We start from the raw sequence: 70,040 nt of genomic DNA on the forward strand, positions 1-70,040 counted from the left end.
TGTGGTGCCGGGGGTTCCTGTACAGGTCTTATACTGAGAGTCATGTGGTGCCTGAGGTTTCTGTACAGGTCTTATAATGAGAGTCATGTGGTGCCGGAGGTTCCTGTACAGGTCTTATACTGAGAGTCATGTGGTGCCGGAGGTTCCTGTACAGGTCTTATACTGAGAGTCATGTGGTGCCGGAGGTTCCTGTACAGGTCTTATACTGAGAGTCATGTGGTGCAGGGGGTTCCTGTACAGGTCTTATACTGAGAGTCATGTGGTGCAGGGGGTTCCTGTACAGGTCTTATACTGAGAGTCATGTGGTGCCTGAGGTTCCTGTACAGGCCTTATACTGAGAGCAATGTGGTGCCGGGGGTTCCTGTACAGGCCTTATACTGAGAGTAATGTGGTGCCGGGGGTTCCTGTACACGTCTTATACTGAGAGTAATGTGGTGCCGGGGGTTCCTGTACAGGTCTTATACTGAGAGTAATGTGGTGCCGGGGGTTCCTGTACAGGCCTTATACTGAGAGTAATGTGGTGCCGGGGGTTCCTGTACAGGTCTTATACTGAGAGTCATGTGGTGCCGGAGGTTCCTGTACAGGTCTTATACTGAGAGTCATGTGGTGCCGGGGGTTCCTGTACAGGTCTTATACTGAGAGTCATGTGGTGCCGGGGGTTCCTGTACAGGCCTTATACTGAGAGTCATGTGGTGCCGGGGGTTCCTTTACAGGCCTTATACTGAGAGTAATGTGGTGCCGGGGGTTCCTGTACACGTCTTATACTGAGAGTAATGTGGTGCCGGGGGTTCCTGCCCAGGTCTTATACTGAGAGTAATGTGGTGCCGGGGGTTCCTGTACGGGTCTTATACTGAGAGTAATGTGGTGCCGGGGGTTCCTGTAAAGGTCTTATACTGAGAGTCATGTGGTGCCGGGGGTTCCTGTACAGGGCTTATACTGAGAGTCATGTGGTGCCGGGGGTTCCTGTACAGGTCTTATACTGAGAGTCATGTGGTGCCGGGGGTTCCTGTACAGGTCTTATACTGAGAGTAATGTGGTGCCGGGGGTTCCTGTACAGGGCTTATACTGAGAGTCATGTGGTGCCGGGGGTTCCTGTACAGGGCTTATACTGAGAGTCATGTGGTGCTGGGGGTTCCTGTACAGGTCTTATACTGAGAGTAATGTGGTGCCTGGGGTTCCTGTACAGGTCTTATACTGAGAGTCATGTGGTGCCGGGGGTTCCTGTACAGGTCTTATACTGAGAGTAATGTGGTGCCTGGGGTTCCTGTACAGGTCTTATACTGAGAGTAATGTGGTGCCGGGGGATCCTGTACAGGCCTTATACTGAGAGTAATGTGGGGCAGGGGGTTCCTGTATAGGTCTTATACTGAGAGTAATGTGGTGCCGGGGGCTCCTGTACAGGGCTTATACTGAGAGTCATGTGGTGCCGGGGGTTCCTGTACAGGTCTTATCCTGAGAGTAATGTGGTGCCGGAGGTTCCTGTACAGGGCTTTTACTGAGAGTCATGTGGTGCCGCGGGGTTCCTGTACAGGTCTTATACTGAGAGTAATGTGGTGCCGGGGGTTCCTGTACAGGTCTTATACTGAGAGTCATGTGGTGCCTGAGGTTCCTGTACAGGCCTTATACTGAGAGCAATGTGGTGCCGGGGGTTCCTGTACAGGCCTTATACTGAGAGTAATGTGGTGCCGGGGGTTCCTGTACAGGTCTTATACTGAGAGTAATGTGGTGCCGGGGGTTCCTGTACAGGTCTTATACTGAGAGTAATGTGGTGCCGGGGGTTCCTGTACAGGCCTTATACTGAGAGTAATGTGGTGCCGGGGGTTCCTGTACAGGTCTTATACTGAGAGTCATGTGGTGCCGGAGGTTCCTGTACAGGTCTTATACTGAGAGTCATGTGGTGCCGGGGGTTCCTGTACAGGTCTTATACTGAGAGTCATGTGGTGCCGGGGGTTCCTGTACAGGCCTTATACTGAGAGTCATGTGGTGCCGGGGGTTCCTTTACAGGCCTTATACTGAGAGTAATGTGGTGCCGGGGGTTCCTGTACACGTCTTATACTGAGAGTAATGTGGTGCCGGGGGTTCCTGCCCAGGTCTTATACTGAGAGTAATGTGGTGCCGGGGGTTCCTGTACGGGTCTTATACTGAGAGTAATGTGGTGCCGGGGGTTCCTGTAAAGGTCTTATACTGAGAGTCATGTGGTGCCTGAGGTTTCTGTACAGGTCTTATAATGAGAGTCATGTGGTGCCGGGGGTTCCTGTACAGGTCTTATACTGAGAGTCATGTGGTGCCGGGGGTTCCTGTACAGGGCTTATACTGAGAGTCATGTGGTGCCGGGGGTTCCTGTACAGGTCTTATACTGAGAGTCATGTGGTGCCGGGGGTTCCTGTACAGGTCTTATACTGAGAGTAATGTGGTGCCGGGGGTTCCTGTACAGGGCTTATACTGAGAGTCATGTGGTGCCGGGGGTTCCTGTACAGGGCTTATACTGAGAGTCATGTGGTGCTGGGGGTTCCTGTACAGGTCTTATACTGAGAGTAATGTGGTGCCTGGGGTTCCTGTACAGGTCTTATACTGAGAGTCATGTGGTGCCGGGGGTTCCTGTACAGGTCTTATACTGAGAGTAATGTGGTGCCTGGGGTTCCTGTACAGGTCTTATACTGAGAGTAATGTGGTGCCGGGGGATCCTGTACAGGCCTTATACTGAGAGTAATGTGGTGCAGGGGGTTCCTGTATAGGTCTTATACTGAGAGTAATGTGGTGCCGGGGGCTCCTGTACAGGGCTTATACTGAGAGTCATGTGGTGCCGGGGGTTCCTGTACAGGTCTTATCCTGAGAGTAATGTGGTGCCGGAGGTTCCTGTACAGGGCTTTTACTGAGAGTCATGTGGTGCCGCGGGGTTCCTGTACAGGTCTTATACTGAGAGTAATGTGGTGCCGCGGGTTCCTGTACAGGTCTTATACTGAGAGTCATGTGGTGCCGGGGGTTCCTGTACAGGCCTTATACTGAGAGTCATGTGGTGCCGGGGGTTCCTGTACAGGCCTTATACTGAGAGTCATGTGGTGCCGGGGGTTCCTGTACAGGCCTTATACTGAGAGTAATGTGGTGCCGGGGGTTCCTGTACAGGTATTATACTGAGAGTAATGTGGTGCCGGGGGTTCCTGTACAGGCCTTATACTGAGAGTAATGTGGTGCTGGGGGTTCCTGTACACGTCTTATACTGAGAGTAATGTGGTGCCGGGGGTTCCTGTACAGGTCTTATACCGAGAGTAATGTGGTGCCGGGGGTTCCTGTACAGGTCTTATAGTGAGAGTAATGTGGTGCCGGGGGTTCCTGTACAGGCCTTATACTGAGAGTAATGTGGTGCCGGGGGTTCCTGTACAGATCTTATACTGAGAGTCATGTGGTGCCGGGGGTTTCTGTACAGGTCTTATACTGAGAGTCATGTGGTGCCAGGGGTTCCTGTACAGGCCTTATACTGAGAGTAATTTGGTGCCGGGGGTTCCTGTACAGGCCTTATACTGAGAGTAATGTGGTGCCGGGGGTTCCTGTACAGGTCTTATACTGAGAGTAATGTGGTGCCGGGGGTTCCTGTACAGGCCTTATACTGAGAGTCATGTTGTGCCGGGGGTTCCTGTACATATCTTATACTGAGAGTCATGTGGTGCCGGAGGTTCCTGTACAGGCCTTATACTGAGAGTAATGTGGTGCCGGGGGTTCCTGTACAGGTCTTATACTGAGAGTCATGTGGTGCCGGGGGTTCCTGCACAGGTCTTATACTGAGAGTCATTTGGTGCCGGGGGTTCCTGTACAGGTCTTATACTGAGAGTCATGTGGTGCCGGGGGTTCCTGTACAGGTATTATACTGAGAGTAATTTGGTGCCGGGGGTTCCTGTACAGGCCTTATACGGAGAGTCATGTGGTGCCGGGGGTTCCTGTACAGGCCTTATACTGAGAGTCATGTGGTGCCGGGGGTTCCAGTACAGGTCTTATACTGAGAGTAATGTGGTGCCTGGGGTTCCTGTACAGGTCTTATACTGAGAGTCATGTGGCGCCGGGGGTTCCTGTACAGGTCTTATACTGAGAGTCATGTGGTGCCTGAGGTTCCTGTTCAGGTCTTATACTGAGAGTAATGTGGTGCCGGGGGTTCCTGTACAGGTCTTATACTGAGACTAATGTGGTGCCGGGGGTTCCTGTACAGGCCTTATACTGAGAGTCATGTGGTGCCTCAGGTTCCTGTACACGTCTTATACTGAGTGTCATGTGGTGCCGGAGGTTCCTGTACAGGTCTTATACTTAGAGTCATGTGGTGCCTGAGGTTCCTGTACAGGTCTTATACTGAGAGTAATGTGGTGCCGGGGGTTCCTGTATAGGTCTTATACTGAGAGTCATGTGGTGCCTGAGGTTCCTGTACAGGTCTTATACTGAGAGTAATGTGGTGCCGGGGGTTCCTGTACAGGCCTTATACTGAGAGTCATGTGGTGCCGGGGGTTCCTGTACAGGTCTTATACTGAGAGTCATGTGGTGCCGGGGGTTCCTGTACAGGTCTTATACTGAGAGTCATGTGGTGCCGGGGGTTCCTGTACAGGCCTTATACTGAGAGTAATTTGGTGCCGGGGGTTCCTGTACAGGCCTTATACTGAGAGTAATGTGGTGCCGGGGGTTCCTGTACAGGTCTTATACTGAGAGTAATGTGGTGCCTGGGGTTCCTGTACAGGTCTTATACTGAGAGTAATGTGGTGCCGGGGGTTCCTGTACAGGTCTTATACAGAGAGTAATGTGGTGCCGGGGGTTCCTGTACAGGTATTATACTGAGAGTAATGTGGTGCCTGGGGTTCCTGTAAAGGTCTTATACTGAGAGTCATGTGGCGCCAGGGGTTCCTGTACAGGTCTTATACTGAGAGTCATGTGGTGCCGGGGGTTCCTGTACAGGCCTTATACTGAGAGTAATTTGGTGCCGGAGGTTCCTGTTCAGGTCTTATACTGAGAGTAATGTGGTGCCGGGGGTTCCTGTACAGGTCTTATACTGAGAGTAATGTGGTGCCGGGGGTTCCCTTTACAGGCCTTATACTGAGAGTCATGTGGTGCCTCAGGTTCCTGTACACGTCTTATACTGAGAGTCATGTGGTGCCGGAGGTTCCTGTACAGGTCTTATACTGAGAGTCATGTGGTGCCTGAGGTTCCTGTACAGGTCTTATACTGAGAGTCATGTGGTGCCGGGGGTTCCTGTACAGGTCTTATACTGAGAGTAATGTGGTGCCGGAGGTTCCTGTTCAGGTCTTATACTGAGAGTAATGTGGTGCCGGGGGTTCCTGTACAGGTCTTATACTGAGAGTAATGTGGTGCTGGGGGTTCCTGTACAGGCCTTATACTGAGAGTCATGTGGTGCCTCAGGTTCCTGTACACGTCTTATACTGAGAGTCATGTGGTGCCGGAGGTTCCTGTACAGGTCTTATACTGAGAGTCATGTGGTGCCTGAGGTTCCTGTACAGGTCTTATACTGAGAGTCATGTGGTGCCTGAGGTTCCTGTACAGGTCTTATACTGAGAGTCATGTGGTGCCGGGGGTTCCTGTACAGGTCTTATACTGAGAGTCATGTGGTGCCTGAGGTTCCTGTACAGGTCTTATACTGAGAGTCATGTGGTGCCTCAGGTTCCTGTACACGTCTTATACTGAGAGTCATGTGGTGCCGGAGGTTCCTGTACAGGTCTTATACTGAGAGTCATGTGGTGCCGGAGGTTCCTGTACAGGTCTTATACTGAGAGTCATGTGGTGCCGGGGGTTCCTGTACAGGTCTTATACTGAGAGTCATGTGGTGCCGGAGGTTCCTGTACAGGTCTTATACTGAGAGTCATGTGGTGCCTCAGGTTCCTGTACACGTCTTATACTGAGAGTCATGTGGTGCCGGAGGTTCCTGTACAGGTCTTATACTGAGAGTCATGTGGTGCCGGGGGTTCCTGTACAGGTCTTATATTGAGAGTCATGTGGTGCCGGAGGTTCCTGTACAGGTCTTATACTGAGAGTCATGTGGTGCCGGGGGTTCCTGTACAGGTCTTATACTGAGAGTCATGTGGTGCCGGAGGTTCCTGTACAGGTCTTATACTGAGAGTCATGTGGTGCCTCAGGTTCCTGTACACGTCTTATACTGAGAGTCATGTGGTGCCGGAGGTTCCTGTACAGGTCTTATACTGAGAGTCATGTGGTGCCGGGGGTTCCTGTACAGGTCTTATATTGAGAGTCATGTGGTGCCGGAGGTTCCTGTACAGGTCTTATACTGAGAGTCATGTGGTGCCTCATGTTCCTGTACAGGTCTTATACTGAGAGTCATGTGGTGCCGGGGGTTCCTGTACAGGTTTTACTGCAGATGACAGACGCTTGAGTCATGAGGAGGAAGTGAAGAATCCCTGGGTCAAATCTGTTCTTACGACATGGAAGGAGTTGATCAGAACAAACTAAACACAGACGTTACAATCTTAAAGTGATAAAACTTCATGATCTAAATGTGACACAAACAGCACAAACTCAAGATTTAAAGTTTGGACAAACAAAAGGTCTAAAGGTCTTTTACCAGATGTGAAGGAGAATCACATGAAGAGCTTTGAGGAGGTGAAAGAATCATAATTTAAGGAGTTATGAAAACCAAGAAATAAAGATGATGACATCAGAGCCTTTTGACTGAAAGAGAAATTAAATCTTATAAATCTGAACTTGAAGAGGATTAATATCTAAATGATACAAATGTATGAAGAGTCTGGACAGTCACATGACACATGAAGGGTCAATGGGAAAGAGAGGGTCACTTTGTACTGGAGGATGAAGAGGGAAAGTTTATGTACTTGTTCTTTAATTTGAAAAATTAAACATTGAAATATATAAAAAAGGACATTTTGGACTAAATTGGACTGGTCATATTGTGTCACTAGTACTTTCCCCGTCTTTCTCTAGTTCTTTATTTAATAAAATAAAGTAGTTTGACGTCAAACAAAAAATCAGGTAGTGACCCTGGTCCAGGTCTGGTCTGGTCCAGACCCTGGTCCAGACCCGGTCCAGACCCTGGTCTGGTCCAGACCCTGGTCCAGGTCTGGTCTGGTCCAGACCCTGGTCCAGACCCGGTCCAGACCCTGGTCTGGTCCAGACCCTGGTCCAGACCCTGTCCAGACCCGGTCCAGACCCGGTCCAGACCCGGTCCAGGTCTGGTCCAGGTCTGGTCCAGGTCTGGTCCAGGTCCGGTTCTGAACAAGTTTAACAGATGCAGAGAAAACACAAAAGTAAAACACAGACAATTTTGATTTGTTACATTTGATTCTTTTATTTAAATCGTCATAAATTAAAGTTAATCATGAAACAAACCCTGGAACATTTGCTCGGTTCCTTTGAGACTCTGGTGTTTCAGTCAAACACATGAATCCTTCTGCATCAGCGGCCGTGACGTTTCAGCGGCCGCGACGTTTCACCATCTGAACTCTCAGAATCCAAACAAACGCTTCAATTTGAGGCTCGGGGATTATGGGATTATGGTGAAGGTTTGGGAGAAGTTAGTTAGACACTTTATTTTAATAAGACGTTTCAACTGTGGAAAATGGTTTGAGCAGCGTCCATTCTCCCGAGTTAGAACTGAAACGCTGCTCCTGCCGCCCTCACCTGGACAAACGAGGCATTACATCCATTTAAGGGTTTGTTAAAAATGTTCAATTTGATCCCAATTTAGCCATTTTTTTAATTGTTATTTTTACTTCCTGGTTGTATAAAGTGACAAAGAGCCAAAACTCCCGATAAAAAACATTCTCATTCAGAAAGTTCGATTTCACAGACCAGAGCGAGAACATTAGAACCAACATGGATGAATTATTTTACAGTTTTGCGTCAATAATTGTGTTTCTTTTCACAAAAACAACACAAAGCTTCTGTCTGCTTCTCCAAACCTCCGGAACTTCAACTCAAACATCACAGCTTCACCTTTTTAGATTAATAAAACATACAAATATATCCCTGGAAGACATTCATAAACCTTTTCCCGTATGTACAAGTGTTAGACTCTGCAAACGTTCAGCTCCATTCGCTCCAATGCAAAGGCAAATCCGGTAAAGTGTTTTTGTGCCGACTCGGCGTATGAACTAAAGAATTCTACTTCCTGTGCAGAAGTTTGAAACGTGGAAGAGCTTCAGGCGCTGGAAACAGAGAAGTTTCCACATCATTTTGGCTGTAAAAAGGTAAAAATCCCAAAGAAAAGAGCTCCAAAAAACACAGAGGCCTAAATCGTCTTTTATCCAAACGCGTTTTTTTTTAAGGCGAAAAAGTCAGAATAATCCAGGCGATGACGAAGTAGAAGAGGAAGACGGGGTAGACCACCAGGGCTTTGCGGTTCGGGGGCTGGCTGTCGGAGAGGAACGCCGTCGACGCGAACGTGGACCAGCCGAAGGAGGCGGCGACGACGAGCAGGCGCACGGCGAAGCTCACGCCGTTGTTGGCCAGGAGCAGCACCACGCGGCACACGACCAGCGCCACGGTCAGCGGCATGATGCAGTAACCCAGGACGCACAGGCTCTGGAAGAAGGACAGCGTTCCGCCGAGAAGCTTCGAGTTCAGCGTGATGACGATGGAGCCGACCCACACCACCACGAAGACCTGCGGAGGAAGGTCATGGTGAACGAGGTCTGAAGGACTCGTATATCAGGCCTAAACCCCTCGTAGATCAGGCCTAAACCCCTCGTAGATCAGGCGTAAACCAAGCCTAAAACCCTCGTAAACCAGGCGTAAACCAGGCGTAAACCCCTCGTAAACCAGGCGTAAACCCAGCCTAAACGCCTCGTAATCCCGACATAAACGCCTTTGTACCTCAGCGAACTGCGGGCCGCCCTGCTCGTGGCTGTCGGCGGCCCCGCCCTGCAGCAGGAGGGCCAGGGTCACACACAGCAGCAGGGGCCCCCACAGGTCCCAGTCCCGCAGCAGCGCAGAGCTCCTCTTCGGGTACAAAACGTGGACGAACTTATTCCCCACGGCCCTCAGATCCCTCAGCACCGTCTCCTTCACCGGCTCGTCCAGGGTGGAGAGCTCGTCATCACGCCTGAGGGTCACAGGGAGGAGCCTTAAACACATTTAATCGCCATAGCAACAACTAAATACACAAAGATAAAGCCATTTATTGCCTGCAAAGAGTTGAGGCAGGAACAAGTTTCTGAGCACTTTACCCCGAGCTTGCCACGGGCACAGACATGTTTAAACCCTTTACCTGGAGCTTTCCTCGGGCACAGACGTGTTTAAACCCTTTACCTGGAGCTTGCCACGGGCACAGACGTGTTTAAACCCTTTACCTGGAGCTTTCCTCGGGCACAGACGTGTTTAAACCCTTCACCTGGAGCTTTCCTCGGGCACAGACGTGTTTAAACCCTTCACCTGGAGCTTTCCTCGGGCACAGACGTGTTTAAACCCTTTACCTGGAGCTTGCCACGGGCACAGACATGTTTAAACCCTTTACTTGGAGCTTGCCACGGGCCAGACGTGTTTAAACCCTTTACCTGGAACTTGCCACGGGCACAGACGTGTTTAAACCCTTTACCTGGAGCTTTCCTCGGGCACAGACATGTTTAAACCCTTTACTTGGAGCTTTCCTCGGGCACAGACGTGTTTAAACCCTTTACTTGGAGCTTGCCACGGGCACAGACATGTTTAAACCCTTTACTTGGAGCTTGCCACGGGCCAGACGTGTTTAAACCCTTTACCTGGAACTTGCCACTGGCACAGACGTGTTTAAACCCTTTACCTGGAGCTTTCCTCGGGCACAGACATGTTTAAACCCTTTACCTGGAACTTGCCACGGGCACAGACGTGTTTAAACCCTTTACCTGGAGCTTTCCTCGGGCACAGACGTGTTTAAACCCTTTACCTGGAGCTTGCCACGGGCACAGACATGTTTAAACCCTTTACTTGGAGCTTGCCACGGGCCAGATGTGTTTAAACCCTTTACCTGGAACTTGCCACGGGCACAGACGTGTTTAAACCCTTTACCTGGAGCTTTCCTCGGGCACAGACGTGTTTAAACCCTTTACCTGGAGCTTGCCACGGGCACAGACATGTTTAAACCCTTTACTTGGAGCTTGCCACGGGCCAGACGTGTTTAAACCCTTTACCTGGAACTTGCCACGGGCACAGACGTGTTTAAACCCTTTACCTGGAGCTTGCCACGGGCACAGACATGTTTAAACCCTTTACTTGGAGCTTGCCACGGGCCAGACGTGTTTAACCCCTTTACCTGGAACTTGCCACGGGCACAGACGTGTTTAAACCCTTTACCTGGAGCTTTCCTCGGGCACAGACGTGTTTAAACCCTTTACTTGAAGCTTGCCACGGGCCAGACGTGTTTAAACCCTTTACCTGGAACTTGCCACGGGCACAGACGTGTTTAAACCCTTTACTTGGAGCTTTCCTCGGGCACAGACGTGTTTAAACCCTTTACTTGAAGCTTGCCACGGGCCAGACGTGTTTAAACCCTTTACCTGGAACTTGCCACGGGCACAGACATGTTTAAACCCTTTACCTGGAGCTTTCCTCGGGCACAGACATGTTTAAACCCTTTACTTGGAGCTTTCCTCGGGCACAGACGTGTTTAAACCCTTTACCTGGAGCTCCCCGCGGGCACAGAGATGTCTCCTTCCACGGCGATGTCCTCGGATATGGAAACGTCCGCGAGTCCAGCGAACGGCTTACTCGCGTCGTCCGCCATCTTCTTGCGCTTCAAACGACAACTTTAAACGTGTGTTTCGTGGATTGCGCTGAATGTCACGCGTTGGGTCGCGTCGTGTGCGGGTGGAACGCGGATAAAAGCCCTGGAGACGCGGACAAAAGCGGGTAAAGCCGTGGATCTGGAACAGAATGCGGAGCTCCACGTCAGCGGCGCGAGCTTCTGTTTACGGCCGCGGCAGAGCGACCACATCCGGGTTAGAGTTTAAAGACACACGGGTCGGAGAACCAGCACCAGGACAGAAATAATTAAAACGTGTTAAAAAATAAATACATTGAAACGTTTAATATGAAGGTCATTTTGTGTTTTTATTACGATTTTATTTTTTACATCGATTTATTTTTTACATCAAATTTTATTTTTTTGACATCGAATCGCATACATAGCTCGGATGCCAACCGCCATAAAACAACAACAACAACAACACAACAACTATTCTAGTCACAAAGACATATCATGACCTCATGGGCTTTGTAACACCAAAGCAATGGAAGGAGTACTTTTACGGACTACGACAGAGTCTGAGGACTAAAGTCTGGCGGTAATGCAACACTTGGATGCCAACCGCCATAAAACAACAACAACAACAACAACAACAACAACAACATATTATATACATATAAGATTACAGTTTTTTTTATTCGATGTAAAAAAATAAAAAAATCAATGTAAAAAAAAAAAAATCGTTAATAAAAACACAGAATAACCTTCATAAGACAGCCCAGATTATGAAGTTGATGTTAGAAAGCTTTTGATGTCACTATTTAACTTTTCTTTTCTACTTTTTCTTTATTTATTTGTTCTTAATTTCATTTATTTATTTTTATGTATTATTTTTAAAACATCATTGAAAGTAACTATATTGAGAGGCGAAGAAAACATTTGATTATTATGTGTTTTGAATGTTCATTCTATAGTTTATGAATAAATAATACACTTTTAACATAAATCATATAGCGTAATTTCTCCTATTTTTTATCGGCGCACCTGAAGCCCTCTCCGGTCTCTCAGTCATGACGCGTTAATCCTGCGTCTGACGAGAGTGTCGTTTGTTTACGTCGCGTTTATCCACGTTTTACACGGACAAATCGCGCTACAATTATATAGGTTTAACGTGTAAAATGAGGCGCAGATTTTGTGGTGATTTTAACGTTTTAAAGGCGTAAAAAGATGAAACATTTCCGTGAGCTGGTGAAAGCGGACTGCGCGCGGCTCCTGAACCGCTTCCAACAAACCGAGTCCGTGCGATTCGAGACGTTCAGCCAAATCTGGAGAGACATGAAGTTTGAGCAGATTTTCTAGTGAGTTTCAGTCATATTTGTTTTATTTTTAAGTAATGTGAGACACTACAGGCAAAAACCCTCTGAAAATGCAGTGTTCTCCCACAAAGACATGGAATTCTGCCTTTATAATGTTGCACTTAACACAATTTGAAGTGCAACATTTACCACTTTAAGATTGTAACGTCTGAAGACGTTTGGTTAAATATTGTTAGTGGTTGTAAAAAGTATATTAAAAAAAATATTATACTACTAATTGATGTATTATTTAGTGATTATAGTGTCTAAATAATTGCACTTTACGTCAAAACATACGCAGTGTTTGATGCTCGAAACATAATATTGTGTTGTTCTCTATGACAACGACCAAAAATAACTGGAATTTAGTATCAAAATTGAGTTGGAAATGTTGGTATTGTGACACACTGATGCACATTTTGTAGTTTATTTTTTTAAAAGCCAAAATTAGTCACGTTTTATGTCATCTTTTTGGGTTAATCATTATTTAGAGCTACTTTATCTGTGGTTTAGTCTCATTTTGGAACATGTTTAGCCCTAATTAAAGACAAATATCGTCTAATGTGTGAAAAGCTTGAGAAACACTTCTAGATAGAATGTTCGTGTTAGTGTGTGATTAAATATTGCTGCAATAAAGATAAGTCAAAACCCTTGTGACACATCAGTTTGTGGAAGCATCAACTCCTCGTGTCCTCATTGACCCTTCTCTCTCCCGTGTTTCAGCGGGACAGCACATCACGACAACCGGCTGTTCACGCGCCTGGTCCTGGACACGGCGCGCGACTTCCTGCTGCCGCCGTTAACGTTCCAGATCCGAGCGGGAGCACTTTACCTCCTGTACGCGCTGTTCAACCGGCAGACCGCCGACCCGCCGGAAAAGGTCCTGAACCTCTGCATGACGTCCTGGTTTAGTCCTGGTTTAGTCCTGGTTTAGTCCTGGTTTAGACCTGGTTTAGACCTGGTTTAGACCTGGTTTACTCCTGGTTAACTCCTGGTTTAGGCCTGGTTTAGACCTGGTTTAGTCCTGGTCTAGACCTGATTTAGACCTGGTTTAGTCCTGGTTTACTCCTTGTTTACCCCTGGTTTAGACCTGGTTTAGTCCTGGTTTACTCCTGGTTTAGTCCCGGTTTAATCCCTGTTTAGTCCCGGTTTAGACACGGTTTAGTCCCGGTTTAGTCCTGGTTTAGACCTGGTTTAGTCCTGGTTTAGACCTGGTTTAAACCTGGTTTAGACCTGGTTTAGACCTGGTTTAGACCTGGTTTAGACCTAGTTTAGACCTAGTTTAGACCTAGTTTAGACCTGGTTTTGTCGTGGTTTAGACCGTCTGGTCCCATGTTGTGTTCCAGATCCGCTTGGCTCTGATGGACTGGCAGGAGCTGCAGAAGTTCCAGAAGGATTCTCTGGAAGCTCAGCACTTCGACCTGGTTTATGTCCTGAAGAAGCTGCTGCACATGAAAGCCGTTGTCTTCACCGCCGCGCCGCGACTGGTGAGTTTGGAGCGCCTCCCAAAGGTCAAAGGGTCAAAATGGTGTCGTGTTTTCAGTTTAAGATAAGATATGAGATAAGAGAAGCTTTATTTGTTCCACGCGGGGGAAATGGAAGAGAAACAAGCGATAAAAACAAGATAAATAACTGAAATCTGACACGTTGAATAAAAGCTCTTCCGTTCAATAAGTGTGAGTGTCACTTTCACAGCTGAGGTGGAATAAATGCGGCATTTTCTCATGTTTAGCGACGTCACAATATCAAATGTTTGTGATTTATTTAGAGGAAAAAACTCAGATTTTAACGATGATCTAACGTCGCTGACATCACGACCAAACAACAGTGACATCATTCATGATCATAAAATGATTCATTTTTAGTTGTTACAAATCTACTCTGACCTGAAGAATTCTGACGTCTTTACTCGAGTCAACACTGATGTTGATATTAAAAAACACACTATTTAAATTATAAAATGTCATTTTCCACTTTTATTCTCCTTGTGTCTTATTAACCCTTAAGTCTGATAAAGATCCACAAAACAAACTGTAATTCTCTCTCTTTTAAGTCGTTTTATTCAGTATCTAATTTAAATTGTAGTTTTAGTGTCGTTTAGAACCTCTTTAAACTCTTTTATTCTACTTTATAAACGGGCTGCAGAGTCTTTGCCCTCGATTAACTCTGGTGTGTTCTGTCTCACTCCAGCTGACGTTTGAGCGGAAGAAGCGCTCTGAGCAGCATCAGCTCAGCGAGAGCTTCATTGAGCGACCTTCAGCACCTCAGACGCTCATCCACAGCGGCCTGCTCGAGGTAAAGAGACAAACGTCCACAGCGGCCTGCTCGAGGTAAAGAGACAAACGTCCACAGCGGCCTGCTCGAGGTAAAGAGACAAACGTCCACAGCGGCCTGCTCGAGGTAAAGAGACAAACGTCCACAGCGGCCTGCTCGAGGTAAAGAGACAAACGTCCACAGCGGCCTGCTCGAGGTAAAGAGACAAACGTCCACAGCGGCCTGCTCGAGGTAAAGAGACAAACGTCCACAGCGGCCTGCTCGAGGTAAAGAGACAAACGTCCACAGCGGCCTGCTCGAGGTAAAGAGACAAACGTCCACAGCGGCCTGCTCGAGGTAAAGAGACAAACGTCCACAGCGGCCTGCTCGAGGTAAAGAGACAAACGTCCACAGCGGCCTGCTCGAGGTAAAGAGACAAACGTCCACAGCGGCCTGCTCGAGGTAAAGAGACAAACGTCCACAGCGGCCTGCTCGAGGTAAAGAGACAAACGTCCACAGCGGCCTGCTCGAGGTAAAGAGACAAACGTCCACAGCGGCCTGCTCGAGGTAAAGAGACAAACGTCCACAGCGGCCTGCTCGAGGTAAAGAGACAAACGTCCACAGCGGCCTGCTCGAGGTAAAGAGACAAACGTCCACAGCGGCCTGCTCGAGGTAAAGAGACAAACGTCCACAGCGGCCTGCTCGAGGTAAAGAGACAAACGTCCACAGCGGCCTGCTCGAGGTAAAGAGACAAACGTCCACAGCGGCCTGCTCGAGGTAAAGAGACAAACGTCCACAGCGGCCTGCTCGAGGTAAAGAGACAAATGTCCACAGCAAACTACAGACAAAGGCACAAGAACAAGTTCAAAGGTCGAGAACAAGACAATTACCGTATTTTCTGGACAATAAGTTGCACTCTTTTTCATAGTTTTGTCCGGGGTGCGACTTATACTCCAGAGCGACTTATATGTGATATTATTTGTTATTTTCACACTGACAACCACAAGAGGGCGCTCTAGGCTCTAAGCGACGCAGAAGAAGAATCTGCACTTCCTCTTCCTCTGGAGTTTGTGGAGTTGTTTAGAAGTGACACAGAGGAAGAAGAATTCAATGGATTTAGTGATTTGGGGTAAAACTGATGCTTTGCTAAACTTGTTAGCATGTTCTTTATGCTATAGTTATCTGACTTATACTCCAGTGCGACTTATACTCCAGTGAGACTTATTCTCCAGTGAGACTTATACTCCAGTGAGACTTATACTCCAGTGAGACTTATACTCCAGTGAGACTTATACTCCAGTGAGACTTATACTCCAGTGACACTCCAGTGAGACTTATACTCCAGTGCGACTTATACTCCAGTGCGACTTATTCTCCAGTGAGACTTATACTCCAGTGCGACTTATACTCCAGTGAGACTTATACTCCAGTGAGACTTATACTCCAGTGAGACTTATACTCCAGTGAGACTTATACTCCAGTGAGACTTATACTCCGGTGAGACTTATTCTCCGGTGAGACTTATACTCCGGTGCGACTTATACTCCGGTGCGACTTATACTCCGGTGCGACTTATACTCCGGTGCGACTTATACTCCGGTGCGACTTATACTCCGGTGCGACTTATACTCCGGTGAGACTTATTCTCCGGTGAGACTTATACTCCGGTGAGACTTATACTCCGGTGACACTTATACTCCAGTGCCACTTATACTCCAGTGCCACTTATACTCCAGTGACACTTATACTCCAGTGACACTTATACTCCAGTGACACTCCAGTGCGACTTATACTCCAGTGACACTCCAGTGCGACTTATACTCCAGTGCGACTTATACTCCAGTGCGACTTATACTCCAGTGCGACTGACACTCCAGTGAGACTGACTCTCCAGTGCGACTTATACTCCAGTGCGACTTATACTCCAGTGCGACTGACACTCCAGTGCGACTTATACTCCAGTGAGACTTATACTCCAGTGAGACTTATACTCCGGTGAGACTTATACTCCAGTGAGACTTATACTCCGGTGAGACTTATACTCCAGTGAGACTTATACTCCAGTGAGACTTATACTCGGGTGCGATGTTATGGTGGGACGTGCAGAATATTTCCTCCTTTAATCTGAAAATGATGTTTAATCGTGTGAAACCGTCTCGTATCAAAATGCCAACGCTCCGGTCTTTTCATGTCAAACGTTATCGTGTCGTTCCCAGGAGCTGTCCAACGTCCACGACCTCTACACGGGCCTGAAGTCCTCCGTGTGTCCTCAGCGGGACGCCGGCCTGAAGTCCTCCGTGTGTCCTCAGCGGGACGCCGGCCTGAAGTCCTCCGTGTGTCCTCAGCGGGACGCCGGCCTGAGCCTGGTCCACACTGACCTGGTCCAGAACCTCAGAGGGACCGTGCTGGACTTTCACCGCTGGCAAAAGGACAAGAAGGTGACGGTTCTGACCCGCGTTTCCAGACCCGCACGTTAAAAAACACTGACCTTCTGTTTCTGCTCATGCGTCCAGGGCACCGAGGCGACCGCGGGCGAGGATGGCGGAGAAGGACCGTCTACTCAACACGAGGTCAGGCGGCGTTCTTCCCGCGTCGAGAACGTGTGGAGTGTTTTGTCGTTCTGAATCTCTCGCTCGTTGCAGAGTTCCAGGAGGGCGGGGCTTCTGGCGTCCATCAAGTCGCGAGCGTACGGTCAAGCGGCGGAGGTGAGCCGCGCCCCCTCGCACTGTCTGCTCCGTTCGCTCTCTTTTGACCGTTTTTTGTGCGTTTGGCGTTCAGGCGTCCAAGGCCCGGCGACATCGTGCGGTGGAGGTGGAAGTGACCAAACCGGAGCCGAGCGCCGGCTCCAGTCGCTACGAGCGGATCAAGCGGAGAACGCTCAAGTACAGGGCGTCGGCCATCGTCGGGGGGACAGGTGAGGTTTACACTGGCCCCGCCCCAATACGCCAAAACTCCACCCATCTGGGCCAAACTCCACCCATACTTTGACCTGTTACACTGGGTTTAGTCCTGGTTTAGACCCGGTTTAGACCTGGTTTAGACCCGGTTTAGGCCCGATTTAGTCCCGGTTTAGTCCTGGTTTAGTCCTGGTTTAGTCCTGGTTTAGACCTGGTTTAGTCCTGGTTTAGACCTGGTTTAGTCCTGGTTTAGTCCTGGTTTAGTCCTGGTTTAGACCTGGTTTAGTCCTGGTTTAGTCCTGGTTTAGACCTGGTTTAGTCCTGGTTTAGTCCTGGTTTAGTCCTGGTTTAGTCCTGGTTTAGTCCTGGTTTAGTCCTGGTTTAGACCTGGTTTAGTCCTGGTTTAGTCCTGGTTTAGTCCTGGTTTAGTCCTGGTTTAGTCCTGGTTTAGACCCGGTTTAGACCCGGTTTAGACCCGGTTTAGACCTGGTTTAGTCCTGTTTTGATGCTTTTTCAGGCGGCGTGTGGAAAGACTCTCAGTCGAACACGTCCATCTCTCGTCTCACGTCGTGCGACGCAGGTAAAAACACATAAAACTCATATAAATATTACATTAACTTAATAAATGACAGTATTTTTGAAATAAACGTTTTGTTCCAGAAAAACCTCCTCGATGCTTCAAGAAATTCAAATGGAAAATAGAAGACGACTAAAGTGTTTTATTTTGAATACTTTTTATTTCAGCTTTAATTTAAATGGACTTTTTGTTTCTTTAATGTTTTCACTGTAAAACAATAAAACATTTTGGAACTCGACGCATCATGTTTGTGTCTTTATTGCATATTTAATGTGTTTATGACATCAAAGCATTATTTCTGTTGAACATTGAGACTTAAATCAAATAAAGGTTTAAATCTGTGAAGCTTCTGGAGAGAGAATATTTATGTATCATTTTGATTTAATAATGAACTAAAAATGATGTTTGTGCTTTAGTTGAAAAAGATTCCGTTTTATCATTTGGATCAGGACCAGGAACTCTGGGTAAGCCCCGCCCACTGAAAAGGTGTTGGTTTCACCTGAAACTAAACCTCTTTGTTTCCTCTCAGTCCTTTAATCGTCATCAGCCTCATATTGTCCCTGTCAGTCTCTCTCCTCCTGTAACTGATGACATCAGAATGCTGTGGGCGTCGACCTCTCAGGGTTTCAAGACACTGTTATAAACCACAGGAAGGTTAAATCTTAAACCGTTTCTATTTAATGAAGTTGTTTCTTTTTGAACAGTTTGTCTCTTTAACTTTCTCTTCATCTTTTGTCCTGCTCAGAATCTTCTCACTGTGTGACACGCCCCCTGGAGGACGCTCCGTGACACGCCCCCTGGAGGACGCTCCGTGACACGCTCTCTGGAGGACGCTCTGTGACACGCCCCCCGTCCCCTGGAGGACGCTCCGTGACCCGCCCCCTGGAGGCCGCTCCGTGACACGCCCCCTGGAGGCCGCTCCGTGGCACGCCCCTGGAGGACGCTCTGTGACACGCCCCCCCGCCCCCTGGAGGACGCTCTGTGACACGCCCCCTGGAGGACGCTCTGTGACACGCCCCCCGCCCCCTGGAGGACGCTCTGTGACACGCCCCCTGGAGGACGCTCTGTGACACGCCCCCCGCCCCCTGGAGGACGCTCTGTGACACGCCCCCTGGAGGACGCTCTGTGACAGACATAAGGGACAGTGACATAAGGGACAGACATAAGGGATAGAGACATAAGGGACAGAGACACAATGGATAGAAACATAAAGAGACAGTGACATAAAGGACAGAGACATAAAGGACAGACATAAAGGACAGAGACATAAAGGACAGAGACATAAAGGACAGAGACATAAAGGACAGACATAAAGGATAGAGACATAAGAGACAGTGACATAAAGGACAGACATAAGGGACAGAGACATAAGGGACGGAGACATAAGAGACAGAGACATAAAGGACAGACATAAGGGACAGAGACATAAGGGACGGAGACATAAGAGACAGAGACATAAAGGACAGACATAAGGGACAGAGACATAAGGGACAGAGACACCCTTCCTTCTCTGTTCTGTTTCCCTTTTGTCCTGCTCTTTGGTCCTCTTCACTCTGTTCAGAGCCCAAGGCTCCAGAGGCCGAGAACATTCTGGACGTGTTTTTACTCTTTCAACATTTACACACATTTTCAGAGGGTTAAGAACTTATTTTATATCCATCCATCCATTTTCTGCCGCTTTATCCGGGGCCGGGTCGCGGGGGCAGCAGTCTGAGCAGGGACTCCCAGACTTCCTCCTCCCCAGACACTTCCTCTAACTCCTCCGGGGGGATCCCGAGGCGTTCCCAGGCCAGCCGAGAGACATAGTCTCTCCAGCGTGTCCTGGGTCTTCCCCGGGGCCTCTTCCCGGTGGGACATGCCTGAAACACCTCCCGAGGGAGGCGCCCAGGAGGCATCCGGAACAGATGCCCGAGCCACCTCAGCTGGCTCCTCTCAACGTGGAGGAGCAGCGGCTCTACTCCGAGCTCCCCCCGTGTGGCCGAGCTCCTCACCTTATCTCTAAGGGAGCGCCCAGCCACACGGCGGAGGAAACTCATTTCGACCGCTTGTATCCGCGATCTTGTTCTTTCGGTCACTACCCAAAGCTCATGACCATAGGTGAGGGTAGGAACGTAGACCGACCGGTAAATAGAGAGCTTTGCCTTTCGACTCAGCTCCCTCTTTACCACAACGGTCCGATGCAGCGACTGCATCACTGCAGCCGCTGCACCGATCCGCCTGTCGATCTCACGCTCCATCCTTCCCTCACTCGTGAACAAGACCCCGAGATACTTGAACTCCTCCACTTGGGGCAAGGACTCCCCCCCAGGGCAAGCCACCTTTTTCCGGTCGAGAACCATGGCCTCGGATTTGGAGCTGATTCTCATCCCAGCCGCTTCACACTCTGCTGCAAACCGTCCCAGTGCATGTTGCAGGTCCGGGTTTGTTGGAGCCATCAGGACAACATCGTCTGCAAACAGCAGAGATGAGATCCTGTGGTCCCCAAACCGGACACCCTCCGACCCCTGACCACACCCTCCAACCCCTGACCCAAGAAATTCTGTCCATAAAAATTTTGAACAGAACCGGTGACAAAGGGCAGCCCTGGCGGAGTCCAACATGCACTGGGAACAGGTCTGACTTACTGCCGGCAATGCGAACACAGCTCCTGCTCCGGTCATACAGGGACCGGACAGCCCTGAGCAAAGGGCCCCAGACCCCGTACTCCCGGAGCACCCCCCCAAAGGACACCCCGAGTGACACGGTCAAAAGCCTTCTCCAGATCCACAAAGCACATGTGGACTGGTTGGGCAAACTCCCATGAACCCTCGAGCACCCGATGGAGGGTATAGAGCTGGTCCAGTGTTCCACGACCAGGACGAAAACCACTCTGCTCCTCCTGAATCTGAGGTTCGACTATCGGTCGGATTCTCCTCTCCAGTACTTTGGAATAGACCTTACCCGGGAGGCTGAGGAGTGTGATCCCTCTGTAGTTGGAACACACCCCCCTTCTTGAACAGAGGGACCACCACCCTGGTCTGCCAGTCCAGAGGCACGGTCCCCGACCGCCACGCGATGTTGCAGAGACGTGTCAACCAAGACAGTCCTACAACATCCAGATACTTTAGGTACTCAGGGCGGATCTCATCCACCCCCGGAGCCCTGCCACCGAGGAGTTTGCGAACAACCTCAGTGACTTCAGCTTGGGTGATGGATGAGCCAGCCTCCGAGTCCCCAGTCTCTACTTCCTCTTCGGAAGACGTGACTGAGGGATTAAGGAGATCCTCAAAGTATTCCTTCCACCGTCCGACAACATCCCCAGTTGAGGTCAGCAGGCCTCCACCCGCACCGTAAACGGTGTTGGTGAGACACTGCTTCCCCCTCCTGAGGCGCCGGACGGTTTGCCAGAATTTCTTTGGTGCCGACCGATAGTCCTCCTCCATGGCCTCCCCGAACTCCTCCCAGGCCCGGGTTTTTGCCTCTGCGACAGCACGATCCGCGGCTCGCTTGGCCTGCCGATACCCGTCGATGACCTCCGGAGACCTACAAGCCAGAGTGGCCTGATAGGCCTCCTTCTTCAGTCTGACGGCATCCCTTACTTCCGGTGTCCACCACCGGGTTCGGGGGTTGCCGCCACGACAGGCACCGGAGACCTTGCGACCACAGCTCCGAGCAGCCGCATCAACAATAGAGGCGGAGAACATGGTCCACTCGGACTCAATGTCCCCAGCCTCCCCCGGGACATGGGAGAAGCTCTCCCGAAGGTGCGAGTTGAATACCCTACTGACAGAGGGCTCCACTAGACGTTCCCAACAGACCCTCACAATGCGCTTGGGTCTGCCAAGTCTGTCCGGCTTCCTCCTCCGCCAGCGGATCCAACTCACCACCAGGTGGTGATCGGTTGACAACTCTGCCCCTCTCTTCACCCGAGTGTCCAAGACACGCGGCCGGAGGTCTGATGACACGACTGTTTTGGGGAGAGCTAATTTTCTGGTTTCATACGGGTTGTGACCGCCAGGGGGCATTGGCAAGAATGCACTGGGAGAGATGATCCAGGGTTTTCTCTTTATTAAAGGTTTTAGTCAAATAATACTGGTGGTTGGTATTTACAGAGCAGTTATTGATCATGTAAATATGTGTGTGGTTCTGTAATATAAACAAGGAGAACATAAATTATAATAAAATCTGTAAAACAATAACATATAATGCACAAATATACATGAGCTCCGTCGTAGCTACTGCTGTTAGCGCTTAGCTCGAGGCACTTAGCATTCACAAATACAAAACAAGGTAAATATATAACTTTAACTACACTATTAAACAATTCGAATGGCATGCAACACTTTATACACTCATGGAACAAATGGTGTGTCTATGTCTACTTTCATTTCTAACAAATACTCACTTTTTATCACGCACACCAAACAACAACCACAAGCTCTACACGATGTGGGGGAAAACAACTAAAACTCTGCAAACACGTAGCATCCTCAACCTAACTTGCCTATGCTAACGCGTGATTGGCTACTCGACCTGTCAATCAGGCACCTGGCAGAAACGGGGCGGGTCCTTCGTCACAACGACAACAAAGTCGATCATTGACCTCCGGCCTAGGGTGTCCTGGTGCCATGTGCACTGATGGACACCCTTGTGCTTGAACATGGTGTTCGTTATGGACAAACCGTGGCTAGCACAGAAGTCCAATAACTGAACACCGCTCGGGTTCAGATCGGGGAAGCCGTTCTTCCCGATCACCCCTCTCCAGGTGTCACTGTCATTGCCCACGTGGGCGTTGAAGTCCCCCAGTAGAACAATGGAGTCCCCGGTCGGTGCACTGTCCAGTACCCCTCCCAAGGACTCCAAGAAGGCCGGGTACTCTGCACTGCTGTTCGGCCCGTAGGCCGCCACAACAGTGAGAGACCTGTCCCCCACCCGAAGGCGGAGGGACGCGACCCTCTCGTTCACCGGGGTAAACTCCAACACGTGGCGGCTGAGCTGAGGGGCTATCAGCAAGCCCACACCAGCCCGCCGCCTCTCCCCGCGGGCAACCCCAGAGAAGTGGAGCGTCCAGCCCCTCTCGAGGAGATGGTTCCAGAGCCCAAACTGTGCGTGGAGGTGAGGCCGACTATATCTAGTCGGTATCGCTCAACCTCCCGCACAAGCTCAGGCTCTTTCCCCCCCAGCGAGGTGACATTCCATGTCCCCAGAGTTAGTCTCTGTGTCTGGAGATCTGGTCGCCGAGGCCCCTGCCGTCGACTGCCGCCCAGATCTCTCTGCACCGGCCCCTTATGGATCCTCCTGCGGGTGGTGGGCCCACGGGAGGGCGGCCCCACGTCGCTCTTTCGGGCTGTGCCCGGCCGGGCACCGTGGGGTAAGACCCGGCCACCAGGCGCTCGCCATGGAGCACCCATCCCAGGCCTGGCTCCAGGATGGGGCCCCGGTAACGCCGATCCGGGCGACGTAAACTGCCTTGTTCTTGTTGTCATCATAGAGGGCTTTGTCTGACCCGTCACCTAGGACCTGTTTGCCTTGGGAGACCCTACCAGGGGCATGAAGCCCCCGACAACATAGCTCCCGGGATCATTCGGGCACTCAAACCCCTCCACCACGTTAAGGTGTCGGTTCAAGGAGAGGACTTATTTTATATAATTTCCAAAATTCCCTCAGTAAATGTTTTCGGATCTAAAATGTCCAAAAAATTAAGACCGACATTTAAACCTGCTCCGTCCATTTTTTACATGGAAATGTCTCAAATATGTGACATTCTGGGCATTTTTTACTCCCCCTGACCTCCCCTGCCCACTTATGGACCACTTATGGACCACTTATGGACCACTTATGGCCCACTTGTGGCCCACTTGTGGCCCACTTATGGACCACTTGTGGACCACTTATGGACCACTTATGGCCCACTTGTGGCCCACTTATGGACCACTTATGGACCACTTATGGACCACTTATGGACCACTTATGGACCACTTATGGCCCACTTGTGGCCCACTTGTGGCCCACTTATGGACCACTTGTGGACCACTTATGGACCACTTATGGCCCACTTGTGGCCCACTTATGGACCACTTATGGACCACTTATGGACCACTTATGGACCACTTATGGACCACTTATGGACCACTTGTGGCCCACTTATGGACCACTTGTGGACCACTTGTGGCCCACTTATGGACCACTTGTGGCCCACTTATGGACCACTTGTGGCCCACTTATGGACCACTTATGGCCCACCTGTGGCCCACTTGTGGACCACCTGTGGCCCACTTATGGCCCACTTGTGGACCACCTGTGGACCACCTATGGCCCACTTTAGGCATGTTTCAGACCCCTTTGGCCCACTCTCTCTCCGCTCGTTTGCGCCCTCTCGCGTCTCCGGAGCGCGCGCGCCGTGACGCACAGGCGCGGCGGTGGGACGCACGCGCGCAGCGGGACGCACGCGCGCAGGACGCGGAGCTGCAGCGGGAGGAGACCGGGATGTTCGGCCGTGAGAGCAGCCATGGCCTCGGACAGTGAGTAGCTCCTCCGCCGCGGTCATCCCGATCCATCCCGATCCATCCCGATCCATCCCGATTCATCCCGATTCATCCCGATTCATCCGCGCAGAGACCACCGCGTCAGACGCGTTCAGAGCCGCACCACTGCCGCTCTGAGGACGCGTCAAAGCGCCGCGGCCTCGGCCCTGTTTTCACTCCGAGCCAATGATGCAGCGGGTTATTATGAAGCGGCAGTTAAAGCCACTGCGGAGCTTTCCCCCAGTCACTGACGCGGTTTAGTCCTGGTTTTGTCCTGGTTTTGTCCTGGTTTTGTCCTTATCTAGACCTGGTTTAGACCCGGTTTAGTCCTGGTTTAGTCCTGGTTTTGTCCTTATCTAGACCTGGTTTAGACCCGGTTTAGTCCTGGTTTAGTCCTGGTTTGGACCCGGTTTAGTCCTGGTTTAGTCCTGGTTTAGTCCTGGTTTGGACCCGGTTTAGTCCTGGTTTAGTCCTGGTTTAGTCCTGGTTTGGACCCGGTTTAGTCCTGGTTTAGTCCCGGTTTAGTCCTGGCTTAGTCCTGGTTTAGACCTGATTTAGTGTCCTACACAGAAGTGTATCCTACACAGAAGTGTATCCTACAGAAGGGTGTCCTACACAGAAGTGTATCCTACAGAAGGGTGTCCTACACAGAAGTGTGTCCTACAGAAGGGTGTCCTACACAGAAGTGTATCCTACAGAAGGGTGTCCTACACAGAAGTGTGTCCTACAGAAGTGTGTCCTACACAGAAGTGTATCCTACAGAAGGGTGTCCTACACAGAAGTGTGTCCTACAGAAGGGTGTCCTACACAGAAGTGTGTCCTACAGAAGTGTGTCCTACACAGAAGGGTGTCCTACAGAAGTGTGTCCTACACAGACGTGTGTCTTACACAGAAGTGTGTCCTACACAGAAGTGTGTCCTACAGAAGTGTGTCCTACACAGAAGTGTGTCCTACAGAAGTGTGTCCTACAGAAGTGTGTCCTACACAGAAGTGTGTCCTACAGAAGTGTGTCCTACACAGAAGTGTGTCCTACACAGAAGTGTGTCCAACAGAAGTGTGTCCTACAGAAGTGTGTCCTACACAGAAGTGTGTCCTACACACAGAAGTGTGTCCTACACAGAAGTGTGTCCTACAGAAGTGTGTCCAACAGAAGTGTGTCCTACAGAAGTGTGTCCTACACAGAAGTGTGTCCTACAGAAGTGTGTCCTACAGAAGTGTGTCCAACAGAAGTGTGTCCTACACAGAAGTGTGTCCTACAGAAGTGTGTCCTACAGAAGTGTGTCCTACAGAAGTGTGTCCTACACAGAAGTGTGTCCAACAGAAGTGTGTCCTACAGAAGTGTGTCCTACAGAAGTGTGTCCTACACAGAAGTGTGTCCTACAGAAGTGTGTCCTACACAGAAGTGTGTCCAACAGAAGTGTGTCCTACAGAAGTGTGTCCTACAGAAGTGTGTCCTACAGAAGTGTGTCCTACAGAAGTCTCATTACTTTGTGGTTTTCTCTCTTTTTGAACTCGAGCCAAAGAAAACTTTGCTCATGTTTTTTCTTTGGTTTTTGAGCCGCGCCTCGTCCTCTGTAAACAGGAAAGTCTAAAGCTCTAAAGCCAACACTGAGACACCAGTGCTGAGGGACACCTGCAGAGACCAGGACCTGAACCAGGACCTGAACCAGGACCAGGACCTGAACCAGGACCTGAACAAAGACCAGGACCTGAACCAGGACCTGAACCAGGACCAGGACCTGAACCAGGACCTGAACAAAGACCAGGACCTGAACCAGGACCTGAACCAGGACCAGGACCTGAACCAGGACCTGAACCAAGACCAGGACCTGAACCAGGACCAGAACCTGAACCAGGACCAGGACCTGAACCAGGACCTGAACCAGGACCAGAACCTGAACCAGGACCAGAACCTGAACCAGGACCAGGACCTGAACCAGGACCTGAACCAGGACCAGTACCTGAACCAAGACCAGGACCTGAACCAGGACCAGAACCTGAACCAGGACCAGGACCTGAACCAGGACCTGAACCAGGACCAGTACCTGAACCAAGACCAGGACCTGAACCAGGACCAGAACCTGAACCAGGACCAGGACCTGAACCAGGACCTGAACCAGGACCTGAACCAGGACCAGTACCTGAACCAGGACCAGAACCTGAACCAGGACCAGAACCTGAACCAGGACCAGGAGCTGAACCAGGACCAGGAGCTGAACCAGGACCAGGACCTGAACCAGAACTTCTCTTTCTGCACGATGCGATCGCGCTGATGGAGCGAGAGGAAACTGTTCTGAGTGAGTTTTAAATGTTGTCAAGTTTTTTATGGATTATAATCTGAACGTCCTGAACTCAAACGTTAGAGTTACAAAAACCGAGAAGAAACTTCACGATTTAAACATTTTTCACTTATTTAACATCTTTAAAATACATTATTTTCTCTCATTCACGTCGATCACGGCCTCTAAAGTGAATAAAACAATCATAAACGACAGAAATAACAGTGTTTATGTTTGTGGTTTGTACAATTGTAATAAAATGTGAAATAATGCAGTTTAAAAGAGTTCATTTCCTGGAAAATCTGGTTTGTTTTTATACATTTGATCAAAATTCTCACCTGTTTTTCTTTGTTCTTGTCCCTGTCCTGGTTCTGGTCCGGTTCTGTCCCGGTTCTGTCCCGGTTCTGTCCCGGTTCTGTCCCGGTTCTGTCCCGGTTCTGAGGAGGAGCTGTATAGTGTAGTTCAGCTGTGACACTGACCACAGCCACCAGAGGGCGCTGCAGCTCCACTCGCGACTGTAACGTTCAGTTTTTAACACTTAAACTTAAACATCACAATTTTACGATTTTTCCCGTTTATTTCCCCAAACGACAGTGAAGTCGTTACCGTGGTGATCTCTGGTCCCGCTCTAGTCTGGATCCTCCGCTTAGACCCGCTTTTGGACCCAGTTTTAGACCCGCTTTTGGACCCAGTTTTAGACCCGCTTTTGGACCCAGTTTTAGACCCGCTTTTGGACCCAGTTTTAGACCCGCTTTTGGACCCAGTTTTAGACCCGCTTTTGGACCCAGTTTTAGACCCGCTTTTGGACCCAGTTTTAGACCCGCTTTTGGACCCAGTTTTGATCAACATTCATAAACTTCACATAACTTTTATCTGGTTTGAAAAAACATTCTCAAACTTTTTGTCTGTTTTTAGTTCTTTAAAATGAGCTTGTTCTTTGTGTCGCTGCAGTTTGAAGTGTAAAAGTGTAAAAATGACACATCCTGACGACGGATGAACTCAAATGCTCTTTATATTTCACTCCAGTTTGTTCTGATGAGTTTCCACTGGTTTCTCCATCGTTTTTTTGTCCCTCGTTTACTTTGTTGCCCGTTTGTCGCCTGTTTGTTCTCCCGTTTATCGCGCGTTTGCCCTCCCTGTTGTCCGCCCGTTTGCCCCCCGTTTGTCGCCTGTTTGTCGCCCGTTTGCCCCCCCTTTGTCGCCCGTTTGCCCCCCCTTTGTCGCCCGTTTGTCGCCTGTTTGCCCCCCGTTTGTCGCCTGTTTGTCGCCCGTTTGCCCCCCCTTTGTCGCCCGTTTGCCCCCCCTTTGTCGCCCGTTTGTCGCCCGTTTGCCCCCCCTTTGTCGCCCGTTTGCCCCCCCTTTGTCGCCTGTTTGCCCCCCGTTTGTCGCCTGTTTGTCGCCCGTTTGCCCCCCCTTTGTCGCCCGTTTGCCCCCCCTTTGTCGCCCGTTTGTCGCCTGTTTGCCCCCCGTTTGTCGCCTGTTTGTCGCCCGTTTGCCCCCCTTTTGTCGCCCGTTTGCCCCCCCTTTGTCGCCCGTTTGTCGCCTGTTTGTCGCCCGTTTGTCGCCTGTTTGTCGCCCGTTTGCCCCCCGTTTGTCGCCCGTGAGGCTGTCTGCTGGTGTGGTCTGGTCACTGTGTCGTCCTCTGCCCTCTCGTGTTGCCAGTCACCCCAGAGGCCCTGGGCTTCCTCTCTGCCGTGGGCATCTTCATCGTGGCCCTGGCGCTGCTCTTCCTCTTCATCAACAAGAAGCTGTGTTTCTCTGAGGTGGGGGGGCTGCCCTGCCTCGAGCCGCGGGGCCAGAGACGCCGCCGGAACCGCCCCGGCAACCGCTCCGGTGAGTCCAGGTCCAGGGTCAGGGGTCAAGGGGTCTAGAGGTCAGGGGTCGAGGGGTTTAGAGGTCAGGGGTCGAGGGGTTTAGAGGTCAGGGGTTGAGGGGTCTAGAGGTCAGGGGTCGAGGGGTCTAGAGGTCGGGGATCGAGGGGTTTAGAGGTCGGGGGTCGAGGGGTCTAGAGGTCGGGGGTCGAGGGGTTTAGAGGTCGGAGGTCGAGGGGTCTAGAGGTTGGGGGTCGAGGGGTTTAGAGGTCGGGGGTCGAGGGGTTTAGAGGTCGGGGGTCGAGGGGTCTAGAGTTCGGGGGTCGAGGGGTTTAGAGGTCAGGGGTCGAGGGGTTTAGAGGTCAGGGGTTGAGGGGTCTAGAGGTCAGGGGTTGAGGGGTCTAGAGGTCAGGGGTCGAGGGGTCTAGAGGTCGGGGGGTCTAGAGGTTGGGGGTCGAGGGGTTTAGAGGTCAGGGGTCGAGGGGTTTAGAGGTCAGGGGTCGAGGGGTCTAGAGGTCGGTGGTCGAGGGGTTTAGAGGTCAGGGGTCGAGGGGTCTAGAGGTCGGTGGTTGAGGGGTTTAGAGGTCGGGGGTCGAGGGGTCTAGAGGTCGGGGGTCGAGGGGTCTAGAGGTCGGGGGTCGAGGGGTTTAGAGGTCAGGGGTTGAGGGGTCTAGAGGTCAGGGGTTGACGGGTTTAGGGGTCGGGGGGTTTAGAGGTCAGGGGTTGAGGGGTCTAGAGGTCGGGGGTTGAGGGGTTTAGAGGTCAGGGGTTGAGGGTCTAGAGGTCGGGGGTCGAGGGGTTTAGAGGTCAGGGGTTGAGGGTCTAGAGGTCTGGGGTCGAGGGGTATTAGACGTTCTTAGACTGCACAGAGTGAAATGGGGATGAGACTGAGGAAAGACTTTAGAGCTAAACCTGAATATAATTTTGAATTGATTTACAAACTTTATTTAAACAGACGTTTGTTTGACTAAAGTGTGTCTGTGGGCGGAGCCTCGTATTTACACACACTTTAAAGCAAACATTCACTCTGAGCCTAACACGGTAAGTCCTGGTTTAGTCCTGGTTTAGACCTGGTTTAGTCCTGGTTTAGACCTGGTTTAGACCTGGTATAGTCCTGGTTTAGTCCTGGTTTAGTCCTGGTTTAGACCTGGTTTAGACCTGGTTTAGTCCTGGTTTAGACCTGGTATAGTCCTGGTTTAGACCTGGTTTAGACCTGGTTTAGTCCTGGTTTAGACCTGGTTTAGTCCTGGTTTAGTCCTGGTTTAGTCCTGGTTTAGTCCTGGTTTAGACCTGGTTTAGTCCTGGTTTAGTCCTGGTTTAGTCCTGGTTTAGACCTGGTTTAGTCCTGGTTTAGTCCTGGTTTAGTCCTGGTTTAGTCCTGGTTTAGACCTGGTTTAGTCCTGGTTTAGACCTGGTTCAGTCCTGGTTTAGACCTGGTTTGGTCCTGGTTTAGACCTGGTTCAGTCCTGGTTTAGACCTGGTTTAGTCCTGGTTTAGTTTAGTTTCTTTTGTGTAAATATTGCCTTTCAGGGAAATGTGATTAATTTAACAGAATTACTTTTATTGCTTTGGGTGAATCAATCAACTTTATATAATTAAGAAATGTGTGACATTTTCACTAAAGCGAGCGGCTGCTTCCTGTTGCCTTAAAAACACGGAGCTCCACTTCCTGTTGTGGGGAATTCCAGAGTGATAATCCCAGTCACATGTTCAGACCTGTACGTCCCGTGTAAACGCTTCACCTGGAGACGTCTACGTGTTTATAAAAGTGCTTTTTGTCGCTAATGCTAATGCTAATGCTAACATGCAATAGATGTCATCACTAATGTTCAATAACAGCACAAACTGAACTGACCCTGTTACAAAAACATTCTGGGAACTTTTATCAAGTTTGTGTGTTTCATATTTAAGCTAACGTGTGTTAGCATTTAGCTTACAGACAAAAACAACGAGACGTGGTCAAAGGACGATACGACTAACGACTTTTTATAATTGATTATTTACGGACGATCGTTGCAGCCCTAATTATTAGTTTTTCCTCTTGTGATGTCATTAGGTAATCGAGGAAGTAATCCCCGTGTTTTTAAAGTCCATACACTTGCCCCAAATTTATTATGATGATTTCAGCCAATTAGCAGCTATTGTTTTAGCCTCATTTCAAGTGCGTCAGGGCCTGAATAATGGACTTTTAAAGGTTTACGACTATTAATAATGTGTTTTTAATGTATTTCTTTGAGACTTTTTGTCTCATTCCCGTTTTATCCCAGTTTTTCCTAGTCTTTTACCCACGTTTTTCCCTGTTTTTGTCCTGTTTTTCCAGTGAAGCCTTTTGGGAACGAGGAGGACGATTACGGCTCGAGTTCGTCCGACAGCGAAGCCGAGATCCTCAAGCAGTTTGAGATCTCTGTGTCGCGGTCGCAGAGCTTCAAGAACAGCTCGCCGGCTAACGCGGACGCTAGCAAGGGAGCTAATGCCGATGCTAATGCTGATGCTAACGCGGGAGCTAACGCTGGAGCTAACGCGGGAGCTAACGCTGGAGCTAACCCTAAATTAGCTCAGTCACCGTCTCAAAAGTCCCTGGACAAAAGACACAGGTTCTCCAGATTGTCCGACCACGAAGAGGCAAGCACCGGGCCCTCCGACATGGAAGGTGAGAGCCTGGTTTAGACCCGGTTTAGTCCTGGTTTAGACCTGGTTTAGACCTGGTTTAGTCCTGGTTTAGTCCTGCTTTAGTCCTGGTTTAGTCCTGGTTTAGTCCTGGTTTAGACCCGGTTTAGTCCTGGTTTAGTCCTGGTTTAGTCCCGGTTTAGACCCGGTTTAGTCCTGGTTTAGACCCGGTTTAGACCCGGTTTAGTCCCGGTCTAGACCCGGTTTAGTCCTAGTTTAGACCCGGTTTAGTCCCGGTTTAGTCTCGGTTTAGTCCTGGTTCAGGTTAAGTTCATTCGAAGCCATTTTATTCTCAGTTCAATCGTTTCTCAGCCGTGATGAGTCAGGATGCTGTTACCATGGAGATCCAGGGAAGCTGTTTCCATGGCAACATCAGGATGCTGTTTCCAGGATTTTTAACTGAAAAGACCTATTTACAGGTTTAGTCCTAGTTTAGTCCTAGTTTAGTTAAGTTCATTAGAAAATGACAGGAAATAAAGCTGAGAATCCTGTGATGTCATCAATGTGCGACGTTCCGTCCAAATGCAAAACATTTACAAGCAACGGACACAATAATCTGACAGTTTAATCAATCTTTTAACTTGGTTTGGTCTGATGTGGTTTGGTCTGGTCTGGTCTGGTTTGGTCTGGTTTGGTCTGGTCTGGTTTGGTGTGGTTTGGTTTGGTTTGGTCTGGTTTGGGCTGGTTTGGTCTGGTCTGGTTTGGTGTGGTTTGGTCTGATGTGGTTTGGTCTGGTTTGGTCTGGTCTGGTTTGGTCTGGTTTGGTGTGGTTTGGTTTGGTCTGGTTTGGTGTGGTTTGGTTTGGTTTGGTCTGGTTTGGTGTGGTTTGGTCTGATGTGGTTTGGTCTGGTCTGGTTTGGTCTGGTCTGATGTGGTTTGGTCTGGTCTGGTTTGGTCTGGTCTGGTCTGGTCTGGTTTGGTGTGGTTTGGTCTGGTTTGGTTTGGTTTGGTCTGGTTTGGTCTGGTCTGGTTTGGTCTGGTCTGGTCTGGTTTGGTGTGGTGTGGTTTGGTCTGGTCTGGTTTGGTCTGGTCTGGTTTGGTGTGGTCTGGTTTGGTGTGGTTTGGTCTGGTGTGGTCTGGTTTGGTGTGGTTTGGTCTGATGTGGTCTGGTTTGGTCTGGTTTGGTCTGGTTTGGTGTGGTTTGGTTTGGTCTGATGTGGTTTGGTCTGGTCTGGTTTGGTCTGGTTTGGTGTGGTTTGGTTTGGTCTGATGTGGTTTGGTCTGGTTTGGTCTGGTCTGGTTTAGTGTGGTCTGGTTTGGTGTGGTTTGGTCTGGTGTGGTCTGGTTTGGTGTGGTTTGGTCTGGTTTGGTATGGTCTGGTTTGGTCTGGTTTGGTGTGGTCTGGTTTGGTGTGGTTTGGTCTGGTGTGGTCTGGTTTGGTGTGGTTTGGTCTGGTGTGGTCTGGTTTGGTGTGGTTTGGTCTGGTTTGGTATGGTCTGGTTTGGTCTGGTTTGGTGTGGTCTGGTTTGGTGTGGTTTGGTCTGGTTTGGTATGGTCTGGTTTGGTCTGGTTTGGTATTGTTTGGTCTGGTTTGGTCTGGTTTGGTCTGGTCTGGTTTTGTCTGGTTCGGTATTGTTTGGTCTGGTTTGGTCTGGTTTGGTCTGGTTTGGTCTGGTTTGGTCTGGTTTGGTGTTCTGTGACTGTGAAGACTCAGATCTGGTTCTTTCCCAGACTCGGCTCCTCAGGCCCAGGACCCGCTCTCTGCAGCCGCTCCACAGACCAGGACCAGGACCAGGACCAGGTCTGGACAGTCCAAGAGGAGCAGAGGGTCCGTCCACGAGGACCAGGCCAGTCTAAACCGGTCCAGTCCGGTCCAGAGCAGTCCAGCCCGGTCCAACCCAAGTCTGGGTCCGAGCACAGTCCGACAGGAAGCGGATGGGACCGAGGACTTGGAGGAGCAGACTCCAGGAGACAAAGATGAGGACAGCTCCTCCACCTGGAGCCCAGAGGTACTGCAGGGGGCGGAGCTGGAGTCTGTGTGTTACCGTGGCAACAGAACATATTTACCACCACTTCAGATGTAGATGAACATATGGAGTTCAAACAATCGTTCAGCGTTTGTTTTAGCTCTGAGTAAATACACAGTATTTGTCCAGGGCGTTTCAGAACCTGCTCAGGATCTGAACGTGTCACAGAAGCTGCTCAGTTAGAGCTTCTCTCCTCTGCACATGCTCAGTTAGAGCTTCTCTCCTCTGCACATGCTCAGTTAGAGCTTCTCTCCTCTGCACATGCTCAGTTAGAGCTTCTCTCCTCTGCACATGCTCAGTTAGAGCTTCTCTCCTCTGCACATGCTCAGTTAGAGCTTCTCTCCTCTGCACATGCTCAGTTAGAGCTTCTCTCCTCTGCACATGCTCAGTTAGAGCTTCTCTCCTCTGCACATGCTCAGTTAGAGCTTCTCTCCTCTGCACATGCTCAGTTAGAGCTTCTCTCCTCTGCACATGCTCAGTTAGAGCTTCTCCTCTGCACATGCTCAGTTAGAGCTTCTCTTCTTCTCTGCACGTGCTCAGTTAGAGCTTCTCTTCTCTGCACATGCTCAGTTAGAGCTTCTCTTCTCTGCACATGCTCAGTTAGAGCTTCTCTTCTTCTCTGCACGTGCTCAGTTAGAGCTTCTCTTCTCTGCACATGCTCAGTTAGAGCTTCTCTCCTCTGCACATGCTCAGTTAGAGCTTCTCTTCTTCTCTGCACATGCTCAGTTAGGGATAAAGGGCGGAGCATGAAAGGGGCTCTGAACACGCCCACAGACTGAGCGGCAGCAGGAGAAGAAGTGCCGAGCTTCCTGCAGTACCGCTCAGCGCCTGTAGAGGCTCCAGCAGCAGAAGAGGAGGAAACATATTGAAGTATAATTTAAATAAAGAGAACTCCGGGGTCAGCACTAGATCATACGCTCATAAGTCACGTCCCTCTGGTGCAGCTTCAGGCATTTCCTCATCTCAGTCTGTTCCACTTCACACGCCTCATGTGTTAACCCCTAACCCCTAACCCCTAACCTTAACCCCTAACCCCTAACCCCTAACCTTAACCCCTAACCCCTAATCCTAACCCCTAACCCCTTACCCCTTACCCCTAACCTTAACCCCTAACCCCTAACCCTAACCCCTAACCCCTAACCTTAACCCCTAACCCCTAACCCCTAACCTTAACCCCTAACCCCTAATCCTAACCCCTAACCCCTTACCCCTAACCTTAACCCCTAACCCCTAACCCTAACCCCTAACCCCTTACCCCTAACCTTAACCCCTAACCTTAACCCCTAACCCTAACCCCTAACCCCTAACCTTAACCCCTAACCTTAACCCCTAACCTTAACCCCTAACCCCTAACCTTAACCCCTAACCTTAACCCCTAACCTTAACCCCTAACCTTAACCCCTAACCCCTAACCCCTAACCTTAACCCCTAACCTTAACCCCTAACCCCTAACCTTAACCCCTAACCCCTACCCTTAACCCCTAACCTTAACCCCTAACCTTAACCCCTAACCTTAACCCCTGACCCCTAACCCCTAACCTTAACCCCTAACCTTAACCCCTAACCTTAACCCCTAACCTTAACCCCTAACCTTAACCCCTAACCCTTAACCCCTAACCTTAACCCCTAACCTTAACCCCTAACCCCTAACCCTTAACCCTTAACCCCTAACCTCAACCCAAACCTTAACCCCTAACCCTTAACCCCTAACCTTAACCCCTAACCTTAACCCTAACCTTAACCCATAACCCCAACCCTTAACCCTTAACCCCTAACCTTAACCCCTAACCTTAACCCCTAACCCTTAACCCCTAACCCTGAACCCCTAACCCTTAACCCCTAACCTTTACCCCCTAACCTTTACCCCCTAACCTTAACCCCTAACCCTTAACCCCTAACCCTTAAACCTACCCTTAACCCCTAACCTTAACCCCTAACCCTTAACCCCTAACCCTTAACCCCTAACCCCTAACTTTAACCCCTAACCCCAACCTTAACCCCTAACTTTAACCCCTAACCTTAACCCCTAACCCAAACCTTAACCCTTAACCCCTAACCTTAACCCCTAAACCCTAACCTTAACCCTTAACCCCTAACCTTAACCCCTAACCTTAACCCTTAACCCTTAACCCCTAACCTTAACCCTTTAGGTGCTTCCTACCTCTGCTTCCGAAGAGTGCACACGCTTTTTTGCTCGCTCCGCTTGTTATCGCTGCTTTCCTTATTTATTTTGCTTTTTAATCAGTTTTTGTCTTCCAAACATTTTTGCTTTAGACTTTTTCAAGTAAACCAAGGATTTTAAGAACATTTTTCCAGTTTTAACGACATATTGACGCATTTGACGCCAGCGACATGTCCGGGAGAAGAAGTGAGAAAGACTGTGAACGCTGTCGGAAATATCAACAAGAAATTAATGAGCTGAAAACACAGATATTTGTTTTGGAATCTGAAAAAGTTCTTCACGATACCATTCCTGTGTCAACCGACGGTAAGAAGAGCACACTTTTTACAGGAAAAACTGCTACTTTCAACCTAAACCGCAGTGACTCTGTGTCGTTTCCAAAACTGTCTAAAAACCAGAAAGACCAGGCTGTTTCTTGGAACAAACTTGGAGCAAAGCCTAAACGATACAAAGATAACGTGAAGTCGCCTAAAATACAGCTCACCAACAGATTTTTACCACTTTCAGAGATGGAATTAAATGAAAAAAGGAAAGATGACGTGGCCAAAATACAGCGAGGAGGATCTGTGCCAGGAGCCAAGGTCAAGATTGTTTTAGTTGGGGACGGCGCGATAAGTCACATGACGCATGAAAAGATAAACACACATTCTTTTCCAAGCGCCACTGTTTCTGAGATAACGTCACTCCTTCCAAATATTATGGCTAAGCATGGAGGAGCTAAACAGCCGATTGTGCACGTGGATGCAGTGGACATGCGGTGGGAACAGACTGAAGTTTTGAAAAAAGACTTCTTGAAGTTATTCGACGTGCTTGATAAAATGGAAATCAAAACATTCATAAGTGGACCTCTTCCAAACATCGACAGGAGGATAAACAAGTTTAGCCGGCTTCTTCAGCTGAACACATGGCTGTCCAAAGAGTGCTCCCCGAGAGGACTACACTACATTGAGAACTTCTATCTATTCTGGAAACGAGAGGACCTGTTTAAGAGAAATGGCCCCCACCTATGCAGAGGTGGAGTGAGGGTGCTGACAGAGAACCTGCTCCACGCTCTGAGGCATTGGACTGGGCCTGGACAGGGTCCTGAGCAGATAGTTAGAGAAGAGAGGAATGAGAGAAGAATTCCTGCTCCCTCAGCCAGAGACCGAGCCAATGTTTCAACATCAAAAGCACCACAACCTCAGCCTCCACCAAAGGATTCATCAGCAGCTGCTCCACCACCACCAGCAAAGGATTCAGCTCCAGCTGCTCCGCATTCACCTCCACCGCCTCCAGCAAAGGAACAATCTTCAAAGGCCTTGGACCCATCTGTGACAAGCCCAACAACATCCCTGTCATCGCCCCTGCCTTCACACCAGCCCTGGGTTCCCCCTGCAACATCTACTCCCACTAAAGATTCATCATTCTCCTTCTCATCTCCACCCTCACCCATGGGCCTTCCCAGCCATTTTGAAAGTCTGATCAAATCAGGCATTAAGATGGCTCCACTCACGCCCAATATAGCAAGGGCTATGCCGACTACACCAGCAAAAGCCCCACCACCCATCCCCCCTCGCCTCTCACCTGGTCCCAAACTCTCCTTGGCTACAAAAGCCCCACCACCCATCCAACCTCGCCTTTCACCTGGTATCTACCATAGCTAGGATGCACTGGGTCTCAGCGTTGCCGGGACTTATTGTCACATTAAAAATCAAACCAACCCGGGGCCCTATGTAAAAAGAGCCCCCCCTAGTGCTATTTCTGTAGTCACATCATCACACAGATGGAAAAACAAAATGCGAGGCAGGCCCAATCTGAGAAATGTGATTCATATTCCCTGTGAAAAGATAAAGCCCAGTCCCACTGAAACTAGTCTGAAACTTGCTGTGCTAAATGTCAGATCCTTATGTAACAAATCTCTCTTAATTAATAATTTTATTTCTTCTTATAATCTTGATTTTATGTTTTTAACTGAAACATGGCTTGACAAAAACACAGGAAATGTAGTTCTGATAGAATCTGCTCCACCAAACTTTAAGTTTGAATCTGAAACACGAGAAAACAAAAAAGGGGGTGGAGTCTGTGCTGTCTTTAGAGATGAAATAATTACCCGCAGGTTGTCTTTTGGGGTGTTTTCATCATTTGAGTATGTATCCTTTAAAATGGAGCTAAAACGGTCTCCATCCATTCTCTTCATTGTTTTATACAAGCCTCCCCAGCACTGCCAAAGTTTTATTGATGATTTTACTGAGATGCTTTCAGTCATATGCACAGACTTTGATGGTTTGGTCATTACAGGTGATTTCAATGTGCATGTTGATAATATTTGTGACAGAAACGCTAAAGAACTTGATGCTGTCCTTGAAACCTTCAGTCTTACTCAGCATGTGAGAGGCCCCACCCACAGCAAAGGACACACTCTAGATCTCCTAATTACAAAGGGGGTAAATATTTCAAATGTTAATGTGATCGATGTTGCTCTGTCTGATCATTTCTGTGTCTTCTTTGACCTGTCTGTTTCTCCCAAACCTCCGGTTGGTCCTGCAGTTGTTCAGAGGAGACACATAAGTGATGGCACAGGTGCACTGTTTATGGAAATGATAAACTTTGAAAATGTCTCATGTTCTAATGTAAATGATTTGTTGAACTCTGTTACATCTAGTGTTTTGAATGTTCTGGACACCATCGCCCCTATAAAGGCTAAAATGGTTAAAAATAAGCAGAAGGCGCCGTGGAGAAATGATGATTCGGTCAGGGCACAGAAAAGGGAGTGCCGCAGGGCCGAACGGAAATGGCGCAAGTCAAAGCTCCAGGTTCAAAAAGATATTTACAAAGAAAAGCTGAACATGTACAACCTAATCTTATGTAGAACTAGGGAAAGATATTTTTCTGAAATAATTGGAAGCTGCAGTAACAACTCGCGTGTCCTGTTTGCCACAGTAAACAGATGAACAAACCCTCCAGCTCAGCTGCCGTTAGAACTCATTTCCACATCCAAGTGTAATGAGTTTGCATTATTCTTTAATGACAAAGTTCAGGGCATTAAAAATGCTATAAATCCCACAATGCAAAAAATTACCCTAAAACCACCAAGACACTTAGAGCTAACTCACTTTGCACCAGTAACTGACAAAACTGTCCATGAGATCATCACCAGTCTGAGTTCATCTACATGCTGCCTTGATGTGTTACACACCAAATTTCTAAAGTCTGTGCTGAACAGTTTGTTAGCACCACTCACTCACATAGTTAACATGTCACTTCAATCTGGAACATTCCCAATGTCTTTGAAAACTGCGGTCATAAAGCCTCTCCTAAAGAAGAGCAGTCTTGATGCCGCAGTACTGAGTCATTACCGGCCCATCTCTAATCTGCCATTTTGGGGCAAAGTCCTTGAAAAGGTTGTTTACCAACAGCTCACAGATTTCCTCTTAATAAACAACTCATTTGATGTTTTTCAGTCAGGTTTTAGACCTCATCACAGCACTGAGACTGCTCTTGTCAAGGTGACAAATGACATCCGCCTGAACACTGACACGGGCAAAGCCTCAGTCTTAATTCTGTTAGATCTGAGTGCTGCTTTTGACACTGTCGATCATGGGATCCTCTTACAGAGACTAGAGGACTGGGTGGGCATCACTGGCACTGCCCTAAACTGGTTAAGGTCCTATCTGGAAGACAGGAAGTACTTTGTTGAAATTGGTAGCTGTGTCTCAGACCACATGACCCTGACCTGTGGAGTGCCCCAAGGGTCAGTCCTGGGTCCCCTTCTGTTCAACCTCTACATGCTGCCATTGGGTCAGTTGATACGCAGTGAAAATGTGTCCTATCACAATTATGCAGACGACACTCAGATCTATGTTTCACTATCGGCAGGTGACTATGGACCAGTGGATTCACTCTGTCACTGCATCCAACAGATCAGTTTGTGGATGCAAAACAACTTTCTCCAGCTGAACTCAGACAAGACTGAAATAATCTTTTTTGGCCCACAGAAACAAAGAGAAAGTGTTAGCGGTCACCTCCAGAGTCTCGCTCTAAAACCTACAAACCAAATTAGAAATCTGGGGGTAATAATGGACTCAGACTTGAACTTTAATAGCCACATCAAATCAATAACATCAGCAGCTTTTTACCATCTAAAAAACATTGCCAAAATCAAAAATATAGTGTCAAAACCAGATTTGGAGAGACTTATCCATGCGTTTGTCTCCAGTAGATTAGACTACTGTAACGGCCTGCTCATTGGTCTCTCCAAACGAGCTGTAAAACAGCTGCAGTACATCCAGAACGCTGCTGCTCGGGTCCTGACTAGAACCAGGAAGTATGATCACATTAGTCCTGTTCTCAGGTCTCTGCACTGCCCCCTGTGGCTCAGAGAATAGATTTAAAGCAGCTCTGCTTGTGTACAAGTCTCTCCATGGCCTAGCACCAAAGTACATCTTGGATATGTTAGTGCCATATGAACCATCTCGGACTCTGTGGACTTCAGGGACCGGCCTCCTGCTGGTGCCAGAGTCAGGACTAAACATGGACCGGCCTCCTGCTGGTGCCCAGAGTCAGGACTAAACATGGACCGGCCTCCTGCTGGTGCCAGAGTCAGGACAAAACATGGACCGGCCTCCTGCTGGTGCCAGAGTCAGGACTAAACATGGACCGGCCTCCTGCTGGTGCCCAGAGTCAGGACAAAACATGGGGAATCTGCGTTTCAGTTTTATGCAGCTAAAATCTGGAACAGTCTTCCTGAAGATGTGAGACAGGTTCTACTCTGACAATGTTCAAATCTAAGCTAAAAACTGTTTTGTTTAGCTGCGCATATGACTGAAAGGATTTTTTCTTTGCACTCTTCTCTTTTGTTTGTGATTTTATTAGTTTAGAAAATCAGTTGGATTGATCATTTTTAATTTAGTTAATTTTATTGTATTTCTGTTTCTGTCATTTCTTTGTGATTTGAATGCATTTTTCCTGCTGTGAAGCACTTTGAATTGCCTTGTGTATGAAATGTGCTCTACAAATAAACTTGCCTTGCCTTGCCTTTACCCCTAACCTTAACCCCTAACCTTAACCCCTAACCTTAACCCCTAACCTTAACCCCTAACCTTAACCCCTAACCTTAACCCCTAACCCTAACCTTAACCCCTAACCTTAACCCCTAACCTTAACCCCTAACCTTAACCCCTAACCTTAACCCTTAACCCCTAACCTTAAGCCCTAACCCCTAACCCTAACCTTAACCCCTAACCTTAACCCCTAGCCTTAACCCCTAACCCTAACCTTAACCCTTAACCCCTAACCCCTAACCTTAACCCTTAACCCCTAACCCCTAACCTTAACCCCTAACCCTAACCCCTAACCTTAACCCCTAACCTTAACCCCTAACCTTAAGCCCTAACCCCTAACCTTAACCCCTAACCTTAACGCCTAACCTTAACCCCTAACCTTAACCCCTAACCTTAACCCCTAACCTTAACCCTTAACCTTAACCCCTAACCTTAACGCCTAACCTTAACCCCTAACCCCTAACCTTAACCCTTAACCTTAACCCCTAACCTTAACCCCTAACCTTAACCCCTAACCTTAACCCCTAACCCTAACCTTAACCCCTAACCTTAACCCCTAACCCTTAACCCCTAACCCTTAACCCCTAACCCTTAACCCCTAACCCCTAACCCCTAACCTTAACCCCTAACCTTAACCCCTAACCCTAATCCTTAACCCCTAAGTGTTTGTAGTATTTTGGAGACGAGGGAAAAAATGTAACAAACTAAACTAAGATAAGATAAGATATTCCTTTATTGTCCCACATGGGGAAATTTCATTGGTGCAACGCAGGTAGATCCAGAGGTAGATCCAGAAGAACAGATCACTTATAGGAAGTCTGAAAAACACTATAAATTAAAAACATTTCGAGCGGGAGTCGAACCCAAAATCTACTTCACGTTGAGGTTCAAACCGCAGAGACAAACGTCCCGCTGCAGGAGAAAACACCATGGCCCCGCCCCATGGCCCCACCCCATGGACCCGCCCCATGTGACCCACCCCATAAGATCCGCCCCATAAGATCCGCCCCATGTGACCCGCCCCATGGACCCCCTATGGACCCGCCCCATGGACCCGCCCCATGTGACCCGCCCCATGGACCCCCTATGGACCCGCCCCATGGACCCGCCCCATGTGACCCGCCCCATGGACCCCCTATGGACCCGCCCCATGGACCCGCCCCATGTGACCCGCCCCATGTGACCCGCCCCATGTGACCCGCCCCATGGACCCGCCCCACGAGGGCCAAATTCACCACTTCCGTGAGTTATGAGCGTATGATCTAGTGCTGACTGTGTGTCCGGTGTGTGCAGCAGGAGCAGCCTCCAGTCCTGGACCTGCCTGTGGACCTGGACCTGCCCGTGGACTCGACCTCGTCTCGTTGTCCCGTGTCCAAGTGCGCTGACCTGGTCCTGAACCTGGACTACAGCCCGGACCTGGAGCAGGTCTCGGTCTTGGTCCTGGGAGTCCGAGATCTTCCCGACAAAAGCAGGACCGGGATGGACTCCTGGCAGGTGCACATGGTGCTCCTGCCATCCAAGAAGCAGAGACACAAGACGTCTGTCCAGCGAGGGGACAGTCCAGAGTTCAACCAGAGCTTCAGGTGAGAACCAGGTCTAAACCAGGCCTGAACCAGGTCTAAACTAGGACTAAACCAGGTCTAAACTTGGACTAAACCAGGACTAAACCAGGACTAAACCAGGTCTGAACCATGTCTGAACCAGGTCTAAACCAGGTCTAAACTAGGACTAAACCAGGTCTAAACCAGGACTAAACCAAGTCTGAACCAGGTCTAAACCAGGACTAAACCAGGACTAAACCAGGTCTAAACCAGGTCTAAACCAGGTCTAAACCAGGTCTGAACCAGGTCTAAACTAGGACTAAACCAGGTCTAAACCAGGTCTAAACCAGGTCTGAACCAGGTCTAAACTAGGACTAAACCAGGTCTAAACCAGGACTAAACCAGGTCTAAACCAGGTCTGAACCAGGTCTAAACTAGGACTAAACCAGGTCTAAACCAGGTCTGAACCAGGTCTAAACTAGGACTAAACCAGGACTAAACCTGGACACCATTGTGGCGTTTTGAGTGGAAGGTGTAAAGACTCATGTCGTGTCCAGATTCACTCGTCTGGACTCCAGTGACCTCCAGGTGTCGGCGCTGCGCTTCCGTCTTTACGCTGTAGGGGGCAGAATGTCCCGGGAGAAGATGATGGGAGAGAAGATCCTCCCACTGTCCCAGCTGGACCCACAGGGAGACACACTGTCCACCACTCTGCCACTGCAGCCCCAGAGCAACATCAAGGTCAGACTGGACTGGACTGGGACTGAAACTGGAACTGGAACTAGACTGGGACTGGGACTGGGACTGGGACTGGAACTGGAACTGGAACTAGACTGGGACTGGGACTGGAACTGGAACTGGGACAGGGACAGGAACAGGGACAGGAACTGGAACTGGAACTGGAACTGGAACTAGACTAGAACTAGACTAGAACTAGAACTAGGACTAGAACTAGGACTAGAACTAGACTGGGACTGGGACTGGGACTGGAACTGGGACTGGAACTGGAACTGGAACTGGAACTAGACTGGGACAGGGACAGGAACTGGAACTGGAACTGGAACTGGAACTAGAACTAGACTAGAACTAGACTAGAACTAGACTAGAACTAGACTAGAACTAGACTAGAACTAGACTAGAACTAGACTAGAACTAGAACTAGGACTAGAACTAGGACTAGAACTAGGACTAGAACTAGGACTGGGACTGGGACTGGGACTGGGACTGGAACTGGGACTGGGACTGGAACTGGAACTGGAACTGGAACTGGAACTGGAACTGGAACTAGAACTAGACTAGAACTAGACTAGAACTAGACTAGAACTAGACTAGAACTAGAACTAGGACTAGAACTAGGACTAGAACTAGGACTAGGACTGGGACTGGGACTGGGACTGGGACTGGGACTGGGACTGGGACTGGAACTGGAACTGGAACTAGACTGGGACTGGGACTGGAACTGGAACTGGGACAGGGACAGGAACAGGGACAGGAACTGGAACTGGAACTGGAACTGGAACTAGACTAGAACTAGACTAGAACTAGACTAGAACTAGACTAGAACTAGAACTAGGACTAGAACTAGGACTAGAACTAGACTGGGACTGGGACTGGGACTGGAACTGGGACTGGAACTGGAACTGGAACTAGACTGGGACAGGGACAGGAACTGGAACTGGAACTGGAACTGGAACTAGAACTAGACTAGAACTAGACTAGAACTAGACTAGAACTAGACTAGAACTAGACTAGAACTAGAACTAGGACTAGAACTAGGACTAGAACTAGGACTAGAACTAGGACTGGGACTGGGACTGGGACTGGGACTGGAACTGGGACTGGGACTGGAACTGGAACTGGAACTGGAACTGGAACTAGAACTAGACTAGAACTAGACTAGAACTAGACTAGAACTAGACTAGAACTAGAACTAGGACTAGAACTAGGACTAGAACTAGGACTAGAACTAGGACTGGGACTGGGACTGGGACTGGGACTGGGACTGGAACTGGGACTGGGACTGGAACTGGAACTGGAACTGGAACTGGAACTAGAACTAGACTAGAACTAGACTAGAACTAGACTAGAACTAGACTAGAACTAGACTAGAACTAGACTAGAACTAGACTAGGACTAGAACTAGGACTAGAACTAGGACTAGAACTAGGACTAGAACTAGGACTAGAACTAGACTGGGACTGGGACTGGAACTAGACTGGGACTGGAACTGGAACTGGAACTGGAACTAGACTGGGACTGGAACTGGAACTGGAACTAGACTGGGACTGGAACTGGAACTGGAACTAGACTGGGACTGGAACTGGAACTGGAACTAGAACTAGACCGGGACTAGGACTGGGACTGGAACTAGACCGGGACTAGGACTGGGACTGGAACTAGACCGGGACTAGGACTGGGACTGGAACTAGACCGGGACTAGGACTGGGACTGGAACTAGACCGGGACTAGGACTGGGACTGGAACTAGACCGGGACTAAGACTGGGACTGGAACTAGACCGGGACTGGGACTGGGACTGAGACTAGGACTGGGACTGGGACTGGAACTGGAACTGGAACTGGGACTGGGACTGGAACTGGAACTGGAACTGGAACTAGACTGGGACTGGAACTGGAACTAGACTGGGACTGGAACTGGAACTGGAACTAGACTGGGACTGGAACTGGAACTGGAACTAGACTGGGACTGGAACTGGAACTAGACTGGGACTGGAACTGGAACTGGAACTAGACTGGGACTAGGACTGGGACTGGAACTAGACCGGGACTAAGACTGGGACTGGAACTAGACCGGGACTGGGACTGGGACTGGAACTAGACCGGGACTGGGACTGGGACTGGAACTAGACCGGGACTGGGACTGGGACTGAGACTAGGACTGGGACTGGGACTGGGACTGGAACTGGAACTGGGACTGGGACTGGGACTGGAACTGGAACTGGAACTAGACTGGGACTGGAACTAGACCGGGACTAGGACTGGGACTGAAACTGGGACTGGGACAGGAACTAAACTAAGGCTAAACTAGGACTTTAATCTGGGACTAAAGTGGGACTAAACCTGGTTTAACCCTTTGATTCCAGAGCATGGGCTCGCAGGTCTCCCTCTCCCCAGACAGCGCCTCCTACTCCCAGTCTCTGACACATGGGGGCGCTCCGGAGCTGTTACTGGGCCTGTCCTACAACGCCACGACGGGACGAATGTCTGTGGAGGTTGTGAAGGGCAGTCATTTTAGGAACCTCGCCCTCAACCGGCCTCCAGGTGGCAGCAACACACAGGACTAAAGCAGGACTAAAGCAGGACTAAAGCAGGACTAAAGCAGGACTAAAGCAGGTCTAAAGCAGGACTAAAGCAGGACTAAAGCAGGACTAAAGCAGGACTAAAGCAGGACTAAAGCAGGTCTAAAGCAGGTCTAAAGCAGGACTAAAGCAGGACTAAAGCTGGACTAAAGCAGGACTAAAGCAGGACTAAAGCAGGACTAAAGCAGGACTAAAGCAGGTCTAAAGCAGGACTAAAGCAGGACTAAAGCAGGACTAAAGCAGGACTAAAGCAGGACTAAACCAGGACTAAAGCAGGACTAAAGCAGGACTAAAGCAGGACTAAAGCAGGACTAAACCAGGACTAAACCAGGACTAAAGCAGGACTAAAGCAGGACTAAACCAGGACTAAAGCAGGACCAAAGCAGGACTAAACCAGGACTAAAGCAGGACTAAAGCAGGACTAAAGCAGGACTAAAGCAGGACTAAACCAGGACTAAACCAGGACTAAAGCTGGACTAAAGCAGGACTAAAGCAGGACTAAAGCAGGACTAAACCAGGACTAAAGCAGGACTAAAGCAGGACTAAACCAGGACTAAACACTTTTCTGACAGTCGTTTGACAAAATATGGTTAATATTTGTCCAACGTGTGTGTTTGTTTGTTTGTTTATCGTGTGTTTGTTTGTTTGTTTATCGTGTGTTTGTTTGTTTGTTTATCGTGTGTTTGTTTGTTTATCGTGTGTTTGTTTGTTTATCGTGTGTTTGTTTGTTTATCGTGTGTTTGTTTATCGTGTGTTTGTTTATCGTGTGTTTGTTTGTTTATCGTGTGTTTGTTTATCGTGTGTTTGTTTATCGTGTGTTTGTTTCAGACACTCTGGCTCGTCTGTCGCTGCTGAACTCGGTCGGACAGGAAGTGTCTCGCTGTAAAACGTCTGTGCGACGTGGCCAACCCAACCCAGTCTACAAGGAGACCTTCATGTTCCAGGTACTGGACCGGGACTGGGATTGGACTGGACCCGACCGGGACTTGACCGAGACTGACCCTGCAGTGACCCCTCAGCGACCCCTCAGTGACCCCTCAGTGACCCTGTCGTCCCTGTGGTCCTGCAGGTGGCGCTCTTCCAGCTGTCGGACGTGACTTTGCTGGTGTCCGTGTTCAGCCGCAGGAGCATGAAGCGTAAGGAGATGGTGGGCTGGCTCGCTCTGGGCCAGAACAGCAGCGGCCCAGAAGAGCAGAGCCACTGGGACGACATGCGAGAGGCCAAAGGTCAACAAGTGTGTCGCTGGCACCCCCTGCTGGAGGGCTGAGGGCCCTGCTGGAGGGCTGAGGGCCCGTCACAGCGCCTGTCACAGCGCCCCCCGTGTGCGGCAGAGGGAAGTGTTTACGTCCAGATTCATCTCGATAACGGGAAGTTTCCATTTGTGTCGCGAGAAAGAGACTTTCAATCTAAAGCCGTGTTTTTGTTTCCTGTTTTCAGATGTTTGGATCGTTTTTATCACTTTAGATCTTTTTTATGTACAAAAGTAAAAGTTATTGTTCTTTGGCAGTTCAGGGTCAGAGTATGTCCAGTTTACGTCCTGACCTGAGGCCAAGGGCGCCGAACCTCAGCCACGCCCACATTCATACACCACGCCCACATTCACAAACCACGCCCACATTCATAAACCACGCCCACATTCACAAACCACGCCCACATTCACAAACCACGCCCACATTCACAAACCACGCCCACATTCACAAACCACGCCCACATTCATAAAGCACCGTAACATCGCCACAAGCACTTGAAGAGAAACACGCCCACTTTAGTTTGTTCTTTAAAGTAGTTGTAGTTTGAAGTGTTGCACTTCTGCACCGTGATAGTCACATGACCAGCTGAGAGGACACGCCCAGCAGCCTCGTGCCGACCAATGAGAGTAGGTCTCATATATGTTGACCGCACCTGACCCCTGCACGTTCAAAGAGCGGTCAGAGTGGGCGGAGCTTTGTTGTTACCATGGTTCTCTCGGTGAATGTTGCGTCTGTGTTAAAGGAAAAATAGAGGACGATTTCAATTCAAGGGACTGTTAGCCCCGCCTCTGCAGCCCCGCCTCAACAGCCCCGCCTCTACAGCCCCCCCCCTACAGCCCCGCCTCTACAGCCCCGCCTCTACAGCCCCCCCCTACAGCCCCGCCTCTACAGCCCCCCCCTACAGCCCCGCCTCTACAGCCCCCCCCTACAGCCCCGCCTCTACAGCCCCGCCTCTGCAGCCCCGCCTCTACAGCCCCGCCTCTGCAGCCCCGCCTCTCCAGCCCCGCCTCTGCAGCCCCGCCTCTACAGCCCCGCCTCTACAGCCCCGCCTCTGCAGCCCCGCCTCTACAGCCCCCCCTACAGCCCCGCCTACAGCCCCGCCTCTACAGCCCCCCCCTACAGCCCCGCCTCTGCAGCCCCGCCTCTACAGCCCCCCCTACAGCCCCGCCTACAGCCCCGCCTCTACAGCCCCCCCCTACAGCCCCGCCTCTACAGCCCCCCCCTACAGCCCCGCCTCTACAGCCCCCCCTCTACAGCCCCGCCTCTACAGCCCCCCCCTACAGCCCCGCCTCTACAGCCCCCCTCTACAGCCCCCCCCTACAGCCCCGCCTCTACAGCCCCCCCTCTACAGCCCCGCCTCTGCAGCCCCGCCTCTACAGCCCCGCCTCTACAGCCCCCCCTCTACAGCCCCGCCTCTACAGCCCCCCCTCTGCAGCCCCGCCTCTACAGCCCCCCCTCTACAGCCCCGCCTCTACAGCCCCGCCTCTACAGCCCCCCCTCTACAGCCCCGCCTCTACAGCCCCCCCTCTACAGCCCCGCCTCTACAGCCCCGCCTCTACAGCCCCCCCTCTACAGCCCCGCCTCTACAGCCCCGCCTCTACAGCCCCACCTCTGCAGCCCCGCCTCTACAGCCCCGCCTCTACAGCCCCGCCTCTACAGCCCCGCCTCTACAGCCCCCCCTCTACAGCCCCGCCTCTACAGCCCCCCCTCTGCAGCCCCGCCTCTACAGCCCCCCCTCTACAGCCCCGCCTCTACAGCCCCCCCTCTACAGCCCCGCCTCTACAGCCCCCCCTCTACAGCCCCGCCTCTACAGCCCCGCCTCTACAGCCCCACCTCTGCAGCCCCGCCTCTACAGCCCCGAGTCTTTCTCTGTGTCATGTTTGTCACTGAAGGAACTCTCTAAACACACCGACATCAACCACACATGTGTAACCATGGAAACATGCTGCTATGGTAACCAGGCTGCAGGTGTGCAGGAGCACGCAGGGAATGATTGACATGTGGGAGAACTACTGTCCACGCCACCAGGAAATGAGACCAAAATCCTCTATTGTTCCTTCAGGTCACAGTCTGAACGTGTCGGGTTTAAGTTTACAGTAAAAATGCAGATGATAAATTAAACTAAACTTGTGGTTTTGTTTGAAATGGGCCGGTTGTGTTTTAAGTGGAACAATTGTGTTCTTGAGCGGGCCGGTTGTGTTTTAAGTGGGCCGGTTGTGTTTAAAGTGGGCCGGGTGTTAACACTCCTTTTCTCGGCCCTTCACTTCCTGAGTAACAGTATTTGAAGTACAGTTTGGTATATTCTCTGAACCTGAACAGACGCATGAGGCCTGTAAATAGGCAAGGCAAGTTTATTTGTAGAGCACATTTCATACACAAGGCAATTCAAAGTGCTTTCACACAGCAGGAAAAATGCATTCAAATCACAAAGAAATGACAGAAACAGAAATACAATAAAATTAACTAAATTAAAAATGATCAATCCAACTGATTTTCTAAACTAATAAAATCACAAACAAAAGAGAAGAGTGCAAAGAAAAAATCCTTTCAGTCATATGCGCAGCTAAACAAAACTGTTTTTAGCTTAGATTTGAACATTGTCAGAGTAGAACCTGTCTCACATCTTCAGGAAGACTGTTCCAGATTTTAGCTGCATAAAACTGAAACGCAGATTCCCCATGTTTAGTCCTGACTCTGGGCACCAGCAGGAGGCCGGTCCATGTTTAGTCCTGACTCTGGCACCAGCAGGAGGCCGGTCCATGTTTAGTCCTGACTCTGGCACCAGCAGGAGGCCGGTCCATGTTTAGTCCTGACTCTGGGCACCAGCAGGAGGCCGGTCCCTGAGGTCCTCAGAGTCCGAGATGGTTCATATGGCACTAACATATCCAAGATGTACTTTGGTGCTAGGCCATGGAGAGACTTGTACACAAGCAGAGCTGCTTTAAATCTATTCTCTGAGCCACAGGGGGCAGTGCAGAGACCTGAGAACAGGACTAATGTGATCATACTTCCTGGTTCTAGTCAGGACCCGAGCAGCAGCGTTCTGGATGTACTGCAGCTGTTTTACAGCTCGTTTGGAGAGACCAGTGAGCGGCCGTTACAGTAGTCTAATCTACTGGAGACAAACGCATGGATAAGTCTCTCTAAATCTGGTTTTGACACTATATTTTTGATTTTGGCAATGTTTTTTAGATGGTAAAAAGTTGCTGATGTTATTGATTTGACGTGGCTGTTAAAGTTCAAGTCTGAGTTCATTATTACCCCCAGATTTCTAACTTGGTTTGTAGGTTTTAGAGCGAGACTCTGGAGGTGACCGCTAACACTTTCTCTTTGTTTCTGTGGGCCAAAAACGATTATTTCAGTCTTGTCTGAGTTCAGCTGGAGAAAGTTGTTTTGCATCCACAAACTGATCTGTTGGATGCAGTGACAGAGTGAATCTACTGGTCCATAGTCACCTGCCGATAGTGAAACATAGATCTGAGTGTCGTCTGCATAATTGTGATAGGACACATTTTCACTGCGTATCAACTGACCCAATGGCAGCATGTAGAGGTTGAACAGAAGGGGACCCAGGACTGACCCTTGGGGCACTCCACAGGTCAGGGTCATGTGGTCTGAGACACAGCTACCAATTTCAACAAAGTACTTCCTGTCTTCCAGATAGGACCTTAACCAGTTTAGGGCAGTGCCAGTGATGCCCACCCAGTCCTCTAGTCTCTGTAAGAGGGTCCCATGATCGACAGTGTCAAAAGCAGCACTCAGATCTAACAGAATTAAGACTGAGGCTTTGCCCGTGTCAGTGTTCAGGCGGATGTCATTTGTCACCTTGACAAGAGCAGTCTCAGTGCTGTGATGAGGTCTAAAACCTGACTGAAAAACATCAAATGAGTTGTTTATTAAGAGGAAATCTGTGAGCTGTTGGTAAACAACCTTTTCAAGGAATTTGCCCCAATATGGCAGATTAGAGATGGGCCGGTAATGACTCAGTACTGCGGCATCAAGACTGCTCTTCTTTAGGAGAGGCTTTATGGCCGCAGTTTTCAAAGACATTGGGAATGTTCCAGATTGAAGCGACATGTTAACTATGTGAGTGAATGGTGCTAACAAACTGTTCAGCACAGACTTTAGAAATTTGGTGGGTAACACATCAAGGCAGCATGTAGATGAACTCAGACTGGTGATGATCTCATGGACAGTTTTGTCAGTTACTGGTGCAAAGTGAGTCAGCTCTAAGTGTCTTGGTGGTTTTAGGGTATTTTTTTGCATTGTGGGATTTATAGCATTTTTAATGCCCTGAACTTTGTCATTAAAGAATAATGCAAACTCATTACACTTGGATGTGGAAATGAGTTCTAACGGCAGCTGAGCTGGAGGGTTTGTTCATCTGTTTACTGTGGCAAACAGGACACGCGAGTTGTTACTGCAGCTTCCAATTATTTCAGAAAAATATCTTTCCCTAGTTCTACATAAGATTAGGTTGTACATGTTCAGCTTTTCTTTGTAAATCTCTTTTTGAACCTGGAGCTTTGACTTGCGCCATTTCCGTTCGGCCCTGCGGCACTCCCTTTTCTGTGCCCTGACCGAATCATCATTTCTCCACGGCGCCTTCTGCTTATTTTTAACCATTTTAGCCTTTATAGGGGCGATGGTGTCCAGAACATTCAAAACACTAGATGTAACAGAGTTCAACAAATCATTTACATTAGAACATGAGACATTTTCAAAGTTTATCATTTCCATAAACAGTGCACCTGTGCCATCATTTATGTGTCTCCTCTGAACAACTGCAGGACCAACCGGAGGTTGGGGAGAAACAGACAGGTCAAAGAAGACACAGAAATGATCAGACAGAGCAACATCGATCACATTAACATTTGAAATATTTACCCCCTTTGTAATTAGGAGATCTAGAGTGTGTCCTTTGCTGTGGGTGGGGCCTCTCACATGCTGAGTAAGACTGAAGGTTTCAAGGACAGCATCAAGCTCTTTAGCGTTTCTGTCACAAACATTATCAACATGCACGTTGAAATCACCTGTAATGACCAAACCATCAAAGTCTGTGCATATGACTGAAACATCTCAGTAAAATCATCAATAAAACTTTGGCAGTGCTGGGGAGGCTTGTATAAAACAATGAAGAGAATGGATGGAGACCGTTTTAGCTCCATTTTAAAGGATACATACTCAAATGATGAAAACACCCCAAAAGACAACCTGCGGGTAATTATTTCATCTCTAAAGACAGCACAGACTCCACCCCCTTTTTTGTTTTCTCGTGTTTCAGATTCAAACTTAAAGTTGGGTGGAGCCGATTCTATCAGAACTACATTTCCTGTGTTTTTGTCAAGCCATGTTTCAGTTAAAAACATAAAATCAAGATTATAAGAAGAAATAAAATTATTAATTAAGAGAGATTTGTTACATAAGGATCTGACATTTAGCACAGCAAGTTTCAGACTAGTTTCAGTGAGACTGGGCTTTATCTTTTCACAGGGAATATGAATCACATTTCTCAGATTGGGCCTGCCTCGCATTTTGTTTTTCCATCTGTGTGATGATGTGACTACAGAAATAGCACTAGGGGGGGCTCTTTTTACATAGGGCCCCGGGTTGGTTTGATTTTTAATGTGACAATAAGTCCCGGCAACGCTGAGACCCAGTGCATCCTAGCTATGGGAGATACCAGGTAAAAGGCGAGGTTGGATGGGTGGTGGGGCTTTTGTAGCCAAGGAGAGTTTGGGACCAGGTGAGAGGCGAGGGGGGATGGGTGGTGGGGCTTTTGCTGGTGTAGTCGGCATAGCCCTTGCTATATTGGGCGTGAGTGGAGCCATCTTAATGCCTGATTTGATCAGACTTTCAAAATGGCTGGGAAGGCCCATGGGTGAGAGTGGAGATGAGAAGGAGAATGATGAATCTTTAGTGGGAGTAGATGTTGCAGGGGGGACCCAGGGCTGGTGTGAAGGCAGGGGCGATGACAGGGATGTTGTTGGGCTTGTCACAGATGGGTCCAAGGCCTTTGAAGATTGTTCCTTTGCTGGAGGCGGTGGAGGTGAATGCGGAGCAGCTGGAGCTGAATCCTTTGCTGGTGGTGGTGGAGCAGCTGCTGATGAATCCTTTGGTGGAGGCTGAGGTTGTGGTGCTTTTGATGTTGAAACATTGGCTCGGTCTCTAGCTGATGGAGCAGGAATTCTTCTCTCATTCCTCTCTTCTCTAACTATCTGCTCAGGACCCTGTCCAGGCCCAGTCCAATGCCTCAGAGCGTGGAGCAGGTTCTCTGTCAGCACCCTCACTCCACCTCTGCATAGGTGGGGGCCATTTCTCTTAAACAGGTCCTCTCGTTTCCAGAATAGATAGAAGTTCTCAATGTAGTGTAGTCCTCTCGGGGAGCACTCTTTGGACAGCCATGTGTTCAGCTGAAGAAGCCGGCTAAACTTGTTTATCCTCCTGTCGATGTTTGGAAGAGGTCCACTTATGAATGTTTTGATTTCCATTTTATCAAGCACGTCGAATAACTTCAAGAAGTCTTTTTTCAAAACTTCAGTCTGTTCCCGCCGCATGTCCACTGCACCCACGTGCACAATCGGCTGTTTAGCTCCTCCATGCTTAGCCATAATATTTGGAAGGAGTGACGTTATCTCAGAAACAGTGGCGCTTGGAAAAGAGTGTGTGTTTATCTTTTCATGCGTCATGTGACTTATCGCGCCGTCCCCAACTAAAACAATCTTGACCTTGGCTCCTGGCACAGATCCTCCTCGCTGTATTTTGGCCACGTCATCTTTCCTTTTTTCATTTAATTCCATCTCTGAAAGTGGTAAAAATCTGTTGGTGAGCTGTATTTTAGGCGACTTCACGTTATCTTTGTATCGTTTAGGCTTTGCTCCAAGTTTGTTCCAAGAAACAGCCTGGTCTTTTTAGACAGTTTTGGAAACGACACAGAGTCACTGCGGTTTAGGTTGAAAGTAGCAGTTTTTCCTGTAAAAAGTGTGCTCTTCTTACCGTCGGTTGACACAGGAATGGTATCGTGAAGAACTTTTTCAGATTCCAAAACAAATATCTGTGTTTTCAGCTCATTAATTTCTTGTTGATATTTCCGACAGCGTTCACAGTCTTTCTCACTTCTTCTCCCGGACATGTCGCTGGCGTCAAATGCGTCAATATGTCGTTAAAACTGGAAAAATGTTCTTAAAATCCTTGGTTTACTTGAAAAAGTCTAAAGCAAAAATGTTTGGAAGACAAAAACTGATTAAAAAGCAAAATAAATAAGGAAAGCAGCGATAACAAGCGGAGCGAGCAAAAAAGCGTGTGCACTCTTCGGAAGCAGGTTGCGTAAATACAAAATATATTTTTAGTAGATGATTTATGGATGTTTAAATATATTTGATATTTTAAACGGTGCATGAAGTGAAAGACTGCGTGGTTTAGTCCTGGTTTAGTCCTGGTTTAGACCTGGTTTAGACCTGGTTTAGACCTGGTTTAGACCTGGTTTAGACCTGGTTTAGTCCTGGTTTAGTCCTGGTTTAGTCCTGGTTTAGACCTGGTTTAGACCTGGTTTAGACCTGGTTTAGTCCTGGTTTAGTCCTGGTTCAGTCCTGGTTCAGTCCTGGTTTAGTCCTGGTTTAGTCCTGGTTTAGTCCTGGTTCAGTCCTGGTTTAGACCTGGTTTAGTCCTGGTTTAGACCTGGTTTAGTCCTGGTTTAGTCCTGGTTTAGTCCTGGTTCAGTCCTGGTTTAGACCTGGTTTAGTCCTGGTTTAGACCTGGTTTAGTCCTGGTTTAGTCCTGGTTTAGTCCTGGTTCAGTCCTGGTTTAGTCCTGGTTCAGTCCTGGTTTAGACCTGGTTTAGTCCTGGTTTAGTCCTGGTTCAGTCCTGGTTTAGACCTGGTTTAGTCCTGGTTTAGACCTGGTTTAGTCCTGGTTTAGACCTGGTTTAGCTTTGCTCAAATCTGAGTTGTTTGTTGGATTCTACGATGTTTAAATTTCGGGGTTCCGCATGAAGCTGCATGAACACATTCACATGGACTCAACGAGACGGACTTAGACCTGGTTTGGACCTTTTCAGTCCTGGTCTAAGTCCGGCCTTTGTGGTCAAACAAAAAGCACCTTTTGTACTGACTTTGTTGTTACAAATAAAAACTAAAATAAATCTAAAATGTTTATTGTCCCGTTTTTATATTATTTACACTTAGACCTGGTTTGGACCTGGTTTAGACCTGGGTTAGTCCTGGTTTAGTCCTGGTTCAGTCCTGGTTTTAGTCCTGGTTTAGTCCTGGTTTAGTCCTGGTTTAGTCCTAGTTTAGACCTGGTTTATACCTGGTTTAGTCCTGGTTTAGTCCTGGTTTAGACCTGGTTTAGTCCTGGTTTAGTCCTGGTTTAGACCAGGTTTAGACCTGGTTTAGTCCTGGTTTAGACCTGGTTTTTACCTGGTTTAGTCCTAGTTTAGACCTGGTTTGGACCTGGTTTAGACCTGGTTTAGACCTGGTTTAGTCCTGGTTTAGTCCTGGTTTAGACCTGGTTTAGACCAGGTTTAGTCCTGGTTTAGACCTGGTTTAGTCCTGGTTTAGTCCTGGTTTAGTCCTGGTTTAGTCCTGGTTTAGACCTAGTTTAGACCAGGTTTAGTCCTAGTTTAGTTCTTTTTTCTCAAGGCTTTTGTTTTCGTTCCTGTTGTATTAAACATCTCTGAAAACTCGTCTCTGATTGGTCCGTTTCAGTTGTAAAGGCTTCAGTTTCTTAGCAACATCCTCCTCGCCTGCCTCCGGATCGACCAATCACAGCTCACCGTGGCCTGAACAGACCAATCAGAGCTCAGCGAGGAGAAAGCTGTTGCAGTAACGCTCAAAGAGAGAGTTTTCCTGCTTCAAACCAGATCAAGGACCTAAACCAGGACAGAAACCAGGACCTAAACCAGGACTAAAACCAGGACTAAACCAGGACTAAACCAGGACAGAAACCAGGACCTAAACCAGGACTAAAACCAGGACCTAAACCAGGACCTAAACCAGGACTAAAACCAGGACCTAAACCAGGACCTAAACCAGGACTAAAACCAGGACTAAAACCAGGACCTAAACCAGGACTAAAACCAGGACCTAAACCAGGACCTAAACCAGGACCTAAACCAGGACTAAAACCAGGACCTAAACCAGGACAGAAACCAGGACCTAAACCAGGACTAAAACCAGGACTAAAACCAGCACCTAAACCAGGACTAAAACTAGGACTAAAACCAGGACCTAAACCAGGACTAAAACCAGGACTAAACCAGGACTAAACCAGGACAGAAACCAGGACCTAAACCAGGACTAAAACCAGGACCTAAACCAGGACCTAAACCAGGACTAAAACCAGGACCTAAACCAGGACCTAAACCAGGACTAAAACCAGGACTAAAACCAGGACCTAAACCAGGACTAAAACCAGGACCTAAACCAGGACCTAAACCAGGACCTAAACCAGGACCTAAACCAGGACCTAAACCAGGACTAAAACCAGGACCTAAACCAGGACAGAAACCAGGACCTAAACCAGGACTAAAACCAGGACTAAAACCAGCACCTAAACCAGGACTAAAACTAGGACTAAAACCAGGACCTAAACCAGGATTAGAACCAGGACTAAACCAGGACTAAAACCAGGACCTAAACCAGGACTAAAACCAGGACCTAAACCAGGACTAAAACCAGGACCTAAACCAGGACCTAAACCAGGACTAAAACCAGGACCTAAACCAGGACCTAAACCAGGACTAAAACCAGGACTAAAACCAGGACCTAAACCAGGACTAAAACCAGGACCTAAACCAGGACCTAAACCAGGACCTAAACCAGGACTAAAACCAGGACCTAAACCAGGACCTAAACCAGGACTAAAACCAGGACTAAAACCAGGACCTAAACCAGGACTAAAACCAGGACTAAAACCAGGACCTAAACCAGGACTAAAACCAGGAGCTAAACCAGGACCTAAACCAGGACTAAAACCAGGACTAAAACCAGCACCTAAACCAGGACTAAAACCAGGACCTAAACCAGGACTAAAACCAGGACCTAAACCAGGACCTAAACCAGGACTAAAACCAGGACCTAAACCAGGACTAAAACCAGGACTAAAACCAGGACCTAAACCAGGACCTAAACCAGGACCAAAACCAGGACCTAAACCAGGACCTAAACCAGGACTAAAACCAGGACCTAAACCAGGACTAAAACCAGGACTAAAACCAGGACCTAAACCAGGACTAAAACCAGGACTAAACCAGGACTAAAACCAGGACCTAAACCAGGACTAAAACCAGGACTAAACCAGGACTAAAACCAGGACCTAAACCAGGACCTAAACCAGGACCTAAACCAGGACTAAAACCAGGACCTAAACCAGGACTAAAACCAGGACTAAAACCAGGACCTAAACCAGGACTAAAACCAGGACTAAAACCAGGACCTTAACCAGGACTAAAACCAGGACCTAAACCAGGACCTAAACCAGGACCTAAACCAGGACTAAAACCAGGACTAAAACCAGCACCTAAACCAGGACTAAAACCAGGACCTAAACCAGGACTAAAACCAGGACTAAACCAGGACTAAACCAGGACAGAAACCAGGACCTAAACCAGGACTAAAACCAGGACCTAAACCAGGACTAAAACCAGGACCTAAACCAGGACCTAAACCAGGACTAAAACCAGGACTAAAATCAGGACCTAAACCAGGACCTAAACCAGGACCAAAACCAGGACCTAAACCAGGACCTAAACCAGGACTAAAACCAGGACTAAAACCAGGACCTAAACCAGGACCTAAACCAGGACCAAAACCAGGACCTAAACCAGGACCTAAACCAGGACTAAAACCAGGACCTAAACCAGGACTAAAACCAGGACTAAAACCAGGACCTAAACCAGGACTAAAACCAGGACTAAAACCAGGACCTAAACCAGGACTAAAACCAGGACTAAACCAGGACTAAAACCAGGACCTAAACCAGGACTAAAACCAGGACTAAACCAGGACTAAAACCAGGACCTAAACCAGGACCTAAACCAGGACCTAAACCAGGACTAAAACCAGGACCTAAACCAGGACTAAAACCAGGACTAAAACCAGGACTAAAACCAGGACCTAAACCAGGACTAAAACCAGGACTAAAACCAGGACCTAAACCAGGACTAAAACCAGGACTAAAACCAGGACCTAAACCAGGACTAAAACCAGGACTAAAACCAGGACCTAAACCAGGACTAAAACCAGGACTAAAACCAGGACCTAAACCAGGACTAAAACCAGGACCTAAACCAGGACCTAAACCAGGACCTAAACCAGGACTAAAACCAGGACTAAAACCAGCACCTAAACCAGGACTAAAACCAGGACCTAAACCAGGACTAAAACCAGGACTAAACCAGGACCTAAACCAGGACTAAAACCAGGACTAAAACCAGGACTAAAACCAGGACTAAAACCAGCACCTAAACCAGGACTAAAACCAGGACCTAAACCAGGACTAAAACCAGGACTAAAACCAGGACTAAAACCAGCACCTAAACCAGGACTAAAACCAGGACCTAAACCAGGACTAAAACCAGGACCTAAACCAGGACCTAAACCAGGACTAAAACCAGGACCTAAACCAGGACCTAAACCAGGACTAAAACCAGGACTAAAACCAGGACCTAAACCAGGACCTAAACCAGGACCAAAACCAGGACCTAAACCAGGACCTAAACCAGGACTAAAACCAGGACCTAAACCAGGACTAAAACCAGGACTAAAACCAGGACCTAAACCAGGACTAAAACCAGGACTAAACCAGGACTAAAACCAGGACCTAAACCAGGACCTAAACCAGGACTAAAACCAGGACCTAAACCAGGACCTAAACCAGGACAGAAACCAGGACAGAAACCAGGACCTAAACCAGGACTAAAACCAGGACCTAAACCAGGACCTAAACCAGGACTAAAACCAGGACCTAAACCAGGACCAAAACCAGGACCTAAACCAGGACTAAAACCAGGACCTAAACCAGGACCAAAACCAGGACCTAAACCAGGATCAAAACCAGGACTAAAAGCTGAACTAGAACGGAACAACTTAAATTAAACTAAAACGGGTAAAAATCAGGACCAAAAGCTGAGCCAAAACCGGACTAAATCCTGGACCAAAGAAGACCAGACCAGGACCAGGATCTAAACCAGACCAGGATCTAAACCAGACCAGGACCAGGATCTAAACCAGACCAGGACCAGGATCTAAACCAGACCAGGACCAGGATCTAAACCAGACCAGGACCTGGATCTAAACCAGACCAGGACCTGGATCTAAACCAGACCAGGACCAGGATCTAAACCAGACCAGGATCTAAACCAGACCAGGACCTGGATCTAAACCAGACCAGGACCTGGATCTAAACCAGACCAGATCTGAAAAACCACAACATTTTTGCTTTTAAGGTGAAACATGTTTTATTTTAATAATTATTATGCTAATGTTACAGTTATGCTAATGTTAGTTATGCTAATGTTAGTTATGCTAATGTTACAATCATGCTAATGCTACAGTTATGCTAATGTTAGTTATGCTAATGTTAGTTATGCTAATGTTACAGTCATGCTAATGCTACAGTTATGCTAATGTTAGTTATGCTAATGTTAGTTATGCTAATGTTACAGTCATGCTAATGTTACAGTTATGCTAATGTTACAGTCATTCTAATGTTACAGTCATGCTAATGTTACAGTCATGCTAATGTTACAGTTATGCTAATGTTACAGTTATGCTAATGTTACGTTATCCTGATGTTACAGTCATGCTAATGTTACGTTATGCTAATGGTACAGTCATGCTAATGTACAGTCATGCTAATGTTACAGTCATGCTAATGTTACGTTATGCTAATGTTACAATCATGCTAATGTTACAGTTATGCTAATGTTACAGTTATGCTAATGCTGTGAATTAAGTTAAACACAACTGCAGAATGTTCTTTAGCACCTGATCTTGTTTATTGCAGCATCTGATCTTGTTTGTTTGTTTGTTTGTTTGTTGCAGCACCTGATCTTGTTTGTTTGTTTGTTTGTTTGTTGCAGCACCTGATCTTGTGTGTTTGTTTGTTTGTTTGTTGCAGCATCTGATCTTGTTTGTTTGTTTGTTGCAGCACCTGATCTTGTTTGTTTGTTTGTTGCAGCATCTGATCTTGTTTGTTTGTTTGTTTGTTGCAGCTCCTGATCTTGTTTGTTTGTTTGTTGCAGCATCTGATCTTGTTTGTTTGTTTGTTTGTTGCAGCTCCTGATCTTGTTTGTTTGTTTGTTGCAGCTCCTGATCTTGTTTGTTTGTTTGTTGCAGCTCCTGATCTTGTTTGTTTGTTTGTTTGTTGCAGCACCTGATCTTGTTTGTTTGTTTGTTTGTTTGTTGCAGCACCTGATCTTGTTTGTTTGTTTGTTTGTTGCAGCAACTGGTTTTGTTTGTTTGTTGCAGCATCTGATCTTGTTTGTTTGTTTGTTGTAGCATCTGATCTTGTTTGTTTGTTTGTTGCAGCAACTGATTTTGTTTGTTTGTTTGTTGCAGCAACTGATTTTGTTTGTTTGTTTGTTGCAGCATCTGATCTTGTTTGTTTGTTGCAGCAACTGATTTTGTTTGTTTGTTTGTTGCAGCACCTGATCTTGTTTGTTTGTTTGTTGCAGCATCTGATCTTGTTTGTTTGTTTGTTGCAGCACCTGATCTTGTTTGTTTGTTTGTTTGTTGCAGCACCTGATCTTGTTTGTTTGTTTGTTTGTTGCAGCACCTGATCTTGTTTGTTTGTTGCAGCACCTGATCTTGTTTGTTTGTTTGTTGCAGCATCTGATCTTGTTTGTTTGTTTGTTTGTTGCAGCACCTGATCTTGTTTGTTTGTTGCAGCACCTGATCTTGTTTGTTTGTTTGTTTGTTGCAGCATCTGATCTTGGCGTTGTCTCTGGAGAAGCTTCGGTTCTGATCCAAAACCTCCTCCGAAAGATCCACCAGGAACCTGAGGCCAGTCCAAGTCCAGGGTCCAGTCCTGGTTTAGACCTGGTTTAGTCCTGGTTTAGTCCTGGTTTAGTCCTGGTTTAGTCCTGGTTTAGACCTGGTTTAGTCCTGGTTTAGTCCTGGTTTAGTCCTGCTTTAGTCCTGCTTTAGTCCTGGTTTAGTCCTGGTTTAGTCCTGGTTTAGACCTGGTTTAGTCCTGGTTTAGTCCTGCTTTAGTCCTGCTTTAGTCCTGGTTTAGACCTGGTTTAGACCTGGTTTAGTCCTGGTTTAGTCCTGGTTTAGTCCTGGTTTAGACCTGCTTTAGTCCTGGTTTAGTCCTGGTTTAGACCTGGTTTAGTCCTGGTTTAGTCCTGCTTTAGTCCTGCTTTAGTCCTGCTTTAGTCCTGCTTTAGTCCTGGTTTAGTCCTGCTTTAGTCCTGGTTTAGTCCTGCTTTAGTCCTGGTTTAGTCCTGGTTTAGTCCTGGTTTAGTCCTACTTTAGTCCTGCTTTAGACCTGTTTTAGACCTGCTTTAGTCCTGCTTTAGTCCTGGTTTAGTCCTGGTTTAGTCCTGGTTTAGTCCTGCTTTAGTCCTGCTTTAGTCCTGGTTTAGTCCTGCTTTAGTCCTGGTTTAGTCCTGGTTTAGTCCTGGTTTAGTCCTGGTTTAGTCCTACTTTAGTCCTGCTTTAGACCTGTTTTAGACCTGCTTTAGTCCTGCTTTAGTCCTGGTTTAGTCCTGCTTTAGTCCTGCTTTAGTCCTGCTTTAGTCCTGGTTTAGTCCTGGTTTAGTCCTGGGTTAGTCCTGCTTTAGTCCTGCTTTAGTCCTGCTTTAGTCCTGGTTTAGTCCTGGTTTAGTCCTGGTTTAGTCCTGGGTTAGTCCTGGTTTAGTCCTGCTTTAGTCCTGGTTTAGTCCTGGTTTAGACCTGGTTTAGTCCTGCTTTAGTCCTGCTTTAGTCCTGCTTTAGTCCTGGTTTAGTCCTGCTTTAGTCCTGGTTTAGGGATCATCTCAAAATGGGTTGAACCCACATTTTGTCTTTTTGTTGCTTTGAAGCTTCAATACATCGTTGTGTCATTGTTTTGAAATGCTAAAAAACTGCAACGAGCATTAGGTCGACATGAGGCGGTGGGGGCGGCCCGTGCGCGGCCTGTGCACACGGTGCGTTGTGATCACGGCCGCAGTGGCCCGTGCGAGGGAGCACCCGCCCCGCTCCCCATGCTGGCCACGGCGCGCCCTGGACCATGTGGATTGAGTAAACAAACATGAGTGACAGGCGACATTATTACTAAAGGATGTTCAGGATGTTCACTAAAGCTGAGCAGGTCCATCAAGATACTATCGTTTTATCAACGCCGAACATGTGATGTGAAGCCAGACAGTCTTGTGGGGGGAGGGGCCAGAACATGGGGGGAGGGGCCAGAACATGGGGGGAGGGGCCAGAACATGGGGGGAGGGGCCAGAACATGGGGGGAGGGGCCAGAACATGAGGGGGGAGGGGCCAGAGAGAGAGGAACAAAATTAAGTCTTTTCAGCTTCAACCCATTTTGAGATGATCCCTTAGACCGACAGAAAAATGTCCAAAAATGTCATTTTAATTCAGATTCTATTGCAAAAAGAAAAACAACCAAACAATTGTAATTATTATTTTGTTTGTTTGTTTAGAGTCGACATGTTTACAAAGCGTATTTAAACCATTTGTTGCCGTCACTTTTCTTTCAGTTTTGATTTGAGAAAACATCATGAAATTTTTATATTTTGTGTTTTAGATTTTAGTAAAAAAAATAAACAAATTTTTTAAACAATATTTTAAATTGAAATTGTTTTAATCTTTACAACTTTTTAGAAATGTTTTCAACATTTGTGTTGTAGCAGTTAAAAAGCTTTACATTTATTTTTTTGTTAAACTTATTCAGAAAATAATATAACATTTACTGTATTTTTTAAAGTATTAAATATGATTAAAAATGGTCTCAGTTTTGATTTAAAAGGAAGTTTCATTTAAACCTTGAGCTTTAAATGTGAAGCTCTGGCGCCCTCTGCAGGTCAAACACACTGAGCTCTGGCGCCCTCTGCAGGTCAAACACACTGAGCTCTGGCGCCCTCTGCAGGTCAAACACACTGAGCTCTGGCGCCCTCTGCAGGTCAAACACACTGAGCTCTGGCGCCCTCTGCAGGTCAAACACACTGAGCTCTGGCGCCCTCTGCAGGTCAAACACACTGAGCTCTGGCGCCCTCTGCAGGTCAAACACACTGAGCTCTGGCGCCCTCTGCAGGTCAAACACACTGAGCTCTGGCGCCCTCTGCAGGTCAAACACACTGAGCTCTGGCGCCCTCTGCAGGTCAAACACACTGAGCTCTGCATAAGTCCCGGGTTCAAATTCCTCGCTTCATTTTGTCGAAATAAAAACAAACAAAAACATCTCAAATCTGACTGAAAACTGATGTAAAAACTCAAATTCTGACTCATTTTTTAAGTTTAACTGTAATAAATGAGAAATAAATAGAATAAAACATTGGACACAGGCAGAACATGCAAACGTCACTCCAACACTTAACCACCAATACTTATCACAAAACAGATTTAATTTAATATCTCTTTATTTTTTTAAAATAATTAAACATTTGTATTTCTCCAACTCTTTTTTGTGTGGGTTTTTTTTCTTCTTGGTTTTCGCAGTTTTTGAAATCATAAATTTTACATTTGGGCCGCGCGAAGTTCACATGAAACTGCAACGAAAGAGGAAGAAACCAGACAAACAAACCACTGTAACCACGGCAACCAGGGAGAAGCGAAGGAAGTCAAGGAGAGGCTAAACGAGAGGCTAAACCCGGACTTAAGTTTATGAAACGATGTTGTGGATCTGGGCACAGCAGCGCGCTAGCTAGCACAAAGCTAATGCTAAGTTCTATTTAAACAAACTAGTTACATTTTAAAGAAGGACTGTCATATTGTTTTTATTTGTAATTACGGCAGTTTGTAAATTGAATATATTCTATTTTACCTCAAAATTAGCGTTAGCGATAGCATTAGCAGCTCATTTGTCACGACTTCAACGCGTTATATTACCGCCTGATTTTTTAGTTCATCTTATTGGCACTTTAGCAAAAACCCAGAGTGATGCTAACAGTGATGCTAACAGTGTGAGCTAACAGTGTGAGCTAACAGCGTGAGCCAACAGCGTGAGCAATCAGCGTGAGCTAACAGCGTGAGCTAACAGTGATGCTAACAGTGATGCTAACAGTGAGCATCGTTGTGCCCATTTGACCATGAAACAAAATCATGGGAATGAAAAACCTCAAAACAAGCACAAAAATATCCCAAAATGTGGCTTCAAATTTGAACTAAACCAGGTCTAAACCAGGTCTAAACCCGGTCTAAACCAGGTCTAAACCAGGTCTAAACCAGGTCTAAACCAGGACTAAACCAGGTCTAAACCAGGACTAAACCAGGTCTAAACCAGGACTAAACCAGGACTAAACCAGGTCTAAACCAGGACTAAACCAGGTCTAAACCAGGACTAAACCCGGTCTAAACCAGGACTAAACCAGGTCTGAACCAGGTCTAAACCAGGACTAAACCAGGTCTAAACCAGGACTAAACCCGGTCTAAACCAGGACTAAACCAGGTCTAAACCAGGTCTAAACCAGGTCTAAACCAGGACTAAACCAGGTCTAAACCAGGTCTAAACCAGGTCTAAACCAGGTCTAAACCAGGACTAATTAGGATTAGGATAAAGTTGCTTGGAGTTTTTCCGTCACACCTTTTAATTTTTACGGCAGATTGGGAAATTGTCGTCATGGAAACCATCGTCACCGTCGTCACCATGGTTACGTCCTTTAAAGCCCCTGAACGTCCGTTTCTCTCGTTGACTTCGTTCATTTCCTCCCAAACTTGACGAGCCTCGAGTTTCTCTTTCGACACAAACTTCTACGACGTCTCGGACTCGTTACACCGTGAGGAACAGTGCCACCGTCAGGCAGCGAGCGGCGCTGCGGCTGAGCGGCTCTGAGCGGCGCTGCAGCAGAGCGGCGCTGCGGCTGAACGTGGAAATGCAGTTTGTATCAGTGCCAGACCGATACCGACACCAGCGAGTCTCGGCTTTTCTGTGAAGCGCTAGAAAAACCACCAAACGTGAGAAACGTGAAAATGTGACGCGTTTGTCACATTTAAAGAGCAAAACCCAGTGATTAGCTTAGCTTGTAGCATGTAGCACGTAGCCCTTTAGAATCAGAAACATTACCGTGATATGTTTTTCAGCTTAAATTTGAACTGTACTTTTATTTTTCAGTTGAATTCATTGATAAATTCACTTTGAGTTCATTTTGCAGGTTTTGATGATCAATAATGCAAAATATTCACAAATACTCTTAATATTTAGAGTTTTCAACGTGAAATCTGAAAAAACTACAAAGTGAAATTGAATATTGGACTTTTCTTCACAGAAAAACTGAAAACTTTTTGCTTCAGGTTTGTTTTTTTTTGAGCAGTTTTAAGACAAAAAAGATGAGAAATGAAAGAGGCGGAGCTCGTTTACGGCAGAAACTCTCAAACGTTCAGACGATTTAAGACGTTTCACTGTCAAAAATGTCATGATTTAGTCCAGGTTTATTGATCAAAAGTATAATTTATGACCAAAAATGTCACAAAAATGATTTCATGTGGTTTTTTTCACCTCGTGTGTAAAATACTCATTTTACCGAAAATTCTCCAAAAAGTCAATAATTTTCGCCCGTAAACGAACTCCGACCCAGCGTTTTCGCCCGTCATGTCGTTTCCAAACGAGGACGGAGCAGGTCAAAGGTGAAGGAAAAAATCTAATAACAAATAAGGAGCATCAACTAATACTTTCCCGCCAAAATAAAAGAGCCCCTTCCCACAAAAGTCTATTTCCACTTTTTATCTTTTTTATTATTGTCATTTTTGTATTGTTTTCGCAATAATATTATCAGCTTGAACGGGAGAAATAAAGAAAAAACAGAAAAAAATAATTATTTACAGTGACGGGGAAGGTTCTCGTTGGCCCGCGTCATGGTAAAACTAAGGTATTCCAGGAAGCGCGCGTCCAAATGCGGCTTTTCGCTTCAAAAACACACTTTCGCGCACTTTTAAACCGAAAAACGACAGCGGAACGCCTTTCCCAGCTACTTTAGTAATTATTTACAGTGCTTTTACTTTGAAATAATGATAGCTAACAAAAACGTGATGGTTCTACGGTAAATAAAGTCGCACAAAACACAAAAAAAACAAAAAAATCAAAATAATTAAGAAAAAAAACAGCTTGGACTGGACTCCCGATTCGTGGAGAAGGAGGAGCAGAACAAAATGGCGGTCGTCGTCGTCGTCGGGGGAAACGGGAGGAGGGAGTGGACAGGAAGTGAGGTTAAGGTTCGTTAAGTGGGGATAATGGCGTCGCTCCGAAGGCCGCGTTTTAGCTCCAAGTCCTCCAGCTTCTTCCACAGCTCCTCGCGCTCCTTCTCCTTCTTCTTCTCACTGAGGACGCAAAACCAACCAGTTTAGAGGAGGGGCCAGAGGAGGGGCCAGAGGAGGGGCCAGAGGAGGGGCCAGAGGAGAGACCAGAGGAGGGGCCAGAGGAGGGGCCAGAGGAGAGACCAGAGGAGAGACCAGAGGAGAGACCAGAGGAGAGACCAGAGGAGAGACCAGAGGAGAGACCAGAGGAGAGACCAGAGGAGAGACCAGAGGAGAGACCAGAGGAGAGACCAGAGGAGGGGCCAGAGGAGGGGCCAGAGGAGGGGCCAGAGGAGAGACCAGAGGAGAGACCAGAGGAGAGACCAGAGGAGGGGCCAGAGGAGGGGCCAGAGGAGAGGCCAGAGGAGGGGCCAGAGGAGGGGCCAGAGGAGGGGCCAGAGGAGAGACCAGAGGAGAGACCAGAGGAGGGGCCAGAGGAGGGGCCAGAGGAGGGGCCAGAGGAGGGGCCAGAGGAGAGACCAGAGGAGGGGCCAGAGGAGGGGCCAGAGGAGAGACCAGAGGAGAGACCAGAGGAGAGACCAGAGGAGAGACCAGAGGAGAGACCAGAGGAGAGACCAGAGGAGAGACCAGAGGAGAGACCAGAGGAGAGACCAGAGGAGAGACCAGAGGAGAGACCAGAGGAGGGGCCAGAGGAGGGGCCAGAGGAGGGGCCAGAGGAGAGACCAGAGGAGAGACCAGAGGAGAGACTTACCGCTGGCGATCTGATTTGTAGGTGGCTGTGAGTTCATCGAATAAAGTACTGTTCATCTCCATAAAAGCCTTCAGGACGTTGTACACCAGCGCCACGATCGCCCTGAGGGGAACAACGAGAGAAAGGATTAATACACAAATATAACTGTAAAACACACAAATATAACTGTAAAACACACAAATATAACTGTAAAACACACAAATATAACTGTAAAACACACAAATATAACTGTAAAACACACAAATATAACTGTAAAATACACAAATATAACTGTAAAACATACAAATATAACTGTAAAACATACAAATATAACTGTAAAATACACAAATATAACTGTAAAATACACAAATATAACTGTAAAAAAACAATATAACTGTAAAACACAAATATAACTGTAAAATACACTAACTGTAAAACACAAACTGTAAAATACACAAGTATGTGGAGTTTGATTAAGATTAACGCCCCGATACGCATCACAGCTTCAGTATTTCTGTATTCAGTGCTCTTTGCTGATAGTTAGCAGTATTTACAGTAGTATTACAGTAGTATTACAGTAGTATTTACAGTAGTATTTACAGTAGTATTTACAGTAGTATTTACAGTAGTATTACAGTAGTATTACAGTAGTAGTCACGGGTTCCAGTGCTCTTTGCTGATAGTTAGCAGTATTTACAGTAGTATTACAGTAGTATTTACAGTAGTATTTACAGTAGTATTTACAGTAGTATTACAGTAGTATTTACAGTAGTATTTACAGTAGTATTTACAGTAGTATTACTGCAGTACTCACGGGTTCCAGTGCTCTTTGCTGATGCGGTACAGGCTGGAGAACATGATGGGCAGGATGACGCTGGAGTTTTCCTCGATCAAACTCATGATGTACTCGTTATTCCAGTAGTACAAGGCTCGCTCTGCCACCTGCAGGACAACGGAGGAACTGCTCAGTATTCGACGCTCCTGATCGATGCTCGAACTCGTATTCAAACTCATTTAAAAATACATTTCAGATTCAGTTTTCTGTGACTAAACACGCGCTCAACACCACGAGGCGCTCGGACTGGTTCAGAGACGTTTAAACCCTCTGGTCGGTCGGTGGTGAAACGTTACCTGGAAGTGCGGGCTGGACACACATCTGGAGATCTGTTTGAAAAGTGGCTCCTGGATTTTGACAAACTGCGTGGGCTCGATCACGTCCAGGATCTCCTCCAGCTCGCCCAAGAACATCACCTGCAGAAGGAGCAGAGGAGCGTCCTCACAACGTCCTCACAACGTCCTCACAACGTCCTCACAACGTCCACACAACGTCCTCACAACGTCCTCACAACGTCCTCACAACGTCCTCACAGACCAACGTCCTCACAACGTCCTCACAACGTCCTCACAGACCAACGTCCTCACAACGTCCTCACAGACCAACGTCCTCACAACGTCCTCACAACGTCCTCACAACGTCCTCACAACGTCCTCACAGACCAACGTCCTCACAACGTCCTCACAGCGTCCTCACAACGTCCTCACAACGTCCTCACAACGTCCTCACAGACCAACGTCCTCACAACGTCCTCACAACGTCCTCACAGACCAACGTCCTCACAACGTCCTCACAACGTCCTCACAACGTCCTCACAGACCAACGTCCTCACAACGTCCTCACAACGTCCTCACAACGTCCTCACAACGTCCTCACAACGTCCTCACAACGTCCTCACAACGTCCTCACAGACCAACGTCCTCACAACGTCCTCACAACGTCCTCACAACGTCCTCACAACGTCCTCACAACGTCCTCACAACGTCCTCACAGACCAACGTCCTCACAACGTCCACACAACGTCCACACAACGTCCTCACAACGTCCTCACAACGTCCTCACAACGTCCTCACAGACCAACGTCCTCACAACGTCCTCACAACGTCCTCACAACGTCCTCACAACGTCCTCACAACGTCCTCACAACGTCCTCACAACGTCCTCACAGACCAACGTCCTCACAACGTCCTCACAGACCAACGTCCTCACAACGTCCTCACAGACCAACGTCCTCACAACGTCCTCACAACGTCCTCACAACGTCCTCACAGACCAACGTCCTCACAACGTCCTCACAACGTCCTCACAGACCAACGTCCTCACAACGTCCTCACAGACCCACGTCCTCACAGACCCACGTCCTCACAGACCCACGTCCTCACAGACCAGCAACGTCCTCACAGACCAGCAACGTCCTCACAGACCAGCAACGTCCTCACAGACCCACGTCCTCACAGACCCACGTCCTCACAGACCCACGTCCTCACAGACCCAACGTCCTCACAGACCAGCAACGTCCTCACAGACCCACGTCCTCACAGACCAGCAACGTCCTCACAGACCCACGTCCTCACAGACCCACGTCCTCACAGACCAGCAACGTCCTCACAGACCCACGTCCTCACAGACCAGCAACGTCCTCACAGACCAACGTCCTCACAGACCCACGTCCTCACAGACCCACGTCCTCACAGACCCACGTCCTCACAGACCCACGTCCTCACAGACCAGCAACGTCCTCACAGACCAGCAACGTCCTCACAGACCAGCAACGTCCTCACAGACCCACGTCCTCACAGACCCACGTCCTCACAGACCCACGTCCTCACAGACCCACGTCCTCACAGACCCACGTCCTCACAGACCAACGTCCTCACAGACCACTAACGTCCTCACAAACTGTCACACGTCCTCACAAACCGTCACACGTCCTCACAAACCGTCACACGTCCTCACAAACCGTCACACGTCCTCACAAACCGTCACACGTCCTCACAAACCGTCACACGTCCTCACAAACCGTCACACGTCCTCACAAACCGTCACACGTCCTCACAAACCGTCACACGTCCTCACAAACCGTCACACGTCCTCACAAACCGTCACATGTCCTCACAAACCGTCACATGTCCTCACAAACCGTCACATGTCCTCACCTCTTTTTGACTGCACGTTTTGGGCCAGAACTTGAGTAAACCTCTGATCACCTGAAAGACAAAGAGGTTTTTTAGTATTTACAGCTCAGAAAACGGGTTCAAATACAACGCTGTCCCAGCGAGTAAACTGCAAGACGAGGAGATTAAACTGATAAAAATCCTTAAAATTTAAATATTACAAACTAAAAACGCATTTTCAATTAAAGCGCCACCGGCCAATTGACCCCTGACCTTTGGACTTTACACAAATGTCTTCTGGAGCTTCTGAATCAGATTTATTCCGACTTAAGAGCTGCAACTGACGATTTTCTTCATCAACTGGACGAGCGATTATTCTTTCAACAACTCATTAGGACCAGGTAACGATGAATCCATTCATTTGAGTTTGTTTTGTTTTGACAATTCCTCTTGAAAACTGAAGCTCGTTTCACTAAAAATCAACTTTCGGGACTTGTAATAAAGGAAAAGTCAAGGCCTATTATTACTTTTTATGTTTTCGGAGATCAAACTGACCCTGAATCATTAGAACGTTTGATTTGGCTGAAAACATGAGCGTAATAACTTTATTTTCATGTTCAACAGCAGCTTCCTTTTATCAGACG

At 48.2% G+C, this 70,040-nt stretch overlaps 4 protein-coding genes across 6 annotated transcripts in view; 2 read left to right on the plus strand and 2 right to left on the minus strand.

The window, feature by feature from the left end:
- Window positions 1-7,325: 7,325 nt before the first annotated feature.
- On the minus strand, window positions 7,326-10,914 carry yipf6 (Yip1 domain family, member 6). The gene is made up of 3 exons (XM_072458047.1): window positions 10,614-10,914; window positions 8,833-9,061; window positions 7,326-8,622 (listed from the first exon to the last, which is right to left on the minus strand). Exons 1-3 carry the CDS (start codon window positions 10,715-10,717, stop codon window positions 8,281-8,283), a joined length of 675 nt encoding a protein of 224 aa, XP_072314148.1. The 5' UTR covers window positions 10,718-10,914; the 3' UTR covers window positions 7,326-8,280.
- Window positions 10,915-11,767: 853 nt separating this feature from the next.
- snapc1b (small nuclear RNA activating complex, polypeptide 1b) lies at window positions 11,768-17,950 on the plus strand. Its single transcript, XM_072457687.1, has 10 exons — window positions 11,768-12,036; window positions 12,757-12,913; window positions 13,380-13,520; window positions 14,224-14,328; window positions 16,503-16,724; window positions 16,800-16,856; window positions 16,929-16,991; window positions 17,065-17,200; window positions 17,701-17,763; window positions 17,844-17,950. Exons 1-10 carry the CDS (start codon window positions 11,906-11,908, stop codon window positions 17,894-17,896), a joined length of 1,128 nt encoding a protein of 375 aa, XP_072313788.1. The 5' UTR covers window positions 11,768-11,905; the 3' UTR covers window positions 17,897-17,950.
- Window positions 17,951-24,167: 6,217 nt separating this feature from the next.
- syt16 (synaptotagmin XVI) lies at window positions 24,168-46,337 on the plus strand. 2 transcript variants are annotated; one of them, XM_072457911.1, is made up of 9 exons: window positions 24,168-24,260; window positions 28,148-28,375; window positions 30,674-31,003; window positions 32,692-32,969; window positions 41,502-41,791; window positions 42,307-42,490; window positions 44,852-45,029; window positions 45,896-46,011; window positions 46,137-46,337. In XM_072457911.1, the coding sequence occupies exons 1-9, from the start codon at window positions 24,248-24,250 to the stop codon at window positions 46,332-46,334; spliced, it is 1,815 nt and encodes a 604-aa protein (XP_072314012.1). In that variant the 5' UTR covers window positions 24,168-24,247; the 3' UTR covers window positions 46,335-46,337. The 2 variants fall into 2 exon arrangements, with proteins under 2 accessions (XP_072314012.1, XP_072314013.1); XM_072457912.1 differs by having other exon boundaries at window positions 28,205-28,375.
- A 16,517-nt stretch (window positions 46,338-62,854) lies between these two features.
- Window positions 62,855-70,040, minus strand: part of LOC140370314 (serine/threonine-protein phosphatase 2A 56 kDa regulatory subunit epsilon isoform) — a 42,545-nt gene continuing 35,359 nt past the window's right edge. For both annotated transcript variants that reach the window (XM_072457428.1, XM_072457427.1), the window contains exons 10-14: window positions 69,439-69,489; window positions 67,579-67,698; window positions 67,262-67,389; window positions 66,469-66,570; window positions 62,855-65,780 (exon numbers count right to left, since the gene is read on the minus strand). In XM_072457428.1, the coding sequence (XP_072313529.1) occupies window positions 65,681-65,780; window positions 66,469-66,570; window positions 67,262-67,389; window positions 67,579-67,698; window positions 69,439-69,489 (501 nt within the window). In that variant the 3' untranslated portion in view covers window positions 62,855-65,680. The remainder of the gene's footprint in view (window positions 65,781-66,468; window positions 66,571-67,261; window positions 67,390-67,578; window positions 67,699-69,438; window positions 69,490-70,040) is intronic.

This window comes from Eucyclogobius newberryi, unplaced genomic scaffold (assembly GCF_026437365.1).
Source record: "Eucyclogobius newberryi isolate DKJ021-1_F unplaced genomic scaffold, fEucNew1.0.hap1 SCAF_21, whole genome shotgun sequence".
NCBI classification, from domain to species: Eukaryota; Metazoa; Chordata; class Actinopteri; order Gobiiformes; family Gobiidae; genus Eucyclogobius; species Eucyclogobius newberryi.

Coding starts and splice junctions, on each gene's coding strand:
- syt16 (XM_072457911.1), top strand. Junction 31,004..32,691: donor CGGGCCCTCCGACATGGAAG/GTGAGAGCCTGG, acceptor GTTCTTTCCCAG/ACTCGGCTCCTCAGGCCCAG. Junction 32,970..41,501: donor CCTCCACCTGGAGCCCAGAG/GTACTGCAGGGG, acceptor CGGTGTGTGCAG/CAGGAGCAGCCTCCAGTCCT.
- snapc1b (XM_072457687.1), top strand. CDS start 11,906: ATGAAACATTTCCGTGAGCTGGTGAAAGCGGACTGCGCGCGGCTCCTG. Junction 13,521..14,223: donor TCACCGCCGCGCCGCGACTG/GTGAGTTTGGAG, acceptor GTCTCACTCCAG/CTGACGTTTGAGCGGAAGAA. Junction 17,764..17,843: donor TCTCACGTCGTGCGACGCAG/GTAAAAACACAT, acceptor GTTTTGTTCCAG/AAAAACCTCCTCGATGCTTC.
- yipf6 (XM_072458047.1), bottom strand. CDS start 10,717: ATGGCGGACGACGCGAGTAAGCCGTTCGCTGGACTCGCGGACGTTTCC. Junction 9,062..10,613: donor GTGCCCGCGGGGAGCTCCAG/GTAAAGGGTTTA, acceptor TGTGACCCTCAG/GCGTGATGACGAGCTCTCCA. Junction 8,623..8,832: donor GCGGCCCGCAGTTCGCTGAG/GTACAAAGGCGT, acceptor CTTCCTCCGCAG/GTCTTCGTGGTGGTGTGGGT.